The following is a 72,089-nucleotide window of genomic DNA, read 5'->3' as shown; positions in this document are numbered from 1 at the left end:
TGACTCCTTATTTTTCTTTTATTTCACCTTACTAAAAACTGAGAACACTTGGCCAACAACACAGGCTCTTGGCAAGATAACAAACGTGCACAAGGAACAGAAAAACTTAAGAGGGAAAAGAAAGACAGCTCTCCTGTATTTTTTTCTTCTTTCAACAAATAGTTTTGTTTCTTGCTCCCTTATTCAAATGTTTTACAGTCAAAATCTTTGAAGTGCAGGGATTTTGTTAATTTCATTTTTGTTTAATCAAAGAAGATTAAAGATACATATGAAAAGCAATGAGAACACTGAGGAAAGCGATAGTCATCGACATCCCTGTTATGATGTTGCTATAGTTTTTGTGCTGCCTGTACTACAGGACCACAGGCTGGGGAAGGACCTCCTGGGCTCCTTGGGCCGCTCAATAACTGCATTATACAAGCTCCTTTTATAACTAACCATGCTCCAACTGAAAGTAGGTCAGTGTTTCACCCATTTCTCCTGACTACAAGACTGTTCCAGACCCTGTACTTAAGCTTCTTCTGAAAGCTTCATTTATTCATGAATTGTTCAAGCTCATTTGTTCATGGGCCAAGAGTATCCTTTAGTTTAAGTAATTCTTTCCTTTCCCTTTAATCCCCGTGACTGGCTCACATAGATCAGTCATCTTTCTCATTTTTCTGTGCTGGACAACCAAGTGTTTACCCTCCCTTCACAGGAGACACACGCTTTAATTTAGTTAATCTTTCCAGAGCACAGATGACGAGAGCTGTGTAGTGCAGTTTTGATGCTACCTCACCAGCACCCTTCACAACGGTGGTGTTCCTTCTCTTATTGAAATCTAGTGAAGCAAGAAAGGTTGAAAACTTCCCCAAAAAGTTTAAAGGATATCAACCAGTTCCTTACATTCTAGGGAATTTAGAAATGTGAATCCCTACTTTATTGAAAATTATTTGTATAAGATGAAACAGGCATCATCCTAATCAGACCTGTATTTAACTGATTAACTACTTCCATCCTAAGCAATTTAATACTTTTTTTCAGTTTTACCCATCATCTAGCTGAGGCCAGGAGTTGGAAGGCAAGTTTTGCTTACTGATTCTGCAATGCTCTAACAGCAGCATTGTTTGGAACAAGTTCAGGGATTCATCTGAGTTAAGGTAGTTGCACAATAATAGTCAAAAATCCATTCTTCATCCTGCTCTCTTCTTAGGTCAGCAGCTGGACTTAAGAGAAAAAAGAGTTAAAAGGCAAACAGATTCCAAGCAAACTTTAATATCTTTCTTAAATTTGTTTAATTAAAAATAAGATTCATAAAAATAATCCAAGTTCAACTGAGACCATTTTGTTCACACAAAAAGCAAGGTGCACTGCTTCATTCTTTGGCTAAGTTTTTAAGACATTATTTTCCTCTAAAAGCCGAGGTAAATTTTTAACTGAACCTTTATAATGAGTTAGTCATGAGAAGTGGCTAGCAACTTAAAAAGGAATATAAAAATAATCTGCTTTTCAAGAAGTGAAAGAAACAATGGCATTTCTGAAAGGAAATCCTACATTTAAAAATTTTCATAGTGAAGTACTTGGATGTTCTCTAAATCATTCCTGCCCTCTTTGGGATCAAAAACGTGTAAAAATCCAATTGTTCACCTATAATGAGGGCAGGACAAAGAAACCAAACTTCGAGGTAATGGAATTCTGCACCTGACTTCAGGCACTTACTTCCCTTCTGTACCAAGATCTCTGCAGTTGGAGAAGTTTGCAAATGTGGTTACAAAGCACCTCAGGCGGCAGCTTCTGCAGGCAGCCTGCACAGCTGGGGGGTTACCCAGGGAGCATGGGAAGAACATTCCTGTTTTGATCAGTGAACTGACTGCTCTGAGTCAGGCTATGGCTGTTCCTCAAGGACCGTAATTGTTAACGAGCAAACTCTAGTCTGTGCTGAGAGAGCTAGCACAGTTTCTCTCAAGATTTGGTCAATTCTGTGTCTTTAAATGAACTATAAAAAGATTTGGAGGGGTCTGATTAGAAATTAGCTAGAACATCATCTGGAAGATAATTTGTTCTGTGATTTCTTTTGGAAAAAAATTACATATTGTCCCTAAGTTAAATATATAACCTCAAGTGCTGTAATAAATGCTTTGTTAACACTCTTCTAATGGCTGTAGGATAAAAAAAACCCTAGCCTGTTAAAAAAAAAAAAAGTTTTCTATTTGGCTCCCTGGTGCTCATGAACACAGGTTTTACGAAAACTGCTTGGTCAGTATGTAAGTTAGGTTTGATTGCTGTCTGAATGAACAAATGGATTATAAACACACTTTTACGTGTGTAGAAATAGAAAACATGCACAGGCATGACTTGTAATTGCAGTTATTACTATGCAAAAAGAGGTTTTAAACATCTTTATTGGTCCTGGTTTATCTACATCTTTATTCTCAGGGAGCCATCCATCTCAGAGGAGGCTTGAAAATAGATCGACTTATATTTCTTGGTCATTTGTAACTTTTTTTCTTTTTAAAGCCTCTTGCCCTTTGTTCCTCTCTTTCCTAATTTACTGCATCAAAGCCTCAGGAGCCATGGATTTCTACTCTGCTGTTTAGACCTCCATTTCCTAGAGAGAGGCATTTCAACACAGGAAACTTTTCATAAGTTTCAAAACTTCACATCCCCAACCAAGATACTGAAATACTTGCTAAAGATGCCTTTGTGACTTCCATTTGTCCTTGAGAAAAGCACAAAGCACAGATTATATCATAAACTCTAACAAAAAACACACTATCACAGACCAAAATGGAAGAGAAATGAAAGTCAAAATCAAACATGACTAAGCCCATGTCTGAACTTGCCCCTTGATGAAATCAGGAGGTAAAAGGACACACACCAAATTAAAGTAAGCCTTCTCTGGCCGTTTTTAAAATGCAGGCCCTCATCATCCCTGGAATGAGGGGAAACAAATGAGATGCACATTCAGTGTGATGAAGATCACCACCACCACCACCATATGGTCTATGGTGATGCTTCTGTGGTTGTCAATGCTTTCTTTTAAATATATTTGTTGCATCATAACTCAATGATAGAAGGGAATGTGACTAGTTAACCTAAAAGATTCTGTTCCACAGACCTTACTGCTTTGGAGGTTTATTATAGGTGGATGAGTGTGTTTTGGTTTTAAAATATTGTTCCTCAGTAAAACTATTCAATAGGCCAAAATTAAAATTGGTTTTGGTCAAGCAATGAAGGAAAGTTACCCCACTAGTGCTAACTGCTGGTAAAAGATTTCAGCCCTGTAGATCTGTTGGTAACATGGCTGTTGCAATTAATTAGAATTAATTCTAATTTCTTTCTTTGCTAGAGAAGTCCTACACTTAAACCATGCCTTTGGCTTACATTTGTAGGACTGATGACAAAGGGAACAAACAATTCCTTCATGCTGACCTAAAGCTATATAAAAGTGAGATTCCAGAAGTAAGCAAATGATGCAGCTAGAGAGAGCACACATAAATTTATAGTGCATTTATAGTGACTAATTTGTGAATAAACTGGAGGACTTTCTTTTCTAAGGCTGTCAGTGCAACACCCCATCTAAATATCATTAACTTTAATGCTTTCTCTCATTACACATTTACCTGTGCAAAATAAGTTTCATTTTTTTCTCTTAGTACATAAATAAAACCCCCAAACTAATGAGTCCATTGCTATGTATAACCTCATTGCCCCACTTACTGATACGGACTGAAGACAGCACTTTCGCACAACTGGACTAACAGCTAGCGTACAGGGGCTGGCAGCACTTTGAAGGCTTCACTTTTTATCTGACAGTAGGTCACTAAGTATATGATTCCCCCACCCCCCCGCAAACTGAGAAATCTAGCTGTCATCTGGAAGTGGAAGGGTGCACTATTCATAGAATTTGCACAGCTCGACCTCTAACTGAATGCAGAATCAATCTTAATTGTTCTCCCTTGTCGATTCACCCCAGACACCTCAAAGACTGTGTAGCTCTGTTTTGGAAAATTGGAGCATTTATACTTTCTGCTTTTCTACAACTCTCCAAAAAATTGTAATACATCTATGGTGACATTTTCTAACTCTCTTACTAGAAATATTTTTGGTCAACTTATCCTTAAGATGCTATATGGTAGCTCGCACTCCTTACGTGTAAATCTGTTTCAAAAACAGAGCCCTTAGCAATAAATTAATTTTATTTTTTATACTGCCCTGTTCCAATTCATAATAATGCTGATGGTGCCACTAAGTGTCAGAAGCAGCTGACCATAGTTTAACAGCTGTGAGGTTATAATGCACTCATTTCCTGAAGCAATGAGCTAGAAACTACTTTTTTTTTCTGCATCATACCAAACAGTTACAGAAGTATGGTAAGGTACAGTGGCAAATCTAATTAATGTTTTTGAGGGAACGTGTGGGTTTGAAAGATAAACCTGTGCAGGGGTTGGAAAGTGATGTGTACAATCAGCTAGTTCCAAGGGCAACACAAGCTTATTTAGCCTATAGCAGATATTTCTGATATTTCAGAAAAAACAAAATTAAGGTGACTGATTTCTATTACCAGCAGAGAGAGCCACCCAGACTTGTTGAAATCCTGGGAGGTTCTGATTCCCTTGGAGAAAGTAATTGAAGCTGCATCAAGCATACAAATCAACAACTGTCTATTACATCCAGGCTTTTCAAGAAGAATTCAAATGAAGTCAAAGCTTCCAAATATTAACCGAAGAAGTATTCAGAACTAATCAAAGAGATTAAGGAGCTGATGGACCTGTCAGCATCCTCTGCAGTATTACAGGATATTTAACCACCCATCAGAGGGCTGAGTTTATTAGTGACTTCTGCCGAGGATCCACTTCTGGCACTTGTTTTCTGTTTCTTCTTTTGCTTTTTGCTCCCTATTGTCAAGAATGACTACTCAAGCTCAGCTGCCGTGGTTCCCCTTCACTGACCTTTGTGATAAGTCATCCTGGATTTCTTATTTTTCCACACTTTCAAAACCCCCCCAATTCTTTATTTGTTCTCAGCCTTCATACTGTAACTGAGGACTCCGCTGTCTTCTCCATTATGCAGAATCTCAGCCTCCGAGACCAGATTATTTCCCTTTTTCCTATGCAGTGCACCCATCTTTATTGCAACAAAATTTAAAATCTGTTCCTTTCTTTTCACCTTTAGATCATAAACTTTGCCCTTCTCTTATCAAACTGGCATTTGGCTTTTTGCCACCCAAATTCATTCCTGTCTCAGTGACTTGAATACCACTGTTTACTGGGAATAACCACAGTAGAAATAATTAACTGACATCCCAGTCAGAGTTTGGGTCATCAAACTGTGAGATGACAAAAAGACGAGTCTTGTCTGATGGAGCTTGAGTCTAAGAGTTTGGCAAATGACATAACGTAGTAAAAACTACAGAGAGTAGGTGGAAGCAAAGCAGCGGTTAGATTGTGATGCTACATTAGAAGCAGTAATCCCAGAATCAACATTTCTGACATGCAAAGACAATTCTTGATCTTATAGTTAAATCCTCTCCAGAGATTGATGAATTAGGAAACTTTTATGGGAAATTCTACTGAAGAAGGTACTAAAGTACCCCAGAGAAAGCTGGCCATATCAGCGTAGAAGCTGCAATCACCAGCAGGGCTGAAATGGGAAATTATGACCCCAAACCACATAAAATAAGGAAGCCTAGACACAGACCAAGATCGTTCTGTTTGGTCCTGAATAAATACAACAATCGAAAAAAAAGGGGGTTGTTTCAAAGTATCTTGCTGCCACATGGGTATTGCAACAGGTAAATTACTTTAAAGCCACAAGGTCATGCTTTGGAGAGCATAAAGGCAATAAAAGATAGAGAGAAAACTCTGCCCGTCTGTCCCTCTGGTGTCTTAAGCTGTCAACAGGTACGCTACAAATACACACAAATCATATGGATACCACATTTTATATATTGCCTTTTGCTGTCTAGGGGAAAAGTGAAATCACAATGAGGCTCCCCATCATGAATGAAGGGTATTGAAGTAGCCTGCATATGCCCTGGCAGTGCCACATGACATCATAGGATAGCTCAAGATGGATTTCATGTTGATGTAAACCACTGTTTAATTTCAGGAGTATGGGTATCAAACAGCTCTAAGACTTGCTTCATGGACATTAAAAGAAATGTTTACTTTTTCAAGCAATTACTTAACTTTCCCAATTATCCAGAAAAATGACCTCATTGTAGCACGTAAATCTGCATTGGAGGCTCTGTAAGTTATTAAAAAAAAAAAGTTTTTAAAAATAGATACGCAACAGGATTGAGATACTTGAGCCCTAGTCACATGCAGTATGTATGCAGTGAGAGTAAAGGGATCTTTTCTACCGTCGTTACCACTCAAGCCCCACTGAACATTTACAAAAATAAGAATATCTTCTGAAGAGTTTATATTGGTGTCTACCTTATTTGCAGGTAACCAGCCAGATGGGATGACAAGGATCAAGCTTTCACACTGCATGAAAAACAAGTCTTTACTTCCAACCTCCTCCTACAATCCTTAGACAGCTCTTACTACCTACTTTGTGCTGGCACTTTGCTCTGCATTACCTTATCACCGTATAGATAAGGTCGTGGGATGGGACCTTATTGGATCAAAAAAATCTGACCTATTGCATCTCTCAGCCTCTAAACTGAACATAAAGAAATAATCTGGAGCTTTCATTAATTCCTTTTACCTTTAAAACTTTTTGTAGGTGTCATTTAGTTATTCCTTGCTGCAGGTTTAGTAGGAAAATGGCAGCTGTAATATTCTCTAGTAAAAAGGTATTTTGGTGTCTCATACATGGTTTGAAAGAGCTTCTGTACTTACCATCAACGCAAGCACGATTTGGAAATAACTTTCTGGACAAGAGGCTCGTGACAGAAACTATTATAAAGCTAAGTAAATGTCTGCCTAAAATAAAAGGAATCTATCTGTGTGTGAGATGCTATAAGGTCAGGAAGTTGGCAGACATTTCCTAAAAATTATTTTGTCCTTCCTTGCAACCCTCCATCCTCCATTCAGCTGTGTCCTTCCTTGTAAGTCCTGCAGGTTTAATGTGTGCAAATTAGGAAAGAACAGGCAAGGACTGAAAAACAACCAGTTATGCAGCTACAAATTGCTTCTCATGCTCTTCAGCAGCCTAAAAGAGCCACGTAGGCACATGCGTGTGCAATACATGTGTGTGAAAAAAATGGGTTATGCGTCAGCTTACTAAATATCTACAGGATTCAGATCAGTCCTGTAGGTATTCATTCCTCCATGAGACATTGCATACATTTTCCCAAATAAAATAATACAGTGGAGACTGCAGGGATAAACTCACGGGGTGGCACTGAAAAGTATGATGCAAACACAAGCTTTCCCTACTGTCACCTTCTAATGCCTCTCTGTAAAATACTAAAAGGAAAAATTATCATCAAAAGAAGTTTGCATCCAAGGTTTTGAGAGAGCTGGTTAATATGCACAGTTGTCCCAATAAGTCGTTAAATATGTTTGCAGTGAATTCGTAAATCACTGTGTGAGGCATTGAAATAACTGGCACTACTGTTTTGGCTCAGTTACCAGTTTTACATCAGGGACTTATTTTCCAGTTTTTTCCTCTAAGTTGCTGTAATCATGTGCTGCAGTTGAATCTAAATTGAACGGCATGCACAATAAATACGCTCCCTCACTGAGATCATGCAAGCACTATAAAATGTAAAAGAAAACAGTGGAAGGCATTGAAGTGGTTCACACTGTGACCTTTTATAAACCAAGAAGAGAAAAACAGCAGAAAAGCAAAATTTGTCAGATTTATCTGCTCCTTTTGGCTTAATAACAGAGACTATGTTTGCTTGTCTTGCGAGGACATCTATGGCGCAGGAAAAAGCCTACCTGAGCAGAAAAGAAATCCCAGCTCAGAGCCTTCTTTCATCCACTCACAGATGCAACTCAACTGTGTATTTTTTTTCAGAATCTTACATCTGAAGTGATGACCCTTATGCAAAAGGAGTCACTGGAGTGAGCAGACATGGACTTGCAAAGTAAGCAACGTGTTTGGAGCCGAAAGACTCATTCTGTACCTCAACAGCAATCCTGTCTGTCACAGCTTTGTTATTGCTTGATCTTATGCCATGTAAAACCCACAAATCTTCAGAAAGCAAAATAGCTACAAATGCCAGAAGGGACATTAGCATCTCTCAGTCTCCTCCAAATGTAAACAGCTACAAATCAAAAGCTGATCTTACAAAGTGCCCTTATCAGTGTTTAAAAACAATCAGGATCCTATAACACAGGGTTATCTGCTTTTGGTTGATTTTGGTTCTTGTATTAACAACAAATGCACTGAGCGGGACAGAGAAAAGTGAGCTGGACTAGCCCAGAGCATAGAAGACCTGGTTTCTGATCCCAAATCTGCCTCCTGGCTTCCTGCACAACAGAGGCTCCACAACGAGCACTGCGGAGCACAGATTACCGTGTCTCTGGTTGTTTATTCATCTGGTCAAGTTAGACTGTTTTACAGGGCAGGCGATCTTTTTGGTAAGCTTTAAAGTAAAGCTGATGCAAAGTGACAAGACTTTGATTGCTATACAGGTCATGTGCTAGCAAGAGGCCAGTTCTTCACATTTCTTGCTTTCCACAATTGTGCTTCAGCTGAAGGAAACAAAAAGTCAGTAGTAAGTGTAAATCACCTTAGCTTTTCGTAACGCTCTATAATTTTTGAGCACGCTGTTTTCCAAAACATCCTATATGACAACTCTGTGCTCTCAATTTTTAAAATGCACAATGATGTACATTAAGTGACTGAAAATGTATAAATCAAACTTTATATATTTAACGTACACACACAAACACAGTTGGAGAATGTGACTTTAATACTTCTCAAAGCATATTAAGAAACATTACTGTCATTCTCTGCTTTGCAATGGAAATATACTCTTTTTTAATGATGTTTTACTTTTGAAAAACAGGAGCTGAAAATATTAAGCTCTTCTGATTGTAACTGGATTTGTCACTTTCAGACTCTAGACTATTCCTGATTTTATTTTCCAAAGGAAAACTAAACCACTAAAAGTAAATAGCTGGAAATTTATTTCTCTCAGTTGGTCATATAGATATATACCTGTTTCTCAAATCCTCAATTCTGTTTGTTTGGTTTTTTTTTTTTTCTTCCATATTGATGCTACCTCTGGTAAAATGAATTCAGATTCATAGAAAAAATGAGGTTGGAAGGGACCTCAGGGGGTCACCTGCTCCAACCTCCTCAGAGCAGTGCCAGCTTCAAAGTGTTCAAAGTGAGATCAGGTCCAGTTGAGGTTTGAAAACCTCCAAGGAGGGACTTTTCATGGTGCTTAGCCACTCTCATGATGAAGAATACCTTCCTCACATGCAAACACAATTTCCCTCATTACAACTAGTGAACATCACCTTTTGTCCCTTTGCCATGGTGTCCTTCAGAAAGTCTGATCCCATCTCCTCCAGAAGCTCACTTTGGATAGTGGAAGATGGCAACTGGATCCCCTCAACCACCCATAGCCTTCTCCAGACTAAGCAAACCCCATTCCCTCAGCAACTCTCATGCTTTAGCTTCCTAACCATCGTGGTGGTTCTCCTCTGGACTTGCTCCAGTTTATCACTATCTTTACTGGGGGCTCAACACTATCCAGAGTTTTTCAGATACAGCTACTGGAATTCACCTACAAAGTCAACTGGACTAGCTCAGCTCCTCAGCGAAAGCTAAAGAACTAACTTTTCCTGCAGCAGGTTATGAGGCTCGCATATGCTTCCATCCAGTAAAGAGCTACCGGTACTGTAACTTCTGGCAAATGACAGGTACAATCTTCAGCCACATCTGAGTGACGCTGTTTATCTCCTCTCTGGATCTAAAATCCTTTTAGAAGGGTCTGTGTTTTGGAGATGCTTTATGCTGAAATCCACTTATTTTGCAGTAGAGAAAGGAGGAAAATAAGGAAAAGCAGAGTTGCCCAGTTTCTTAGTTGCTCAGTGTCATTACTATAATTCCCCCATAAAAGCACAAAGTTTCCAGTTGACTGGGAAAGAACAATTGGGTTTTTCACTACAATGGACTGCAGGCTTTGCTCCTACATCCAGGAAAAGGCAAGTGCAGAAATAGTATGGACACAGATAAAGCCTTCAGCGGGAATGCTAATCCAACCTAAGCTAATTCACTATTTGGAAATGATTCTCAGTCACCCAGGGGATGTCGACATCACTTTTATCTATGACCTTAAGGCTAATTTTCAGGCACCTGTCTCCCATATCTTGTGTTAGAATCATTCCCATTACGGTCCAAAGAAATTTACCTGCTGCCCATGGAGAACTCCAGAAACAGTGAGCACATCCACATGCCGAAGTCCCAGCTGCCTCGACAGCCTGGGGAGTTGTCACAGGGCTGAAGGCAAAACTGCCCAGACAAGGCAGCTAAATACAAACCAGCTAGGAATATATCATAGCCCTCAGCTGTTCGTGCCAGGAACCACCACAGATCCATCGGGTTGCAATAACAACAACAATAGTAATAAAAAATTTCATCTTCAAGGAGGGACCCAAAACAGAAACACAAGGGTACGTTATTTACTTATGTCCTGGTTCCATAATCTGTAAGAGGAATACCATGGGGGCCAAATGAGTGGCATCGCAACTCTTGCCCTAAGGACTGAAGTAGCTAAAGGGATCATTTGCGCTGAAGTCATTTAGAAAATGGCTATAAATAACCCACATGTTGATCTTTGGCTTCCTGCAGCCTGCGCCAGTATGAGAAATGACTCCAGGAATAATTCCAGAAAAAAAGCCCTGTCCACTTGCTGACTTCCATTCTGCCTTTTGCTTTCACATCCACTTTCAGATAAAACTGATCCTGTTGGAATACCCTAGCATATTGCAATGCTACGAAAAATCACATTGCTGCTCTATTTCTCCTGCCTTGGGAAAGGAAAACAATCTTGATATTCTCTTCTTGGAGTGCCTTTGCATCCGCTTGGTCAGTGGGTTTGGATGGAGTCTGGAAGAACATTTCTATTCTGCAGAACGCTGTAGGGACCCTTATCATTTCGTGTGTTTTGTGAGTCCCGTAACACTCGTTCCAGCCCCATTTGCTGTAAATTTCTTCCGTAAATCTGCACTGTAACTTTCCTCAAGCCAGCATGACATTTCCTAGCGCCCTCTACCCCAGTAAACAACACTTTGTTTGAGTATCTCCATTGGTAAATCTACCGATTGAATGAAACAAACTGCCTAGTCAATAGGAAAAAGTCCAATGGCAACATAGGAAGTCAGGAAACACTGGACGGATCCAGCAGAAATTACTGGGGGGAAAATCAAATGCCTGTATGGAAAGTGTTGTAATTTAGTTTTATTCCAGGTCTAAAAGTGGAAAAACTTAAAGCTTCATACTACTTTACAGCGGCGCTGTTCAAGGTCTGCCAATGTTTCCATTATGAACTGCAATTTTCAGGGGTTTATAACTCAGCCGTAAAAATTTGCTTTGGGATGAAACTAGAAATAAAAGCTCTCCACCCAAAAACTAATTCTCCCCTCCCCCCTTTTTTTTTTGAAGGAGAGAGTTAAATTGAATTTACTTATTTTTAAGCCAGCTCAGTTAAAAAAAGAAGAGATAATTTTTTGTCATTTTTTGTACTATTACAAAACATGGATTAACTTAGAAGGATCTGGGGTTATAGCAGTTGACAAACAAAATACACGTCAATATCATTACGCTGCAAGAGGGCAAAGGTCTTTTTGGTTTGCGTTAAAAATGTGAACGTCGTTCCTAAAAGACAGGCAGTAGTTATTCTGTGCAATGGCAAGGTCTCATCCAGAGTACTCTACCCAATTTGAGCATCACGTGTTAAAAAGGAGTAAACCACAGAACAATAAAAGTTATACAGACCTACAAAACATGACGTAAAGAAAGACTGAAGAACTTACATTTCATCTAGGAACAGAATATCAAGGGCTAAGTGGCAACAGTTTCCCAATATGAAAAAAAAACCCAACATTGTAAGGAGGATGGTGATCAGATGCTTTCCAGGTTCACTTCATAAAGAGTAAGAAAAAAAATAGTTTATCTGCAAGAATTAAATTTTAAGTTACATGCCTGTAAATTCACATGGCAGTGATGTCATGCAGTGGAATCACCCTCATCTTGACCTGGTCATATTACTTTGCAAATATTTCTCTTGAGGTTGGATAATTATTTTGAAGTTGGTGGTGAAACATAGCACTCAAATACAGTTTACTCAAATATAGGACTCAGATATATACCCTGAAGTTGTATGACTAGCTTAAAAAAACCCCACATTGTCTTTTTTACTAATTTGGAGGGTTTTTTCCCTTTGCTTTGTATTTCTAGATTTTTTTAGAGCATATTTTCAGTTTCCCTGCAATTCAGACTAAAATCTTGATATGCTAATAAGCAAAAATTCTCACATAATCATGACTCTATATGAGCTACAGCTTTATGAAATACATTACAAATTCATGAAATTTGCAACACAATGACAAGAGTTTTTAGCTCGGCATTTATTCCATTATGCAGTTGGTTTACTTTCCACATTTTATTTGGGACAGAGAAACTAGACTGAGCAGTTTCTCTTCTACAGCGTGACTTTTGTTTCACTTTGCTAAACTAACATAATTTTGAGTGTCTTTTAGCTAGCAATCTTCTAACCTTTACCTAAAGAGTTATTCTCTATATAACCAAAGCGCCAGAGTTATGTACACCAGTTTGAACAGAATTTGGGAATCAATTCTTTCAGTCTTTTGGGAAGGAATTAGGAGTTTCTTCTGAGATTATTAGCAAGAAATATTTGCTGGCTTCTAGCCCTTTCTGTGGTAGCTTATCACAAAGGCTGGGAGTTTATGGTAATTTCAATACAGTGTAAAAACACTGATTTATAATTTAAAAGATTAAGAAGCTTTGAAAAGCTTCTGACTATGTTTTACATTTGGCTGAGGGATCAGCTGACAAAGCATTTTATTTTATGCACATCACATAAATTTTAAATATTGCTGATTCTTTCCTAAAGAGAAGCTTATCTCCAAGTGGTGGCTGGGGAACCGATCATAACCTTCTGTCCCTCTCAAAGGCTTCTGACATTTTCTACTCCTCCTTTGGCCCCTGTAAGTATTACATCTTCTCTGAACTGAGGTTATGGTCCCCAGGGTCTTTCCTCTGAAGGTTATTCACCATCTCTGCTGTCCTCCCTTACCCCCTCCAACCACATCTCATTGGATTGCATCATGCTTGTACCTCTGATACCTGCTTCCCAAGTATTGACTGTCAACTTCAAACACCATCCTGGCTCACCATATTATACACTGCTTTTGATCCTTAAAAAAAAAAAAAAGAAATTAAAAAACTAAAACAAAACAGTAGTGCACATCATTTTTCTTCCTAGAAGGTCAAATCCTCCGGGACCATGTTTCTCATCCACGCATACTGCTATGACAGCACCTCACTCAGTACACCTCAGCTTGCAACACCAGATCCAAACACACTCAAGACCTAGATGTTTTGTCTCTGCATCTGGCTTGTGCAATTAAAGCCCAGCTTACTGCTGACTGAACAAGCAAGATCATAACCTACTCACAGCCAACCAAGCTAACAGCACATCGTCGGGCTCACATTACCCTGATGCTGATCAGACACGATACCCTCATCGTCCATACGCCAAACACATCCCTGCAGGCAGAAGAAACTTCTTGAGCATTTGGCTCCTGACCCTTCTACACTTCTACTCTGGGACCAAGCCACCGATCTCACTAAGTGGACATGGAGAGGAGCTGGGCTCCGATCTGAAAACACCTTGGGAAGGGACAAGGTATCTTTTCCCCGATAAGACCAAACAGAGCTCAGGGTGAGCACCTCAAAACCATTTCAGGGCAAGTTGACAAATCAGCTTAAATTATCTGCAATGGTTCAGACTACACTGAAAGTTTGGTTTTGCCTTGAAACAGTTCAGGAGTTGATTGATACTCGAGATGGCCTGAGACACAAAGCCGTAATTTTCTTGTAGAAACAGGGGCCTAAGGTCACACAGACAGACTTGGTGCACTCACCTAGTAAAAAAAGTACACAAAGTCTGTGTCAGCAAACATGTGATGACTGAGCTTGGATTAATACAGTGAAGTCACAGAAGGGCACAGATGATCCCCCCATTCTTGGTCCTGCTCTGGATGGTGCCCCACAAAGCACACTGCTACCATACACACACTGCTCCACCCTGCACCGTAGAAGGGCAACACACCAGACTCAATCCCCACAGACTGCTTCCCCTCCTCATTATCCCCCCCGCCAAGATTTTAACAAAATAGACAGCAGAGCGCATTAGCTGCACAGAATTCTCATTTTTCAGTCTGGCACTTGAGGTTCCCTAGACCACATCTCACCTTCAGCTAAGAAATTTTCAAGAGAAATAACAAAATGAAGCAATACTATTATAAGCAGTCCTTGGGGGGGTTATAAGTCAAGCTGCTGATGACTGAGTAAGTTTAATCACCTTCAGAGCCTTGTAATGTCCCTGAAATAGCCCAAAGTGTTACGAAATGGAATTTGTATGCAGAAAGCAAGGAAAATAGACCTTTTAATTTACCAGGCTTACAACTATGATTATGACAATAATGGTGGGTCAGAATGTTCCCATTACACCAGCAGATCTATAATTAGCCCCTAACTTTGTTTTTGAGGGAGTAAGAATATCTTTCAGCTTGCCACTGGTTGCTGTATTAATTGCAACACGGGTGCCCCCTCTCCAGCCGTCAGCATCATGCCACCATTTCACCTACATGTTCTCAAGGCTTTAAAAAAAAAAAAAAAAAAAATTCGCACTGCTGAATTGCCCCTTCAACATCCTCTTCTACTTGATGTACTATCCAGGAGAAGCAGCTCCTCAGCTGGCACAGGGTCAAACCCCCAGTAACTCCACTCATGTCAGGTCCTCGGCTGATGTATATTGGCACAGTTCAACTGGTCCCAAAGGAGCTACACCAATTTATAGAAGGAACTGGCACAGACAACTCCGCTCTACTCCGTATAGTATTAACAGGTCCTCCTAATTATTTATTGAAAGAACGTTTTATTTTCCTGCTGCTCTCTGAAGCCAAGTCCCTCCAAGGTGGTCTCAATCCAGTGCCTGGAGCTGGATGTTAAACTATTTTTGAATGCCTGCATGTTTTGCGTGCCACCATCAGGTAACCTTACCAGGTTTGGCCAGCCAGCCAGAAGGTAAACGCGTTCAAAGCTCTGCATATGACGCCGAGCACAAATCTGGGAACACAATTTGCACCATTTAATTGTCTTAGTAAGCGAAAACACAATTTCGACTACAAGAGACATCAGCGCATGCAGATGTTATACATGTAAATCATTATAACACACTCACTTGTGGTTATAGCACTGGAGGGAATTTGACAAAGTAAAATGAGGCCCATCCTTCTTAGCACCACTTCAGCATTTGATTAAGTACAAAGGGAAGGTTTTAAAGAAATTGCAGTGAGTTAAATTTAAATGACTTGAGGTAATTACAGTACTGTAATTTTTAAAGCTCACCTTAATGCACTGACTGCTGTGGAGGAACACTGTATTAAACTTTCTGACACTTGTGTATCTGTTTCACTACAAGAAGGGAACACCACCGATTTCAAATACTACTACACACTGCAACCAATATAAGTATGCACAGAAGTGCCTGGTAGACAAGGATCTACGCTACTACTTCTGCTGCAAGTGTAATGTAACCTATTGTGTTAGCCCATTAAAGTTCTGTGGTTAAAAATGTGATGGCTGAAGTAGCTTTCCCAATACTGCTTCCTGTCAAAGAACCCAGACTGTCACAACTAAGAAGGAAAAAAAAAAAAAGGCAGCGTTTTCTGAAAAATTATTTTTTCAGAAATATATATTCCTATAGTAATAATTTTAATATTGTAAAAAGACAAGGACAAAAATATTTACCTGTATTTCCCCGTCTTCCATTTATCTCCCCTTTTCCCCTTTTATCAATTTCCCCTGGTAAAAAGGAAAGAAATAGAAGAGAAATAGAGACAAAAATCCTCAAAGGAACGAAGAACCTTTATGGCTTTTGAAGATAAAACAAAACTCTTTTCCAGGCTGAAAGGAAGGGGGGGGTGAGAGAAGAAAAGCTTTAGTCAAGCAAAAGGTTTTTGAAAAATAACTAACGAACCAGAAATTGTTGCACTGTATTCCCCCCCCCCCCCAATACTATTTGTTGCATTTCAAAACCTCATACAGTAAGGGCAGCCAGCCTGCAAGTCTGGAAGGGAATGCAGCACATGTTATTGGCGGATGATTTCAACATAGCCACAAGGGGAATGCATTTAAAGATCCATATGTTTGGTTGGCACCAAATCAAGTTCCATTAAATAACACTGTATTCAGCTACACAACAAATTTACTTACCATACATTTCACATGAGAACTAATTTGTTTGATAGGAATATTGCTGATGTTTATATTGGTTTACTGTAATGAAAACAGTATTTTCCAAACTATGAACAAATGCATACCAGTAGTTTTACAGTGGCTTAACCAAAGTACTGGTAGTGCTTCAAGTAGGAAATTTATACAATACGTATGTTTCTCAGTGCTGCTCACGCCAAACATAGTAAGGGGGTTCTGCTACGAAGATGGAAGTTGTTTGTAACACCGGGAGAGCAGACCTAAGTCTCCACATGGCCCGTGGGGAGAGCTGCTGAGGCCAACAGGACTACAAGGCAATTCCAGGCTTGACAGCTTGCTGTGTCCGGAAAGGCCTTCAGGAAAACCAAACGTGTCTGTCCAGTTCTGGTGGAGTGGAGCATGACACGAGGCTCTCCTTTCTCATGACACTCTACAGAAATTATGAAGGCAATCACTTACCCACTGTTTTAGCTGAACATGCAAACCTTCTTATATAAAATGCAAAATTCGCATACCATTGCCTATCTGGTCAACAAAGCTGCCAAATATTTTCACATACAGAAAAACACTGGCGACTGAGTTGCGCTATAAAAACAATAGAACATCTTGAGGATTTCACTTAGTAATTCCATGCGGTCTGGCATTAATCAATTGGACATCTTCAGAAAAAATATATTTCCTTAGTGGGGAAAAAACCAGTTCTTCCAAGAAAGTCACCTTCAGTGTTTCATATGTTTATATTTTTGCTTAGAGAAGCATCGTTTGAAAAAAAACAATTGAGAAGGAGCCAAGGATGATTTAATGATGCACTTACTGAAACCTCTGCAAATTGTCTTTTTTGTCAGCTTGCGATATACAAAATCTGCCTTGGCACTTGTAATCTTAATATCCATTCTTTTGTTTTCACCAGGACAGTTCTGACTTCTGGTTATGAGTCATGCTAAATTATAAATACAAACGGAAGCATGGGCCACATCGTTTCCAAAAAATATGTCAACTTATCATTAAAAATACTGGCAGCGCTATCCTTCATTTTTCATCCAGTTCATTACTGAGGAAATTACTTTAAATTAGCACACGGCACTCCACATCACCTTTGTACGTGCTGTAGGTGTCCGTAGTACAAAAATCACTTCCTGTAAAGAAAAATCTGCATGGTTCCAAGCGTAAATCTGATGTGATGTGTCATGGGATCAAACATTTCTCCACAGGCTGACTGCCCAACAGGAGAGGGAACCTACTTCTAAAGAAGCTTCCTCTCCCTTCCCAAACCAGTGGGGAAGGAAAGGTGGCAGTCAGACAGGCACCTCTAAGTCCTAACTGGAAAATACTCCGACGCATACCAAAGAAAGGGTTCATCCCATTTCCAAACCCTGAGCTCCTGACTGGGCATTTATTTAGCAGATTTAGACTGTAACCTGTTCAGTGGAAACTCTGGAAAACATTCATTTCTCTGAAAGGTGCAGGATCAAGGCTTAAGTCAAGACGGGTCTACGGATAAACCTGATTTAAATTATTGCATATTTGGAAAAATCCTATTGATGCTAATGCAATAGTTCTTGCCCAGAAGGTCATCAATCAGCCATTACTATTTCTGCAGTGCAAGAAGAATGAAGGAAAGCTCCATTTTCTTTTAAGTATAAATGAAGTTTGCTGCCAGAATGATGTATCACTTTAACCTGGAAATTATTCTAACTTACACTTCATAAAAAAGTAAACCCAAAAGAGAGACCTTCCTGAGATATAAGCATACCTTAACTGGGCTAGAGATTAGCAATTAAAAATTACAGCCATGGAAGGGAAGGATGGTTGAGCATTCAACCATTCTTATTACTCTGGAAGTATTAAATCACTGCCTTTGCATTTTTGGCATACTACTGTGACTAAGGTTCATAATTATTTTGGCTGCCCCCCACAAGACCTTGGCTATGTTAAGAACTTCACCCCAAACCCTCCAAACTCAAACAAAACAAACTCCATCTTTGAAGCCAGACTTGCTACATAGATCCATCAGTGGGAGCCATAGGCTTTAAGGCAGCAGAGGTTGTTCACATGCTTGAATATCAGTATTTGGCTGAAACGCACTCCAGAAAGGATTTTTTACACTAAGGTCAACTATGACAGCAGGTAAGCCTTGCAGTCTGATTTGGTTCTGCGTATTTTAAAGGCCAGTTACATGACAATAACATCTCTTGATGGCTTTTTAAATTCAAACTACTATCTGATGTGCTTGATGTCTACCAGTGTACATTCTGACAAACACCTTTAATTACACCAAGAGAGCACAAGCAACCAATTAATTCTTCTATGGTTTTATTCTGAGCTTCAGAGTATTAGATTATTACTCCCTCATGTTGCATTTAATTGAAAACAATAAGCACTTTAAAGAACCCTGAGCAACGTATCCTCCAACCACAAAATACCGGCCCTGTGAAGTAGTGGAAAAATTGTAAGTATACTCTCTGGTCTATTTTGACTGTCTTCACTATGTTTTAAGGCCCAGGTTACAAAGTCTCATTGGCTTTGTTCTCAGGAATCTAACTTCCTTGTCACTAGCAATTAATGATCCAAGAATAATGTTTAACACTCATTACACAACTGTTTCTGAGAACTTAAGTTAATAAGGAGCAACCAACTTTTGCCTGCGTTTTCAAAGGAGCCTACAGGTTTACACAATGAACCCACAAAAGATTTCAGGTGCCTCCTCACCAAAGCAGTGTCTACAGCTCTCACATGCTTAACAAAAGAGTGGAATTTCTGTACTTCAAATCAAATTCACAAAACCTGTCTCAATGACGGCAGGTTAGCGAAGGTAGCCAGGCTCACCGCTGTGCCCTGGGGAATAAGGGGCCTTACTAGATTCATGCCACTCGCTCTTCTAAATTTTTTTTTTAATCTAACTGTTCAGTAAACGCAGCGCTCACCCAAGACACAGGGAACAAGCTCATTTCCCACCTCTGCCTGAGAGAGTGCAGGTCGGTATCGCACACTTGCAGGAAACTACTCAAGCTAGTGATCAGTAGACTGACGCAGGACGCTCTGTCTTCTCTACCTCAGCTGCAACAATTAAACACTCCTTAAGAGAGAGATGGAGAACAAGCATAACTCTTTTGCAGGTACTCACCTAAGCAAAGGAAAATCTGGAATACCTTCTCTGTTCTAGTGAATGATGATACAGTCTATATTAAAAAGATACTAGATAAATTGACTATATAGGTAACATTTTAAGGCCTGGCACACAGGTGAACATGCTCAGATGGGCAGAGGAATTAAATCCAGGTGTCTCACGTCTTTAGCTAACACTAGCCACTGAAGTACAAAATGGGGGTGGGGAAACCACTGCCTTTTCCTTCTGGCTCTCATTTGTAAAGACAAATATTCTCACTCACAGCTCTGTATGGGAAAAGCACTTGTCTCCCACATGCTGGGCGAGTACTACTGATCAGCCGGTAACCAAGACATGGACAGGATGCTGTTAAGTCCCACTGCAGCGTATAGAGAAACATTTGAGCAGACAATCTGGTATTGAGAATAGAACTGCCAGCTGCTGTTTCTTCTGAGTAGCAATATCAGGTTCCCACAATGGAAGGAGGTTTGGAAAACAAACAAACAAAAGTAGGAAACTGCATGAATTGGTAATTGTCTTATTTCCTTTCTCTAGAGCACCTTTAACCAGCTGCATCACAAATGAAGGTCGACTCAAGTTGGTAAACTCACAGAATAGGTTTTTCTTCTGAGATCTCCCAAACAACCTTCTCAGCTGTCCTACAATGTGTGTCAGCTGGAAAGTAAACTCCTATTGCTTTCCTCCATCTATGTTTTAACAAATTTTATTCTAACATTGTCCATTAGGTTCCCATTTCCGTGTTTTGCCATCTGGATCTCATCTTTATAAATACAAGTTACATTCACCCACTTGGCTCACTTCATCTGTAGAGACTTGTTAAATGGCTTTAAAGATGATTTACGAAAAAAGCTAGAGTTAAAGATTTAACATGAGAAGAGATTAATTTGAGAACTTCTTACTTTAATGTCAAAATTACGTTACCAGTGACTTCTGGCTTCCCACATTCATCAGCTGATTTCTGCCTTATTCACATTTGTTCTCTGGCTCTATATGTCTGTACTAGCACATTAATTACTCAGAAGGCACCCAAGTTCACAGCAATGATCTAGTCACAGATTTCAAACATCTGAAATACAAATGTGTCATGGCAGAAAATTAGAAAGAAAAAAAAAAAAAGAGTCCAAACACTAGCGCTGTGTTTCTGAAGCAGTATGGAACACACTGAGCCCAAGAGAGTTAAAGTTTAAATTAAACTAGTTTTCTTTTGCTTACTGAATTATGTTTTTCACCAAAACAGTACCAAGCTCCAACAAAGTAACATCACTCTGAATGGATTTACTCACTCAGTTATTTCAGTTACATTTTTAAATGGTATTAAAAGTTTGTACTTAATGCCAAACTCTTTTCTAAGTTTGAAAAAAAAAAAAACAAAAAGAAGAAAAAAGACAACCTTGAAAGAGTTACAGTAGGAACATAAACTGTATGCCGCCTAACTGCTCCTGCCTCCTCTGGATCAGCACAGCACAGAGCCGCCTTCTTTCTAGTTTATGTTCTCGTATCTTCAATGGCTCAAGTGATACAGAGCCATGCTTGGCACTGAAATTTTGCAATTTATTCCTCAAAATGATGTACAGGACTGTATCTTTAAACATGTTTTTCTCCTCCAGTCTGTGAGAGAAACATGAGAAAGCCCATGTACAAGGGGGGAAAAAAAAAAAAAAAAAAAAAGAGACAGAGCCCTGAGTTTGCTCCTCCTAAGAGTACATGGAATCTATCCCCTTAACATCTTCAATATGATATGTAAACACCCTTAAAAGATATCAGGAGTGAAAGATTAGGGATGAATGAAAACAGCTGCATTCTTTTCCATTTTCTTCATCTAAATCTAGATACAACTGATAAGACATACCAGTTCAGGGCTCTGTATGCCCTGGCACCTGCTACCGTAACTCTGTCCCAACAACGTGCAACCACTCAGTCAATAGGAAACTCTTTTTGATCCTGCAACATTCTATGAAGTACTTCAGACTCCACCCAGCAATCAACAAGTAGATCCTGGAGCTGTAGTGCCATAAGCATTGTTGAGGTGCCCTTTTGGCAAAGGAACCCTGCCCTGTGCTCCGGTATCAATTTGAGAATGAATTTTTTTTAAGTGTAGTAAAAAGGGTCCAGGTCAAAAAAGCCCAGTCAGTCAAAAACCTACGTGGATTACTTTTGAAACATGCTGTCAAGCAGCTGGGCTAATTTTGACTAATAAAGTTTTCATTTGACTAGAGATCTAACAGCAGGCCCACTGTCTTAAAGGACTAATATTGCCTCTGGCTGCTTCTCAATACCAACCAACAGTCCCAACTTTTTCTGGGCTAAACTTCAATCTGTTTGTCCAACCTGAGCTAGGCACCATCTGGGACACAGAGCCACACCATCCTCAGCAAATGGGCTAGGCAAGTCACGCTGTCCTCACTGGAGCTACCTGCAGACTGAAGGAACACGCTATCGAGAAGTTCTCTAACATCCCCAAAGTAACCTCAAAACTCTGAGATTTGGGACCCCTTTACAGCATACAACTGACAGATCTCCAATCTTTTGTCACAATGCATCTCCTGATTAGTTGGCATTTCACTCACAAGACGAGGAAGATGGAAGAAAACAGATGCAAACTGGGGACTTCACTGTTTTCTAAGAATGTCATGAAATGCAGACCTTTGTAATTGCTTCTCAGCCTATATCAAGGGAATAAAACCAAACTCTGTACCCACTCTATTTGCAATTATTGAGACAGCAAAAACAATCGGAAGAACTGGGTTTGGCTTGGTAATAATTTCTATTCCCTCCACGATCTTATTTCAACTGTTTTGTGCTGTTCTCTGACCTTGTTAACAGCCACCTTGCCAGGAGCCCGCCACTTCCCCATCTGAATGCACTTGTCACCAAAATGAATTACCACCTTGCAAGAGTGGTTCAAATAGCCTCCTGATAAGAACTGCAGGAAGAGCAGAAAATGGTGCAAAACTCAAAATGATGTATTATCGCTAAAATGCTACGACTTCACTTGTCAAGGATTGTAATTAGAGTTGGGCCAAGGCAATGTTAGCTCAGCTGCCTCTGAACACACCTGTTTCAATTTAATTTGTAGTAATTAGGAAGCCTAGGGCACCAGGAAAAAATGCTTTTCAGTTACTGTTTCAAATAGCTGAGTTTTCATGTGCCATTTAAAATCCTGTTTTTCAGAACAGACTGCTGACTTGCTAATGCTACCAAAATGAAATAAAGCAAAATATTTTTAGCAGCAGGAAGTTGTTACTCGCTACTGCCAATTACATGCCTTGTACTAGAACAGTGACATTTTTTCCCCTTTGCTTATTCTTCAAGACAGGTAAAAGCTGGCTTAGGTCTCGGTGCATGAGGATTCGAACAAAACTCTTAGTCCCCCAGAGCTGGCCGACACTTCTGGAGTCATAGCCAATACTGGCAGCAATCTGCTGTGACAGAGCAAACAACAGTGTCCTAGATCCACTCTTCAGAAAAGGGGGAAGGAGAAGATTAAGCAAGAGACTTGGATCTATTGTCTTTGGCAAAAGGTTGAATACCTTGTCATGCTAATAAAATTACTGAATTTGGGGAGGAGAAAATGGGGCGGGGGGGGATAAAAAAAGCATTAAAATTACATAAGAATAGATATTTATACTCTGAGTTAACTTATCAAACTGACACAGAGATGAATCATCCACCATTAAAATAATGGGATACAACTTTTCTTTATATCACAATCATTACTTACAACTCTTACATATTCACAGAGGAGTCAAGTATCCTCATCTTTTAATTTAAAAAGTGATCTTGCAGACCAAAATAAAACTGTTGGCAAAAATAAGTTTCTACAGGAACAGTGCCCAAAGAATGATTTCTTCAAAAACAGGATAGATCTTAACAATCATGATGGCACTTTTTTTTTTTTTAAAAAAAAACTACACTATAATCCACACAGGGCTCAAACAACACAGACAAAGCTAGATCTCTGAGTAACAAAATAATGAGAATGGGTAATAACAAGAGCCTGTGGTAATACGTAGACACAGCTACTTATGACTTTTAAAAATGTAACACAAACCTCAGTTCCTTTTTTTGAGGTGACATACAACTCTGCTTTGGGGCAGGTTCATTCCCACATGCTGAGAAACCAGCCAAAGCCAATACGGTTCCTCTCAGTGAACTAACTTGAATATATACATGTATTTCTACAAGTAAAAGTCCATTATTTTAATAATTGGCCTTTTTCTCCTGTAATGCCATTAGAAAGACAACCATACCACTGTATATTTTTCCATCTTAGAACACACACACAAAAAAAAAAAAAGGAAAAAGGTATCTGGGAAATTCAGAGCAATGCTTTCTGAATACTGTTTTGATTATTTAGGAATGGTTTTAATATTATCAGTCATTATTTTCCACAGACTGATGTGGATGTGTATTTAAAAAATGGACAAGAAAACAGAAAAAGAAACCCATATGATAAAATGAGTGTTAGTAGTCAGCACCATCATTTCACCACTTAAGTGAACTTTATGGAATACAACAGTGTCTGCCTGAAGCTGTGCTTATATAACGTATATGTGTGTGTGTATATATATATGTATATATAACCCATATACATGCCACGCATGATCTTAAAACCACAAAAGTCAGGAAGTATATGAAAGCTGCATCTTCTTTTATTCATTTGTCTTTGCTGCTTCAACAGGTAATTTCTTTACAATCCAGGTTTTCAGTTTTTCTATTTCCGTTCTGCTTAACTCATGATTAAGGTTTGGAAAAGTATGAAGTGATGTTGATACTCCCAGTGACTTCAACATCTTGTTGGTCTCTTCGCCCCACGAGTACAGAACTAGTTCATCAGCGGTTCCATGACACTGAAATAATTCTGGAAGAATACTTTCATTTCTTTTCAAAGCCTAGATGGAGAAGAAACACTGTCAGACACATCACTAAAAATTTTAAAGGAATAGTTACAATTACATGGTGACAACTTACATAGCATTTCATTGATTAACCTGCGTTTTAGTGGTCATATTGTACTATTTCTACAAAAGCAAACAAGGAACTATTGGAAAAAACTGCACTTCAAATTCCAATGTGCTAACTCTTGACAAATGATAGGGTTTACTTTAAGGTCTATACCCCTCTCCAAATATGAGAAATAGAAAAAATTCATGACAGCAGATGGAGCCCATGAGTATCATAATTCATCACAAATTTTCAAAGAATAGTTACACTTACATGGACTCTCTAACAACTAAGGACAACTTGCAAAGCATTTCATTTGTTAATCTGCCTTCTACACTGACAACTTGCAAAGCATTTCATTTGTTAATCTGCCTTCTACACTGACTTACTTTGAATAAAATAATTGTACTGTCTGTGCAAAAAAAGCAACAAAACATCATGTAAAGACAGCTTTAAAGCCTCACTTCACTAATACTCTGCTTATCTATATCCAGGAAATGTCATAAGTTTAGAGTATTAATCAATTGCCTCAGATGAACAAACATGCTAAACTCAATTGTAATTACCGTGTTTTTCTTTTAACTAAGCAGTTTTTCTGTAAAGTCTACCACACACTCACCTGGTAAACAGCAGAGTCTTTATTGAGAAAACTAGACAAAGCAAAGACTCCTGCCAGATCCTGATGAAACCTATATGCTAAATGCATTGCCATTCCACCTCCCATTGAAAAGCCTCCTAGGATGCAACAAGAGAAATGAAGATTGGATTTTGCTATATGTCTTTGCAACCCAGCATCCAATTTATTTGCATCGTCAGACTTATTTCTTTTATACACAATGCAATCAAAAAGCCTCTTGAGTAACAATAAGGTTACAATGATCTTAAATCAAAGCATGATTCAATTAAGAAGCTGGATAGCTAAAGTACTGCTAAAGATTCATTACTGAGAGAGAAAAATAATTTAAAAAAAATCAGCTAAAATGCCATTACTTTAGAAGCCATTCGTGTATGGTCCCTACCAGGCAGTTGAACACTGTGGCCATATATTCTCTGATGTTAACAAAGCAAAACTCTATGAACAGATAATTCTCACTGCTTTTTTTATTCAACTTATTTCTCCCCTAGGCCAGTAGCATTCCCATGTGAAAGAACTGTATCACTGTTGTACATAATCAATGAACATTCACCACATTAGACTAGTACACAGAAGTTGAGGATTTTTTTGTTGTTACACCTTAGGATATATAATAAATAGGGAAAAATTGTGATGTACCCCACCTGAGCTCTAACAGGATCTCTGAATTAATGGCGTTTTGTGTTCCATATGTCTCTTCAGCTGCACTAATTCCTTACGCGAGATAATTCCTCAGGGATGGAATTACATGACAAATGCTTATTCATTAGGAAAGAAATCCACACTACCGCATTACTTCACAAGGACACAGTATATAGGCTATTATATTGACTGTATCCAGATAATGACTACGGTGAAGAATGACTGGCTGCTGAAATCTGTTCTAGCACAGAGATGGCAACAACCAGCAGAAAGGTTATGACTACAGCTCTACTTAGAGCAGCATTAGCATCCAGGGTACTGGTGATACAATTGGTTTGTGCGAGGTAGTTAACTAGTGTTAATTAGTTGCAAAATTCTGAGCCCAGACCTTTTCACACACGAGACATGAAATTAGAGATTGAAGAAATGCAAAAATAGTAGAGAAAATACCAAACCATTTCAGCTTGTTATCTTTTTGAAGCGATTAAAATGAGACTCCAGAATGGGAATGGCTCTTTTGCAAGGGCTATGTAAGCCCTCTGGGGTTGACTTCTGTGCTACACAGAAGTTTGACATGGGTGCTCCTGCAGCACCAAAACTGAGCCCAGTGACACCCTGCAACTTTGGTACTTCACTGGATCCTGGGACCACACAGTAAAACTCTGGCACACACAAGCTCAGAGGCAGAAAACGCTGCACTTCGTAAATATTAGTTGGGTCACGGTGAGACTGTTCCTAATGGGGACTCCTCTTCCAGCATGTTTATCTGCAAGTCCCAGCAGGTCTGAGACCCTTCCAGCTCATACTCCATCCCATGTTATGACTGGAAGATTTGGCTGGATTTGTGTAGGAAATTTTCATGAAAACACTAGACTAATCCAGACGTGAAATGTTTTCTTTCTTTCTCCCACACAACATTATTTTTTGATTTCTGATGAATTTCTGATCAGAATTTCTACTGAATTTCTGATTCTTCTTTCTACTTACTGTCACCTTGTAGTCTTAAGAGATGATTACCACCAAAAGCGGTAACTGCAGGTTCCTGACTTACAGAACTTGGTTCTTAGAGAGAAAGAGCAAGACCACACAACATGGAAGACTGAAGTCTTGCCTTCCTTTTTCAAACACAGTCCTTAATTGCATTAGGAGAGCTGTATCCTCAAACTAGGAGATACACCTGGGATCCCCTAGCTACGCACCCAGGGGGCTGATAATACTCTGATATTTATCTTTGGTAAATAAAGCCAGGACCTGCTATTTAACCTACGAATCAATCTTTAACCAGTTCAAAGTTAAATGTAGTATGTCTAAGTGCCCAGTGTAGGTTCAGAAACAAAGGTAGCTGAGGAAAAGTAGGAGTGAACGTGGGTAAAGAAGTTCAGAGCACACCTTAAAAACTCACACAGCCCACATCACCTAAAATTTTGAATAAACTTGTCTTCACAAAAATAAAAATATTGAAAATACTACTGCAAGCCTTTCATCTGCATCACTATTTCCTACCAGACATGTTCTCTTGTCACACGTAAAAGAATTCTACAATGAAAAGAAATGAAAATATATTGCACAAGTGTCATAGTAATCACAAAAATTCAACACCATTGACCCCATGTTCACAGAGAGAAAAAAATATAGCCTTCTGAGAAAGTATATAAAACACAACAGCTACACAAACTTACGATGTAAACAACACCACCTTGTGCTGAAGTTTCCTTTATTCTCTTCTGTGGAATCTGATCATTTACTTCATTTCCTTTTGATCATTCTGAATGATGCTGTCATCCCGAAACCCAAAAAGTAGCACTTCTACTCTAAGAGACCATTTTGCATTTGCTTGCAAATAAATACAGATATACTTTGTCCACATATAAAGTGAAGTCCATTTTAAGTATTTTAGAATACAGGAAAAAAAGCTGCATTGAAAACTCATTACTAGTTTGTAAATGATTTAATCTAAAATTTTGTACCCAGTTAGTCACAATCTGGCAACACTATCTGCAATTACTCACCAGCAGTCTTTGACAATGTAGTCACCTTCTGTTTAGAAGAATATTAGGTAATGGTTCTTTTATGTGGCTCATACTACTATGAGAAAATGTAATACAAAGGACTAGTTCTTTGAATTTGATTTTCCAGGGGAAAACCTGAAGTTTATCACTTGATACCACAACAATCTCTGAGTAAGTGCGTATAGTAAATGCTTCAGAAACAACAATTTGAATAGGCATTTGTAGTTGGAGACAAATTTTTTCGATTACAAGAAGTATTTCAGTATAAGCATAAATTTGACATAACACATAAAAGACATGCTCAGTCAAGAACTTCTATAAGAATTCACATTTTGGATTAAGGAAAAATAAGAGGCATGTGCAGATATCACACAAAACAAGCGTATGAAGTGACAGTCAGAATGTAAGCAAAACAGAAAAGTAGAAGTATGCTTATGTACACCAATGATCTCAGCATAAAGAATACATAAACCTCACAGCATTGCTAAGCAGATTGTGTCACGAGTGTTAATCAAGATCAAAAATCACACGGCAACATTTCAACCTTAGACGGGCAGAACATAGCAAGCCCTTTGCTTCAGACCAATCTATTTCCAAGAAGTACAAAGGGTGTGCACAGAAGTTCAGAATTTGCCAATAGGTTTCACATAAAAAGTACGTTCACTTTCCAACTTTCCCCTTACATCTATTTTTAAAGGGATCTGTGATTAATGCTTCGAAACAGTTAAAAAGTGTTTGCTCTACAATGCTCAGGATACCAGTTCAGGAAAGCATCTAACTATTGGCATTAACTTTCCTGCCTTACAAAGGAGGTTTATGCACAAGCTGAAAGATAAGCACGTACAAAACAGACTCAACTAAGTAAAGCACTTTTCTTTCAGTTGCAAAGAAACTTCACTCAAGCACGCATTTATGACCTCAAATCTGCTTCTGTGTAGTGCTGGTTTCTAGGCAAAACCCCTTTGCAGTGAGAAGAAAGCTGCTTGTAAACTTGCTTTGCTAGTTGAGAAAGATCTGCTGAAATCACAGGATCATCACACTTCCAAATTAAAGAATTTGAATGAGAAGGAAACTCCCATGCAATACTTCACTAAAAACAAAACATTCTTTGCTGGAACATCATCTGTAACTATGTTAAGGTAAATCCCAGCCATACAATGATGTAACACAGAGTGAAGAGAGACTGAATTTCTTGTATGTAATTTATTCCTGCTTGAATAAAATAGAAACCCTCATCACATCTGCCATTCTTCAGTAATAAAACCTTCTTTCCAGAGCTTGTAAGTGGCCTTAGGAGCCTTTTAAACATCAAAATGCTTGTATAAAACCTTGAGCTCACTTCTGCTAATGATCTTGATTTATATTAATTTGTTCCTCATTTGTATCTGTCTGAAATGATAATCTGATCCATGATGACACTTGAACATTATATCGAGTTCAGGAAACCAAATATTTACCTACTGTCAAACTTCAGCTTTATTAATTTCTTTGTATTTGGTCTAACAATGTTTGGGTTTGTATCTCAGAAAATGACTAACTTTATTACCTAGCACAAAGGTTTCTTTATTCAGTGTATCTCTCTCTCTCTCGTGTCCTGTATACATGAGAGAATGCTAAAAATTCTGCCTTCTCCCCCACGCTCCACTTTAGTGCCTGCAATGACCTATTCCTGAGTTCAGAATGCCCTTTAGGTTTTCATTCTTCTTTACAGAAAAAACACCTAACAAACACAGGTTTGACATTGCTGATTGCTTCCTGAGTCATATAGATCTGACTGTAAATGCCTTAGTCAATTTGTTACAGATAATGATTATAGACTTAGGAAACAACAAACCGGATCCCTTTTTCGGTCTTTCCAGTATAATTTTAAAATGTGATCAAAGCTGTTTTCCACACTAGAAATCACAGCTGAGTTTTAGTTATTAATCACATTTAGTGCATGAATTCTGCCATCTGCACTGAGTACAGATCTGCTCCTTGCAGAGACAGACCTTGAGCTCTTCTCGCGTGAATTTGAGTGGCAGAGGTAGAAACTGCTTCATTACAGCACAGAACCAAAAGAGGAAGAGGAGCAGCTAAGCCCCAGACTTTGGTGAGGTAAGGATTCAGACTTGGGTGTAGGGGTGGGTTTTGGGTTGTTTATTTTAAGCAGTGTTTCTTCACTAGTTTCTCTCTAGTAGTTGTTCTTCATCTTCTCTGTATTTCTTCAAACTTGTCAGTACAGCTTTGGTAACAAAGTGGAAAGAGATGAATGCTACAGTATACGGTGCCTGTGCCAGCACAGTGCAAGGAGAGACAAATACTCTTCTGTTGTATAAGGCTACACCAGCACAGTTAGAAATTGTCTTTGCCCGTTCCGTTATCACCACAATACATCACATACTCTTGCATCATTTTCTTTCCATTCTCCCAGCATTTTTCATTCTCAATTTCTCCTTTCTTTAGGTATTTCAACTTGGAGTTACTTTAATCAGTTTGTTATCAGAAATTTTGCCCTAAAGCTACATTTCAGTTTACTTTCCGCTCTCCCTAGGGACTTTCTGTGATTTACCTTCTATTAATGGTAACAGCAAAACTTTGGTTCTACACATCATCTGCAAAGAAGCTGACTTTCTGTTTTGACCTTCCTTTTTCATTCATGAATGGAAGTATTATATACATTTAACAGTGTTCATATATGAATATCAGCAAAGAGTACAAATGCCAGTGGAACAGCAAATTCCCTTCTCCACAGAACTCCCTGAACACTGCTCCTGTGTAAGTGCTCAAACATGTACTTTGTCTCAAGTGAACTTCCTCACAGCAGTGATTTTCTCCTTTTAATCTATTCATGAAACTTCACTAAACACTAACCTTACACACTAGCAGAACTGCAATGAATGGTTTCCACCTTTGATAGCCTTTTTATTCTGTTTGTTACTCAGTAACTGAGTCTTTACAAGAACAAAGGCAACTTCCCTTGACTGGCTTAGACACTTCCTCTTGTTAGGAACATGAATCAATTTGCTATCCAACTTTCTCACCAGCCAAAAAACATTCTGAAATGCATATTTAAGTGGTACAAGTTTTACCGCTTTCTTGTAAAAACAAGTATACAATAGTTTCTAATGTATCAACTCGCAGTAAAACCAGAACCAGTTACGGTTTTATTTTCAACTGATATGGGTAGTAGAGGGGATCCCAACATGTGGACCTAAGGAATCATAATTGTTAGCACTAGAAGGAAAATAAAATCCATGAAAAGTCTCAAATCAATTTTTACTAAGATGTTACTCTATCAAATCTATGGCTTGCTTTATTTACCTAGTGTTTTTTCTTGGTTGTTTCTGAGGAGGACAGCACAGCCCTGCTGCAACACTTACCTGTCATTTTTAGTCAGTATAACTGCACAACATGCAAAAAGAGAATAACCTATTCTTTATGTTCATGGTATTCATGATTTTAAATGGAATCACAGAAAAGAAACTAGAAAATAGGCTCTCTAAAGCGAAGAACAGTGAAGCACAGGAACAGGTTGCCTTGGAAAGCTGTGAACCTTCCATTAATGGAGATCTTTTAGAACAAGTCAGAAAAGCAATGATAAGGATTTGCCTAAATAGAGCTGAACCTGCACTGACACATGAAGATGGATTAGCGAATGTTGTTACGCCTCGCTCTTCTATGATCCTGTAGGCACGACTGTGAAAAAAGTACAGGTTAATGTGCACCCTGTGGCATGTCCACACATGACTCTCAACCATTGTAAAAGCCCATCCATCTGTTTAATTCTGACTGAATTCAGGCATTTATTAAAGATGAGTAGGCATATGTTTTCAACAGAGTTTCTACTAGGGCTGAAAAGATCAGAATTCGATTCACTTTATAATTCTTTTCTTCCCAAAGCCATTATCTGATGATAATATGCAATGACAACATCGTGATTGAATTATTTTTGGTTTTACTCCTGTGAGCCTTATTTACTCTTAATCTTCACTATCATTTGCTAAGCCTGTCATTCACCATGCAGATCGAAACTAAGAATGTGCCACCTTTCAAAGACCCTCATTTCTAGATACATTAATACAGACACCATCAAGAGCTGGGAAACAAAGTGACAAGCGATGGATCCTACTCTCTGGTTAAAATTATTAGCACTTGTACCTCCTGCTGAATGATTTATGAAGGAAACAGAAACGTTCATTTGTTAATGTCTCTTGCTTGCACATCAGGAATTAACAAGAGCAGTAGAGATCGAAAAGAAAAATAAATGGCCAGTTCAGGTGCAAAAAAACAAGAGGAGCAAACATTTTCCCCGAAGTACAAATGCAATGCAAATTTACACTGATGCACTGAAAATTAATGAAATGTTTGCTGGTATTATGGGGGAGATGGACTAACAGTACTGCTTTGAGCCCAGCATCTCATAGGCATAATTTAGATAAACCACAAAGCCACATAATGGGTGGTACAGAAAGTGAAATCTCATTTGAATTGCAGCGACAAACGGCAATGTAAAACCATGAATTTACTCTGTGAGAGCAAGGTAGTAAGTGCCTCTAAATGAAAGACAATATTTTCCTAATAAAGGCAGAAGATATAACACAGGATGAATGACAGCAAAAGGCTTAGAAGCCAAAGACATAAAATACCAAGATTGTAGGTGAAGTAGTTTGTCCAACATTTTAACGATTTATTGTTAATTTTTTTATCTTCCCATATTTACAGAATCCTCTTTCTCTGGGATGTCAAAGCCAAGATATTTCCTCCCCATCCCATTCTCACACTCACTGAGAGAGATGGAAATGCTAATATTTACAAGAAGCACAGAGCTTTCATGTTACTTCCACCATGGTTCAGTAGCTATGTAAGAAGTCTACCAGTAAACAAAAAGTGGTTGTGTGTCTTGTGTTATTGTTACAGTACAAGGGGTCAGGAATCATGCATGTGTTTTTTGGCATACAGTCAAATCTACAGGACTGTAATGGAAAGTTTATTTTCACTGGCTGCCTACACAAGTGACTACAGGTGGCAGACACCAACACGCTTGGATCAGCATTTCTGCGCTACACAAAAAGTGACCTGTAAAAGTAGGAAAGTAGCGCTAAATTAAGAACCAAAAAAGAGAACAAAAAGACTGCCTTTCACTGAAGTGTATTTGACTAAAGTGAGCACTATCGGACTGCTCCAATGTGAAGTGGCCATTTCTTTCAAGAGCTTCTAACATATTCTTGAATAAGATTGTTGAAATCTTTGACAATTTCCACCTAAGTGGAGTTATTTATAGTGCAGTATCACTATGGAAGCAGTTAAAAAACACCAAACAAACACAAGAAAACAAAACAAAGCAAAACCACCACCACCACCTGAAAAACCAATTCAGCTTTAAATAGAAAAAGAAATGATTGTCCCACATTTCAAACTGCGGTTATTTGCTTGTTTAGCTAATTTAGCAATGAATTCAGGCATTTATAAAGAAGGAAATACATCCAGTTTTTAAGAAGGGATACTATTAAAGTTCCAAGTGTCAGAATTCGACTAATTTTATCATCCTCTTTTATCTCCAAAGTCAATATAAACCTACTTACAGGATTATTTGCAAGAAGTGCTTTAGCCAGGAAGAACCAGTAAGAGTAACTCAACAAGAATGTCTGGCTAAAAAGTGACTTCCATTATCAAAATCTGGGGATGATATAATTATTTTTGAATAATTATATATTGCAGTTAGTCTCCCTTCCTCCCTCCTCCAAGGTTAGGGGAAATAAACCTTAATGAACCAGAAGTCTACTTCCTTCAAAAGCCTTCTGTATTAATAGGAAAGCAACTCATGAAACTGTCAGGAAATAGGAATGGGTAGATGAGCCATGTACTACCATGTGCTGGTTGTTACACTAAATTGATATGGACATTTTAATAATAAGACTTTATTTACCTCCAGTAGATTAAGTAATTTAATTCTTTAGAAGTAAATTCACAGAACAGCTGTTAAAAACAAGGCTGCACCAACATTTTTCTTGATATAGAAAAAGAGGAGTGGCATCGCACAACCTGGACTCCATCCCCAGCTTTAGAGTTCTGTCCTACAAGCAGCCACTTGTGGATTTCAGAGCTAACTGTGCTACTGAAACAAACAGTGCAGGCTATAATTTCTTTCAGAACAAATGATCTTATTGTACCCACAATCTTGAGGCTTGTGGAAAGTTTGAATGCCTCCAGAAGGAGAATCATCCCCCAGAACACCAGGTGTTGGGCTTCTCTTTTTCCACTGCTTGAGAGCCTGCTCCTGTTTCCCCTCTCTTCCCACTTGCTCTCCTTTGCACAGTGCTCCCTCAGATCTTGCCTTCTTATCCCACACCTCTGAGCTGTCAGCAGCTACCCACCTTCCTGCTTGCCTAACACCTCGCTCGCCCTCATCTAACAATATCTGACACTCATCCTCAGCCTGTAATTTCTAGTCTGCTATTCCATATAAAACCATAACCTTCAATCTTGTTACCCTCCTCATGCTCGTTTTGTTTTCTTTCCACTCATTAAAACTCCCACTCATTACAAAACAGACAGTCCCACAACCCAGTTCTCCTTAACCCTTTAACAACCATTTCATTCCCTGTAACTACCTCTTCATGCAACTGCTCTGCGCTCTTGGCTTCTGTGACCTACCTGAAAAGGCCCCCACTGCTTTTCACAGACTCCCAAGTCCTCCAGTCTCTTCTCTCAAATATTTTGTCTCTACTTTCCATAATAAGATAGGCACCAGCATTCCCATTATGGATCTCCAACATGACTCAACATCACTGAATGCACTGAGGAAATATTCATAGCAAAATTTCACCATGGTTTCCTCTGCTATAATTGTCTTATTTTTCCCTTCACCACAAGAAGGCTGCCTCCTCCAACTCTATGATACCAGCAGTCACAAATCTACTGTCTGCTCCCCACCTGTTACCTCAAGCCTCCTCTTCCTGTATCAGATGGATATTCCTGACTTTTTCAAAGAGAAGTCTAAAAACATCTAACAGGACTTAGTTCTCTGACATTCTGTACACCAATCTTTCCCAAACTCAGAAAAATTTCAGGCCACCCATTTCTCCTTTTCCAGTGGACATTACAGTTTGGTGCAGACATACTGACTATATCTTCATAACTATACCTTGGCCTCATATTCTCTTTTGATCAAAAATGTTATAAAGCTGCCAGGTGCCTTTAGAGAATTCCTAATTCCCTGTAAGACACAATGCCAGAAGATGGGCAATTATTTGCACAAAGTGCCATCTTAAACAACTAAGAATGTCACATTAGGCTGACTCAGACTGATACTAAACCCAACCTTTATGCACAGAAACCTTACGGGATCTCTAAGCTTCATTCTCCACTGCATCACACACCGGTTAATCATCAAAATCAGTGCAGAGAAGGCACAAAATTCTCGTGGAAGAACACTTAATCTTGTGCAGCCACAAGTGACACAATTCATTTTCCACCAGCGAATTTCTGCATCCCCATGGGTCGCTTCTGCACTTTGGATGGAGCTAATTCAGGGCTGCCTATTTGGCTTGTAGCACGAATATTAGGTTCAACTGTGAGGATATATGCAAGTCGTCTCTGTCACAGAGGCAAGGAAACAGTGCCTTACTGTAGAAGCCTGAAATCAAAGCTCTCAACAGTAAGAAAATAAGTATAATTATTTCTGATTTACAGATGAGGAATGCAAACACACAGAGACGGGGACTTCCAAAGAATCTACGGGCTGAAGCAATCGGTGCATACCAACTTCCTTACTCTGCTTACAACTTGTAAAACAACTTTCATACTCCGCTGTCTCACTAGATCTCATTTTGAAGGCTACAGAGAAAGGAGAAAAGCCTAGTAGCAAGTTGGATCTGTACACAGAACATCTCCCAGCTCACCCTACAGAAAAGCACCTGCGCTTCTTCAGCTGTTTCCAAGCCAGCAGGTATAACACAGAAAAGACAGATCAAAGAGACTGTGCTGACAGCCATCCAAAACAATGCATTCTGCAGCCAGGGCAATGAGCCAGAAAGGGAGAGTAAACAGAGGCCTTCAAAGAGCAACATGGGGCTGGACCAAGAAAACATGTAGGTTGAATGGCAGTGGCTCCACCACGCAGGATTTTGATGGCATGACTCAGTTGGCCAAAAATTTATGAAGTTCCCACATTAAGACTTTTTTCCCCAACATTTGTGGTCTAGGGATGGGACAGGGAGCCAAGGACTCGTGAATTCTCATTCCCTCTCTCACACAGGCTACTCCATTCCCTCAACTCCTGTGCCTCAAAATCCCACTATCTGCTTCACAGAAGTACTGTGAAAGTTACTGGAAATTCGTGGAAATTAAGAGGGACAGGAAGATAGACACATATGAACTATGACAGCTAATACTTCACTTGTTATCAAGTGCGTTAATCTTTAGTGATGTGTAACATGCAAAATTTTTCCCCCACGAATTAATCCAAAATTATTAGAGGGGTAAGGAAAATCTCATGATTATTTATACGCTACATCTCCATTCTCCTAAATACAAGTAATTTTGGGAAAGTATGAAAACATTCCTCGAAAAGGGCTAAAAGGAAATAGTAAAAATATGTAAGTAAGTCACTGCCCACCCTGTATTTTAAATAACGATTACAAATGACTATTTACAATAAAAGTAGTTTTAAGTTACATTTTTGAGGACACTGCTTGCAGTTAGCCACATTCCCCAGCTGATGCAGGTTAAATAACGTTTCAATATTCTGGAGGATTGGCTGCTGAAGGGGCTATTCAGCAGTTGCAAGGCATGCTCATGAGCTTTCAGGATGGAGTAAATTCAAAGTAGATGATCTCTTAACAATTAAAAAAACCATTAAAATAAACACATTAAAAGTAAGTCTCTCTTACCTATTAGTATCCTGTTCTTTGCAATGCCGTTTTTAATCTCATCGTTGATCAAGTCTGTAAGTCCCCGGCACATAGAATCAATACTTTCAATGTGTTCTGGACAATCGTTAGAAATCTTATACCTGTCAAACCACACAGTGGAAAAGGCTCCTTTCATAGGTGTATATGGCCTGGAGTGGTGGAAGGAAAGAAAACAAATGATTAAGCAAGCGTAAGACCAAAAGCCTTCAGCATACCTGATAAATAAAAACAATTCACTTTCTCTCCAGCCAAGGAGAGAAGGAACCTCTTTTGGGTCTAACTCAATTCACATCCAGTCACATTGCATTTCCTTGCATTCAAAACACTGTCCTTCAAGAATGAAGACAGCATTTGGAAGCTGTATAAAATGCAAGTTTCAGTCAGTTCAATGTCAAGGTTGATCAAGTCAGCTAAACATTTTAAATCCTAAGCCTGTCAAGAGGTTCTTAATCCTAAACAAAGTTAGGGTTGAAATCCACCTTGGAATAGGACAAACTGAAGAAACTGCTAAACAAGACAGCTTTGCAGGAGCTAACTTTATGGGATTCAGTTGTCTTATTCTTGTCGAAAACTGACAGGAGTATTTACAAAAATTTCTTCCTTCTGTCAATTTTTCTTAAATAAATACAGCCATCCTCACCTTAATGGGCAAGTATCTCATAAAAATAACTGAAAGTCATGTCATGTTGCTTACTGGATTGGTGCACAGACGCAAATTAGAGACATAATGATACTTCCCCCCCCCCCAATACTGTGTTGTCAGATCAGTATTTTAAGTGCTTTAACATGCTGCCCAAACCTCAGATAATCAAGGAAGCTACAATTCAAAGCAGCCTTTTCTTTGTTTTTAAATAAAGATGATGAATAGAGCCCTGAAATCCCAAGAAAGGTGATCTAATTGCCTTGCAATGGCTCTACAATTTAATACCAAACATACTGCTTTGAGATCGATGCTTCATCTCAAAACCAAGCCCCCTAAAATCCTTAATTGCAATGTTTAATAAGGGGGCACATTCTTCATTTTTACTTAAGCTCAGATCAGATTACAATCATTGCCTACAAACAGACAGCCTTTGATAAATTTGTCTGGATGGGAACCCACTGAAAATGCTAACATTGACTTCTGTGATCTCTCTGGATTTTCTTCAGTACTAGGATTAAACAAAAACACAACTAACCTAAAATGAGAAAGCCACTATTTCAATTATTCTTAATGAAAGAACAAATTCTGCCTTTACTAATACCAGAGAGGCTTCATATATGTAAATTGCTATTTCTAAACCAGAAATACTGCCACTAGTACAAGCGTACAAGAGGCAGTATACTATTTGCATTACTCAGTCACACAAGTCAAAAATGAGGATCATCTTCTGCCCGGTGCCATGAACATGAAATAAAGAAAGTCCATGACTTAAAAGCTGGTAAGCCAAATATAATGAAAGAGGCAACCAACAGCAACAGATGGGTACAGACAGATTACAGTTTTTCATCTTTTTGAGCACAGCTTCAGGAATGAGTACCTAAAAACCACAACAATCTGTTATTCAAAATGTCATACAAGTACATGGTCAAGTTTAGTACAGTGTGGGCCTTAAAGTAGCCCCTCATTTGCTTAATTCAAAACAAACCATATACTTAAGCACCAGAATTAACGATTTTTTTTTTTCAAGTTAGCTCTCACTTTCTATTAAAAAAGGTAACTCCTAAATTAAAGGAAATTCAGTGGAAATATTTTGTACACCCAACAAGCTAAAGCTAAGTTTAAAAAGTGTTATTAAAATGCCTTTGCCTTTTTTTTTTTTTTTAAACTTCTCTTTAGCATTATCACTGTCTCCAGGATCCTTCCCAAATGAATTGATCAACACCTAAGAAACAAGATTACACATCTCTAATTCACAAAAGTCAATTTCAAAGATGAGACATTCCAGTCAAAAGTATCAACAACAGCAGAATCAGTGGAGTTTCTGGAAGTCACTTGGACAATGTGATGTACATCAGACTAAGCGCTTGGGCAAACAGCATTTAATTCATAGTTTTAGCTTCTCTCTCAAACACTTTTAAATCAAACCTTGTTAAAATGCTTAGCAGCCAGAGTGCTTCATTTTCTAGTAAAACCAGAGCACCTTACATTTGTGTGAGAAAAGATTTGTAAGGTTTTAGTATTATTATAGCAGGTTGACCCAGGATTTCCATGGAATGAAGATACGTATTTGTATTACATTACAGAAATTTACAGAAATATTAAAACAGGTTTCCCCACAACTGAAAGACAGAATCACGCAATTCATGAACAGGACAAAATCCATGATGAGATTATAATACTTGATCAGATGTCAAAACCCAGGACCTTCACCTGCTGTCTTTGCAAATTCTTCCATAAGATAAGATGAAAGACTAATGTGTCTTAAGTCCACAGGAAAAGACCCCCAAGCAAACGGACAAGATGCTTTCAGCTGTCTCAAAAACATCCTTGCAACCACCCTTGATTTCTCAGAAATGCATTAAAAATAACCTTTACATAAAGCTGAGAAGTAAGATTCTTTTAATGGTTCACCCAACTGGCACATCTGTTTTAGTCATTCACCTTGTTCCTTAAATAAATCCCTTTATTAGCTGGCACACTACAACTCAGACATTACCACGGTAAACAAATATGTTTGGCATGGAACCATCTGTACAGCTCCAAGAATACAGAACAAAATTTTTTCATACAATTAAACCACAAAAGAAAAAAATAAAAGAAATCCCTATGTTACAGTGACACGAGAAGCTGGACTGAAATACACAAAAGCAAAGAAACACAGAGTGGAGTGAAAACTCCATCTGGTAAGATCAGCATGGTCAGTTAAGGACAGTGTCAGACCAAATGGTCAGCTTTAAGTTTGGATTTTTTGCTTTCCTAAGTTTAATCAAAACTTGTAACATTAGTCCCGATGATTTTTTCCTCTGTGCCTCACTTTCTTTATTCTCTTTTTTAAATTATACTAAAAATAAAGCTCCATGTCTCTAAAACGTGTGCTGCTGAAACTCAGAATGAAAATGTATAGCCCCCCAAGTTGTGTGGGGGTTTTTGTTGTTGTTGTTTGTTTAGTTTTAAAGGGGGTGTGTGTTTTTGTCTTGCTTGCTCTGGAGCACACAAAAGATTCAAATCCATATAAGAAAACAAGAATCAAGAACCTTCTCTCTGGGTATATTCAACTTCCAAACTTTTACCCATTTTTAAGAGACATTTGAAACACAATTTCCTACAAATTGAACTAACTCTTAACATTTAAAAATATAGAGAAACAAAGACGTAAAAGAGACATGGCTAATATCAAACAGCATTTAAGAAACTGCAGGCATCCTACAGAAAAGAATCTTTAAAATGCTTCCCAACATCGTCAAATCACTCTAGACCATGTTTTCTGATTACTTTATAGGTCTTATTTTTTAAGGGTGCACATAGATCTACAATTGTTTTCTCACACATACACTTCTTGCATAAGACTGCACTTTCAAGAAGATCCTACACACCTAATATTTGAATTTCTTAAAAGGAAAATCTATCCTGTAATATCTCTGTAAGTATTTATCATCCTTTCAATCTTTTAAACATGTATTCAGATAGAAGTAATTTTCACTGTTGATTTCACTGCAAAGTTTCAAAGTAATACAGATCATTCAAGTTTTCACAAACTGAAGATAGGTTAGCTTCTCCTAATGTCAGTTATGTACTAACGATGAAAATATAATGAAAGCAGGAAGCAATAAACGTTTCATTTTTTTTAAAACTGATGGAAAAACACATCTTTTTCCACCTTCCTGGAGTGTGGATTATATACTCTAGACTTTCTTAATCACGTTTAGAATTGCGCTAAATAGTTTGAAATTATCTTAACAGAAGTGGAGAGCAAGTAAATGATGCTACACAAGGTTCAAATTCAGATCTAAAAACATGCCAAATTCTATCTCCAAAATGATGCTATTAGCATAGCAATTCACATAAAACTACAGGTGTTTTTGTTTGTTATCCAATAAATCACTGTCCCTGTCCAACGTTTTAAGTTAAAAGACAAGCCAGCACTACTAGCTGCTTTAAATAAGAAACATAAGAGTAGCAGACAGCATGTTGACAAATAGTTAATATTCTTCCCCCAACTCTTTCTCCCGATGCACAGCCGTATCGCTGCCTTCACACTCAGCACTATGATCACCCTGCTAATGCAGTCACATAAAACCCAGACCACTGGTGCTGGCTTACAACTTTCTTGAAGTTCCAGACAGAACTTCCTGAGATGTCAGACAGAACTGGGAATTTATAGTGAAGTTAGGCTTCAAGATTCAAAGAAAGAAAGAGAAAGATCAAAATTTTTGAAATCCTTACTTTTGCTTCCTTCCCAAGCCCATCTCCTCTCAGTTAGGAGGCACAGAGTCGCATGAGACATTGTAATGTTGTCTTTTGGAAGTCTATGCATCCCTTCGAGAAAATCTACAGAGCACACTGCCAGACCGCTTAAGTTCTAGAAGCAAGTCTTGACTCTCTTAAAGCTGATGGCAGGTTTTTCCAATGAAAGCAAAGTTACTCCCCAGTCCCAAATTTTCTGCTAGCATAATCTCACTGCTGATACTAGTACACCACAATAGAAAATCCACTTCATAATTCTGCTTTTTAATTCCCACTGTCTGCTTGAAGCAGAAAGTGAATTTTAAAAGAAAAGGAGGGGGGGGAAGGCAGAGAATCCACCTATTCAAATCAGAAGTATAATTCAAAGCTCTAGTCCAAGGTATATCTTATGTTAAAACTGAGGTTCAACATATCTTAACAGTGAAGCTTTGCGGTACGGTAACACAGCATAAGATGTGTCAGAAATTCAAAGAGCTTAAACTTGGAAGTATACGTAAAAAAAAAAAATTAAAAAAAGGAAGGCAAGAGTGATCTCCATGAGGAGCAATTTTGTCTGTTCCACAGAACAGGCTGTGCCTGTTCACTCAACCACATACAAATGCTTTTAATAGTTGTTCTGGATATATACTGCCTGAAATGAGAGCTAACTGAACCAGTACAGAACAGTTACCTTAAAGAAATACTATGTTGACAGCTTTTGTTACTTGGGACAAATCTTATTCATTCAAGACAAAGGAAGCCACAATACAAGCTGACATAAAACTCAGCAGGTCAGATTCTGAGTTTGTTTCTGTTGGTTTGTTGGGTTCGGATTTTTTTTGGGGGGTGGGGTGTAAATTGTGGGGATTTCAGAGAAACAGCAATAACGTTATGGTTGAGAAGACCATAAATGACCTTTTCTAGACACTGCCAGTTCCTCAGCAACCAGCTAATAGTGGCTGCTTTATGAATTCACTGAAGGAAAGTGGCAAGAAGCAAACCAGGGTCCAATCTGAATCAGTTCTCCATTACGGGGTTTGAAAGACACTCTGGGATTCAGAGTGGGATCTTTCACAAGCTGGTGGCAAACACCACTGAGGATGGATGAATGACACTAGCTAAGCACAGAAACCCCTGAAAAGACTGTAAAGCAAGAGCAAAGAACGACACATAACTTAGAACCCCACAACTGCTTGCTGGAGGGGCCATATAAAAACCACTGTCTCCAACTCTCCTACACTGGAAAACGGTTGAGAGAAGAAAAACAAGAGGAAGGATGTCCAAGAGCACGATGTAGTTAAAGGGATTAGAAATACATGATTATTGCCATCATGTTCTACTTTGTTTTCCCAAAGCATGACTAAAGTATATTTGACAAGCGTTTATTGCATTCCACATTGTATTTAGTATATGATGTAAGCATTACATGTATGCGTATCCATATGTCTTCCTCACCTAATGCAAGAGGAGAAATAAAAGGAAAATACAAAGTTTATCCAAGCATGCTTCCATCATTATTATGCAGAATGTTACATTTCTACTTACAGGAGATGAAAGAACCACCCCATGATGCCAACCAAAACCCTTTCCATTTGTCCCTCAAACTTCCACCTCTAAAAAGACTTCTTTGTGTTAAATTTATGAATGAGGTTAGGGCTTACAAAAGTGAAGGATTAATAACATTTGCTTGAGCCAAACGTAGTATGATAGGCACCATGCACGCTCCCCTACACGGCTCCGCCAATCCATCTCAAGTCTGACCTGCAGTACCCCTGCTGCTTTTCCAATCCTAGGCCTCTCACAAGTAGAGACTGCCAATGTAGCTGAGCGGTGCCAAACTGTCTGGTGGTTTTGCGATATAGCCAAATGGGGACTACGATGAGATGAAACTCATTTCCACCCATGAGCCGAGCAAAGATGTGAACTTAGGTGAAAGGATGGAGCATCAGGCCATGTAACGCTGAGCAGTCCTTACCAGCCACATACTCAGAGACAAGGGAAATTAGAATAAATTGGGGAAAAAAAAAAAAACCAAACCAGACAACAAACTCTGCATGGAGACTTATTGGCCACAGAAAGGTATGTTGAGCGAATGTCAAAAAGATCCACAAAATAGCCCCAGAAGTATTTATAGTTTACTTTCTGACTTGCAAAAGAGAAGGACTGTCAGAATGGAATGCTAGACAACGCAAAGAATCTTTGACCTAGATTTTTTAAGGGAATTATAGAAGGGAAGGTATACTTATTAAAACAAGTGGAGCCTAAATGGTTTTAACTTTACCACGTTAGCTCCTGCAATGCCAATTTAAACTATCACTTTCTATTAAAAAAAAAAAAAAAGGTTAAATTGGGTGGTATTCAGTTCTGATTTAGAAACTCAATAGAAACCTAATGTTTAAGTCACAGTTGTAGCAGCTGAAACAGTATTTAAAGCTGTAGCCATCCTGACCCAAATAAAAAAGGAAAAAGGAAACCCTCTCCTTTAAACCTATTACTGTAGACGTGGCTTTAGGGATTGCATCAGCTGCTAGGGCTACAATTTGAGCTTTTTTTTTTTAATTAAAGATATACATTAGCATTACAAGGGAGAGGAAATAGAATTCTGTTGTGTTTAAGAAGTGTAATCTATGTACAGAAGCACTGACCTTGAAAGAAAGCTAGATAAAGTTAAAAGAACAACCTATTAAAATAAGTTCTCTACTCATTTTTAAGTATCCCAGTTGCCTACATTAAAGACAAAAACCAAAACCTCTCTAAGCGATGTCTAAAAATTCACTTGTAAAGCAACATTTGCATGCGCCAGCTACATGCATTTAATTTCCAAACATATTCCAAAGTCAGGTGCCACTACTCCCACTACATCACATTGAGACTTCAAATCCACATATTTTTCCCTTTTTTATTTAAGCATGCTTTTTAGCATTTTACTTAGAACTTTTGCAAGTTTTTCTTTTTTAATAGTAAATTGCACTATCTACATTCTGTTATTTTTGCTCAGGAAACAAATATGAGACTCATAGGACTTTCCAAAGTAATGGGGGATGAGTGTGACAAAACGCTGCAAAAACTTTACCTGTCCAGGGGACATCTGGTGATCATTCTCTACACAGATCCTGCACATTATAAAAATGATTAAAGAAAAGTAATTTTTTTAAAAAGTGTAACCTTTTACAGAGACCTACAGAGAACAGTAAAAACCAGTTGTATAAAATGTAGTTCAGTAACATTCTATTGCTTTTACCCATAAAATGGAAGTATCCTCTCTAGCGTTTGCCAAAATCAATGCTCGTGAACCCAGAGAACATGTTTGAGAATTCTTCTAGATTATGTGCTGGGCTGGTTTTCCAAAATAATTTTCAAACATATTGACTCGAATCAAAACATGTCTGAACCTCTGATGTTGTAGTAAATGAAAAATATGTATGTTTCAGTGCCTGGGATAAAAATCTAAACAAAATGTAAACATAAACCCCATCCACCCTCCACAAAGAAAAAAATATTTTCAATGTTTTCTGAAAAATTTGAACTCCACTGCTTTTCAGAACTGTATTTAATAGAGGTGAAGAATGTATAAGGCCAAATCTATAGATTTATCTATCAGCAGAATTATATCCATCAAAAACGTGAAGAGGTATTCCTGACCTGCAGTTTATCCTGCCAAAGCCTCTAGCATTGCAGTTATATCATCACACCTGCTTTTACTGGCATAACTACTTTGATGGAGAGCATTCAATGTGTATGTGGTAAGTTATGCTGGAAAAGACAGGAGTTTATAGAGAATGAACTACATCGACATTAACAGTATTTTGCCAGAAGAGCATATTAGCCAAGCAATCCTAGTAGGGTCTTGCCTAACTTCAAGCTTTTCTTTGATTTCATCATCAGTGTAAAAACCTGCTGGCAAGCTTTGCACTCTGCTCCTGTAATTGACAATGCAGTGGCAGGTTGTGCCACCCACAGAGACTCTCACTCACATCAGTGTAGCTTTCAACCAGCATATTGCTCTGTCTCTACATGATCAAAGACTGGATCAGAACCTTCTTCAGCATATCTGCACACCCGTAACCGTCTACCTATAGGTCTCATTATCAAGGATGCTGAATTCCCCCACTGGTGCCAGAAGCATTTGGAATTCTTATCAAAACATATATACATACACACACACACAAAATCAGACCATATATTCAAGTTCCTAATGAAGATATAATTATTTTAATGTCTGCCATTCCAGTTTGGATGTTCTAGGCCTTGTTTTTCCTTTCTGTGGAAGAAAGGAGAGCAACCATTACAAATGTTTCAAAAGCATAGTGTGTTTTGGACTTGAATACCAAAACAACGTGAAATGGGTCTGTAAAGGCTTCTGTTATTTGGTTTCAACTAATAACATCTTCACAAACTTCACTTCAGCATTGCTGCAAACAGTGGCAAACATTGTTGTACTTAAGGGCATCTGTTTTATTTCACTATGTCAGCTAATGGTGCTTATCAGCAACAGAGGACTGTACACTAATATTCCCAAGCGTACTTCATATTGCCAGTCAAAGACAGTGTGGGTATTTTTTTTTTTTTGAATATACAACTTTTCACAGTTTTGATTCAGAAGTGGTTTTTAGCAACTCGTGCATGACCTCTATCTGCTCTAGAGAAGAAGAATAACCTCGATTTAAAAAAGAAGGAGAGAGTGGAGTTAACTGTTTATTCACATCTTTTAATTACAACAGTATCTTTCTTCCCATCTGTTTACCAAAGTACTGAAATCCAAAGTCTTAAGATAAAAACAAATTCCCCATTAACGCCACTCATTTGAGTCAGGAGATCTTGCTGGTTAATCATTTATACATAGTTTACATCTGTAGCTATCCAAAGAAACCAAAACAAATGAGAAAAGGATTGGACCTCAGAAGTGCAGCGGGATGGAAAAGTGAAGCACTGGCCTAACAGATGTGGTCTGAGGTGCTCTGGTTGCATATAACATGTGAAGCAAGATTGTTTCATAGGGAAGCAAAACCTCCTGCATTTCTCCAGTACCTGCTGTGTTGATAGGGAAGAAACGGAGCCCGTCAGCATGTGTGATGTGCCACTGATAACTCTAGCATCACTTTAGCCTGTCATCAATGAAGTAATGAGCACATTATTTACAGAAAATCATATTTGCCACCTACTAACCCAAAACGCACTGCTTCATAGACTTCCACTCACAGGCTTGATTTTTCTGTAACACAGTGAGTACATTCACACTGCAATCTCTCAATTGCTTTTCCTGCCTAAGTAGATCATAAAAATACACGGTCAAGGAAAGTTTTTTTTCATGTATTAGTGAGTGCCAGACAAAATCTGCTATTATACTTGTTTATGCCCTCCAAGAAATTTTTTTCTGACTTTCAAACCTCTGTACCTCGAAAGTCTGTGTAGAATGTCACAATTTCCTTTTCCTTTCAGCATTCATCCACACTTACGCACAAATTCAGAAAGAAACTTAAGCCCCATTACCTTTCAAGGAAACATTTTCCTAACTTAGAGCCACAGACACCTTAAAAATGAATTTATGTTAAAAAAATTAAAAGTCTCTGAAATATAAGGCTGTGTCTTTAGATAGCTAAATGTGGAGGCAGGTGTCCAACTTTTAGCCTTTAGGTTTGACCTCATTAACTTTCAAATTCCCAGGGGTAAATATTTTTATCTATATTTCCAGTCTACCACTGAACACACAGTGTCATTTAATAACCAGATTTGTGCCTACAGCGAATGTTGAACTCAATTCTCATTGAAACAGTTGGGTCAGGATTCAAGAAGAAATGTGTAAATTTTAAATTCCCAGTGTTTCTCCAGCAGCTGAAGATCTTTCACATCCTACTTGCCAAAAGACCAACCACCTTCAGAACTGAAACCTGGCAGTATATACAACAGAATATTTTAGTGGTTTATTTATTGGAGTTAATTAGAGGTAGGACTGTGATCCAGAACATGGCTCTATAATGCCATTACAACTTACATTGGAGTATCTTCTTCTATTTATATCAAGGAGACGGAAAGATGCTATGAGGACAATACCTGAATTTGAATTAGAGACTGTGATTTCTGTGAAGTCTTAACCATTTAGAGTCTTAACCACTTAAAATCACAGTCCCTGGGCAGCAATGCACTATTGAGCTCCAGTTTTGGCAAAAAGCATATACATGAAAAAGAAGAAGGAAGTGTTCTTACAGTCTGTACCAGTATTCACAAGTGTATTTTACAGTACTAGAATAATTTAATCCTACAGTTAAAATATATTAAACAATACCTGGCAGGAGCCGTTGGGTAAATTACTTTTATATGTTGGAAAGCCATGTCTTGATTCAAAATTTGTTTTATCCATGTTCTTGCTCCTTGGCCAGTATCACCTGTATCACACAGAAGAGTACAACAAGAATTATTCTGTGCATTTAGAAATAAAACTATACAACGTCAAATATATTTATACCAGATTGATCTAATTTCTAAATCACAAGGTTAATCCTCCAAAATGCTAAAGAGGAACTTTCTAGAATAACCTCAATCCCCTTTCCAATGAAGATGGACTCAAAACTTCCTAGAAACAGACTATGTAAGAGGTCCCACAGCATAAGTTTAATAAATACTTTACTACATCCAATGGCTTAAGTATCTCCCAATCAGGCACAAGGCCTTACCTCTTACTTGCATCTTACCTTATTTGCTGATAATAGTGATAAACAAAAAATACTGATGAACATCTTAAAAAGTGAGATAAAACACCTGCTGCTCCTCTTAGGAAAGATAATTACTTTTACTATAGAATTTTATATTAACCCACTTCAAAACTTAGTCAAGACCAATAAAAAGGATCTTCACATTTAATTATGCTAATATTACACATAAGCTTTAAAGGAAGTATCAGTGAAACACTCCCAATGTTTTGTAAAAGTCCTCAAGAGATGAGTTTGGGTTAAAATATCTGGCAGGCTCCTCAAAAGCCTTAATCCCACAGTTCCGTTTGAGAGTCAGATCTCAACTAGCTTTCAATGTGCTTTTTCCTAGTCTTATCAACTCAGCCTACAGCCAAAACCCCTGCAGACTGAAGTGCTATGAACAGATATACAGGATGAATTCTTATGCAGACAGCATGCGTTCCTTTCAAACAAGTATACATATATACACCAGACACTTTCTAGAGCTTGTCTTTGTGTCACTGCTATCTTCAACTATAACTTCACTGCCACCTCTCTGAACAGCACGCACACAGAAGTCTCCAATAAGAGTTAAACAATGCTTCAAGCCTGAGGAATCTGGCCCATCGAGGAATATGGTTTATAGTAGGCAGTGATAAAACATGTAGTAACGTTCAACCTAAAAATTTGTGGGGATTCAGCAAACTGGAATTTCACTACTGCCACTCATGCCACAGGACTTTAGTCTTTGTTTGAAGTTGAGGATCCCACATATTATCAACTCAAACTGTTAATCTGAGTTAACCGTATTCTCTATTACTTCATCTCAAATCGGTCAGTCTGACTTCAGAACTCACTCTATTCTTCTCAATAAAATGGCCAAATCACAAGAAAAAAATATCACTGCCCTAAGCCAGGCTTACTGCCACATTACATGGGTTCATCTGAACAATGTCACATGAATATACCAATTTACTGTTACAATGATTGTAATTCCCCAATGGAGAAGATTTGCTCTTGCTTTAGCACTCAAACAAAATTCAGTGATCTTTATTCACACAAACAATTAATGCATCTTCAGAATTAAAATGGAAGGCAAAAGGATCCAAACCCAGCATTATTTTTTTTTCTGTTGCACAAGTGGCACAACCACGAAGTTCTCTCTGTTTGACCTAAAGACTCCAAGTGACAAATAAGCGATAGGGTCACAGAACTGACACAAATCTTATTCTGTGCTACGTTAAACAGTACAATCAAAGTTACATCTTTAACTGGATGCTTCAGAACACGTTCCCACAAGCACTTTCCTTATGTGAACAGTATGGTCTTAAGTCCAAACACACGTCTGATTCTTAGTAGACACTCCTGGACATACAAGGGTTTCCTCATGGTTGCTGTCACCTAATTTATGAACAATATATCTTAAGGAGGCTTGAGTAAACATTTGTTTTCCTATACACTCCTCTTTTTTCAGTTAGAAAGCAAAAGTCTAGGCTTTGCAAATACTTGCACAGGACCAACCCTCAGGTAGGTCAACCTAAGCAACTATCTGAATGTTTACAGAATTGGAACTTTCTTAGGTCTTTACAAACTCCTTAATGGTGCAGGACACATCTTTAATTATTTATTCACATTTCTTAAGCTTTGCCAAGATCAGCAGAAACATTTACAGTTAATAAAACTAGTTTGCCCATGAAGAGTTCATAGAAAACTCATTAAGTAAGAGAAAATTTAACTATGAACTGCTGTGTGTCAAGAGTCCCCCCGTGGTCCAAATGCTCTGCAACCACTGTCAGCACTTGCATGCAGAGGTAATGCATTTTGATCTGGTAAGAATAGAATTTGGAGGGGAGGGAGAAAGAGAGGAGACTGTGACACCAAACAAAACCCAACAACGTTCTGAAAGGTTTGTCTTTCAGGCTGTTCTTAGATTTTAGCATTATATGTTCTTCTGAACACTACTAAAAAGAAACAAATGATGCACAGACAATTCTGCTTTGAGTCTGTTTCTAAACCTGAAATAGACTGATGGCAGCAATGTTATCTTTCCCCCCCCCTCAAGTAAAAGATGAATTATTTTCCTTTCAAACATAGCTTGAATTTCCAAATTTTCTTTCCGTGCAAATTTTAAACTTAACAACATGTAATGTGCATGTTACAGCATGCAAAGTCGTAAACCTAAGTCTAAAAATTCATTATACATTTGTTATGTCCATTTGCCTTCCCTGCTGAGTCACCAAATGGATCCTCTACCTAAATTTGATGTACAGTACTGGGAACATTCTAATATTTTTCTATACCATTTTGCATTTACATCCTCCACTTGTTACAATTTGTCTGGAGCAAGCATTATGAACAAAATGGATTCATGCCATTTGACCGCCACTTTCCATCACAAGCGCTGTACAGAAGGCACCAATTCCGGTTTGCAGGCCAGCCCACAGCAACGGCACTGCGGCTACTTCTGTTTTAAATTCTGTTCTGTGGAACTGCTAAACAAAACCAAATAAAAGCACCCTTGTACTTCCCCATTGCAAACATTCTGAATGAAATCATATCAAAAATGAAAAATTGTAGAGTACTTTAACCACATGTGGAATCAACCTCTAACCATAATCTTCCCTTACTCCTCCAACATGAGAGAAAATTATTTCCTCAAGCATTAAAGCATTAGCGTTAACAAGAGGGCTGAACACATCTTATGAATTCTCTTTCACTTTCATTCTTTAACTCACAGAATTTGAGAAAAGCAAAATTAAACTAGATTATAAAAATGAAACTAATTTAATAAGCACATACATCTTTGTTAAACTAAATAGAGTCGCCAGCTAAAAGCAAAACTAAGAGAAAGACACCGAAAGAGTTGAGCATGTTGCCATATGCACGTGAACAGCTCAACAGAATTGATTCCCAAGGCCTTGATCTAATACAGACCTATGATTACTGTTTTTTTCTTTTTTTTTTTTTTTAAAGTCACATGGACTTTGTTGTTGTTATTTAGCAGGTAAGAAATAACCTTTAAGAAAAAACCCCAACAAAACACACCCATCTCTCCTGCCCTCAGGCTGGTCACTGATACAGGTCCCTTCTGCAGATGGTGGCCATGAAGCCAGTCTGGACACGGCTAGGACCCTTCTGAATGGAGAGTCAGTCTGTTAACACTGGCTTTTAAAAGGTGACAACAATGCTCTCAGTCTGATCCTAAAAACGCCAAGAGCCACTTTAATTATGAAAATCATCCTTCACATGTGGCTACTCTTAGAGTGGACGGATTAAGAGAATATCTTCTGGAACTTGTTTGTTCTCATGGCGAAGAAAGCCAGGCTGGTGTATAACGGCTCCGTCCCTAAAACACACCCCACGGACCCACCTCAGGCCCGGGAAAGCCCAAACGCTACACCCAGTCCGGGCACACCCACACCGCTTTGCCCACGGAGGCCCCTCCTTGCCGGCCAGCGCCGCGCTGTCCCCGAGGGGAGGACAGGGGAGGCTAGAGCCGCAGGGACAGGGACACCTCACACCCCTTCCCCTCCCTTTCCAGCCACGCCGAGCCTGGTGGCTGCCGTGGCAGCGCGCCCGTCCCGCAGGCCCCCTCGCGCAGCACCGGGCCGCCGCGGCCTGAGGGGGCCGACCTTGCCCCCCACCCCCAACCGCCGCGCTCCCGGGAGGGCCCCGCCGCGCAGGAGGAGGCGGCGAGGCGGCGGCGGCCACCCCGGCCCCGCGGTCGGAGGGCGGCTTCCCCTGGGCGGCACCGCTGCGCCCTTCCCCAGCGGGAAGCGACGCCCACCGAGCCCCTGCCCCGCGCCCCGGCCCCACCGCGGGGTAGCAGGGGAGAGAAGGGGGGGGAAAGCAGCCACCTGAGCCGTGCAGGAAGACGAGGGAGGCGGTGTGCCTGCCCGCGGGGGACACCACGCTTCTCTGCAGCGCAGCGGGCGCCGCCATTCCCACTGCTCTCCTCCTCCTCCCGGCCCGGCCCTGCCGGTAGCGCGGCCCACCGCGCCGGCGCAGGGGCGGCCCTACGGCCGCAGCTCCCCGCTGCTGGGCTGGGCGGGTGCGCTGGGCCCTTCTCAGCGCTTCGTACCGCGGCCGTGGGTGTCTTGTGTCCCATCTCCTGCTCTCCTCAGGCACTGCTGCCCCCAGGAGCAACTCTCCCGGTCCCAGACCAGAAAACTTCTCACTTTTAACGCCATGCCCTGTTACCAAAATCTGTTTACAGAAAATACCATGTATCTACAGACCCCGTATTTAGAAATGCCATACGGGGTAGGCAAACTGGGGATCAAACAGTAAAGGGGGGTCACCCCTTTCCAAATGCGCTGTACGTGTTTGGAAAGGCAATTAAGCTTCAGCCTCACCAGGTGCACGCTTTCAAGAGCAAAGGCCCAGCTGGCAGGCGACCTGAGGTGAGGCAGGGGGCTCTGATGGCTCTTCGAGGCTCTTCAGAAAGTGAAGGACCAATGTTACAAAGGTCCAGTAGACATTTGAGAGCTTGTCAGACCTTAATCCATGTCTGAGCCCAGCTACTCTGATGCTCTTGGTAGTTTCTACTGAACTGCTGTAGGGGGATGAGGAGTAGGAGCTTTCCTTTGCACTTTTAGGTAACCTATACACTTTTAAGGCCGTAAAACTTTTTTTTCTAGTGATGTGTGATTAACCACCTGCATTGGTGCTTTGAGGTCTGTGGCAGTGGAACAAGGATGACCAGGCATAAACCCTGCTATTGCCATTTCACTAGCCAGGTGCAGTGCGAGCCAGGGGGTGAGCAGCAAGTTTACAGATTAGTTTTGCAGTTCATCATGAAGTATTTTGGCAAACCGTAGGGGCACACCTGTTAGTCCTTAAAAATGTAATGAAACCTTAGCCTCTTGAGGTAGCATGTTATTACCTTCAGAATGGCCTGTGGGTTAAGTAGATGAAACATCAGTGTGTGTGTAATATGAAGAGCATGCTGTGCTTGTATTTCTGTTTAAATTACTGTCCTGACTACTATTTTCCTATACATTTAGGCCATGAAATCTTAGGGCACCAGTTAAACATAGACTGACAAATGGCGTGTTATGATGCCCCTTCAAAATGTATGCAGCGTCTTTTTAATATATCTAGAAGCATTCTGCAGCGGGTCCAAGAAGTAAAGAGAAGGAAAAAAATCTGATAGTTGGGGAAATGAGAAAATTGCATGGTGGGGAGGGATGAAAGAGACATCTAAAATTTTCTACAGTCTCAGTTGCCCAATTCAAGAATACAAAATCTCAGCAAAGTAGTGCCACCGTGAACAAGTCAGTATTGCCAGTGCCTAATAGCTGAGACTCACCTTACTTTTCATTTGACTTGCAGAATACAAAAATAATTGTGGTATTTGAGACATCAAGGCTCTTTTTTTTTTTTTAAATTAGCTTAGCAGGAAAGTTTTATCATGATTATAGGACATACTCATTTAATTATACTTATTTGTAATAATTTATCTTGCCATCTTTCATGAGCGTTGTAATTTTTGAGGGCTATTCTCTTTGAAGGATCACTGAACAAAGGTGATGTGTGGCTTTGGAATAACTCTTCTGCACAGTTATGGCAACAAACCATGATCAAGCCTTTTTAAAGCCTATGGTTTGTCATTCCCTGCCTTTGAGTTACAAGCTTGGAGGTACAAGATGTCTTTGTGCCAACAAATAAAACTTGATGCCGGGAACAAAACAAAGGATAAAATAGCAGACCATGCAAAAATACTACTCGAGGTTTGGAGGATTTTGTGTGTTCATTTTTTTTTTTAAAGAGAAACAGTCAAGGCATAAGATTCATTCTTTCTTTTCTGTGAAAAAACAAGCAAAGGGCTATCTCTACCTTTCCCTGAGTGGAGAGGACTCCAGGGCTTCAGGGGAAAGACTAGTATTTTTAAAAAATTAAAGACAAAATAGACCACTACATAGCAACTTCTGAGAGAATAGGAGCTCTGAACAAACATAAATGGAAAAGAGCTGAGTTACAATTCTCATGACAACGAATTTACTGTAATAACTTGTTATTTATACCAGAGGAAAATATTTTCTTGGGGTGTTTTTAAGTATATTAAATATCTTGAATGTTAATGATATTAAAAATGTATTTTAATGACATTAAAAAAAACCCAAACACAGCAAAAAAACCCTTCCAACTGTGATAGATGTGAATCAAGTGCCCAGAAATGGCCAGGAGATGGTTCTTTCATTTCTGTGAGTTTTCTGTTGTTAGGGGGATGACAGAGTCCCCTCCCCTGCCAGTTTTGCCTTCTACCCAAAGAAGGAGGGGAAGGAAGGAACATGCTTGGTGCAGGAACTAGCAAAGGGTTATAACTCTTTTCCTGGGCCAAACCTATGAAGCAGACAGATGTAACCCATGAAAACCATGAAAATCATGGCTGCTGCTAAAACCTAGGCTTACTAACTGAAAGGACTATCCTGAATGAATTAACAGTATGTTAATAACCGTAGAAAATTATAGGCAATATGAAAACAGCTTGCAAATTTTGTTAAACTAACATAGGCTTAAGTTCTGATGCTTATGGTGTTTTACAAGTCTTTCACTGCTGACGTGTAACATCTCCAAAAGGAATTTATTACATTTCACAGCATCAATAAAATGTCCTCCCACACCCTTAAAAATATATTCTGTTGAAATTGCTTCTCTTTTTAATTTTTTTCTGGGCTTAATGAAATAAATGGATTAAATTTTGACTTAAATGCTAAATAAATATCAAAATGTAAATATGTGGCCATAGTTAAGTTTTCTAAAGAAAGTAAATATTAAGTGCGAGCTGCGTTTTGTTCCTTAGGATAGGCTCTTGCTCACAGTGCTCTCTGTTCCGACTCTGTTCTCTCACACTGGCTCTTTTCAGAAGAAACCAGAAGAGTTTAATTTACTTGCAACCATTTTGATATTTTTCTCATTTAAAATGGCTTTGCACTTTAAAATTAACTTTAGCTGAAAGCAGTATGTTGCAGAGTAGTTTTTATGTCCAGCATGTGTACTTATATAATATCCAGAAAGACTGCTATAACTGTATATGCAGAACTAAGGCTCTTGCACCCCACATCATTGAAAAATAGTTTGTAGGTATTGTATGGTTACTGTTGGGTTTTTTTAGTAGGTGAGTTAATCCACAGATGCTTCATCGATGATTTCAAAGAAGTATATCTAATTTCTAGTTGATTATATTTACATTTAAGTGATTTTGACAGAAGCAGGGATTTTGGTATGGAAATAAAAATATCAAGTATTTGGATCTTTACACACCCCCCCTTTATTTCTTTCTCAGTATCACAACATTATCATCGCCATATCAGAAGATCACATTGTTAATAGCTAGTCTTTATTGCTTGAGTGATAGCTATCCTATACTTGCTTTCTTCATTATTAAGGCATTAAAATTAAATGCTGAATTTCTTTGACTCTTTTGTACATTCCTTCCCTCTCCTATCCTTATCCCAGTTTTTTACAGGCTGAAGGGTCTGTCCACTATTTTTAAGACCATCGTGCCAGTTACTGTGATCTGATAAAAATAAGCAACTATCCGCAAATTTGCAGGTGGTTTCATTCATTGGAAGTCAATGGCAGTCCTTTGACATAGAATTTATATGGCATGGGGTTTTTTTAGGTCTCCCCTTTCAGTGTACATCTTGGCATAGTTAATTCTAAAAAGTTCTTGTAAACAGTTCTCTGCACAACTGCTGCAGTAGAGGTAGGAAGTGCCATAGGGGTTGCTATTCAGGCGCGCAGCCTAGTGGTCCATTTATCATGCTGAACTACTCATGTCCTCACCAAGCCAAACGAAAAATGTATTTCCATTCATATTTTTTAATTTAAAAAATGGAGGTTTTAGCAAATGAACAACATTCAAAATAAGCAGATTTTGAAAAGTTGTTTTCCTGTCCAGTCAGAAGTATATTTTGATGCCGAGTTCTCCTGTTCCTTACTAGAAAGAAAAGCTCCCTGGCTAAGCTATGGAATCCCTCCTATTGTGCATCACCAGTATGATTTACCATAGAGTTTGGTGGGGGAAATTAGTCCACAAAGAGAAAAGCAAGTTGTGTTCTACATCTGAATACTGTCTGGCACAATGGGATCTTGACCCAATGTTTCTAGTTACCACAGCAAGGTAAACAAGTAATAAATAAACAAATCGTGTTCTTTTTGGCCCAAGACGTAATTGGTATTTAGGGTCTTGTGAGATAATTTTCCTAGCAGGAGCCAGATATTTACTGCATGCCATCCGATTTATTTAAAAACAAACAGAGGGCACGGTCCCAGGGACAAGAGGAGGCAGTTCCCTTCTTCAGAAATCTGAGCCTGCAGCTAGCCAACAGCCTGCCAAAACAAATCCAGGCTTGGCTACGTTACTGGTGCCTGTGTGTTTCTTCTGCTTGTTCTTTGCAGCGGGTTTGCTGCTTCTGAGTCATTTGGACGTCCACTCGGCTGCTGCATCTGCAGGCATCTCCCAGGCAAGCTCCTTGGCCCATCTTGTTCAGCTTATAGCCTGCTGGAGCCTGGAGGGATGTTCCTCAACCAGAATTCCCCAAGGCATCTCGCAGACATGCTCGGGGCTTACCAAAAACACATTAACAGTATTCGCAGCAAATAGCGAATCTGCTTTCTATTAATATGTGGACTGGTGGTGTCTGCCTTTTAATATGTTGGTGATTAGAGCTATGGCTGCTAACTGGTATGACTGGTTTTACATTGACTTGACAATTGCTGGCAAAGCAGCTTTATATATCAGCGAGTATTTCAAAGATGCTTACCCTCGGTCGTGAACTCACCTTGGCTGTGGGAGATGCAAGTTCAGGACTTTTAGGGGAAGTTCGAAGTGCCGTGGGAGGGTTTGGCTCCAGTGGAGCTTTGCCCATGGGAAGATGTTGGTACTGGGACCACAATATTATTACGGTCTTCAGTAAAGTTTCTGGACTCGGAATGAAGGATCCTTCGTCAATTTAAACTGTGTATCTGGCAAGTTTGTTACCCCTTGTGATTTCTTTGTGTGTTTTGGTATTTCTCTTGAGGACCAGTGTTCTTGCATACATGTTACTGAATACCAATCTCAGGTTCTTGTTGCTTTAAAAGGACATAAGCACACTGAATTGCAGAAAAAGCTGTGACAATATGAACCTTAAAATCCAGACATACAAGGAAAAAAACCCAAGATTCCTGTTTTAAAACTCTCATAATTTTGACTCATTTTTTTAAGTTCTGATTTATGAATTAGGAATTCTTGAAATTAACAGCAGCGCTCTAGTGAGATTACCGCACTGGAGTTCATAAATGAGTGTGCCCAGATCTGTGCTGTCCCGTTCTGCATTCATGTGTACGTGAATTGAGCGTGTTAAACATACACTCTCAAATAACATAGCTGTGCTAGCGAGCTCTCGTTTTCTCCATAGGAATGCAATCTATCCAACCAAAGTATCTCGTGTCGACGTGGAGTACTTCTGCCAGTGTGAACTGGAAGTCTGAAAGAGGGCTTTGCTCATATGAATATATTGGCAAGACTTTATACAGTCACAACAAAATCTAAATTTGCTTTCTTAATGCTAAAATCTGGTTTTGGTTACATTACTGTCAGTCTGGAGTAACTCCTTCTGGTTGACCCAAAGATAAGTTGAACCCAACAAAAGAGTCTTTTGGACTCACAACCCTGTAATGACATTAGAACATGGAAATGGCAGAAATTGCTTTTTTAATCTGCAAGTAGAAAGCATCTGTGTTCACAGTGGTTTTGGTTAATTTACCCCTTCTGAGCCTGAGCAGGTAAAATGTAGAAATTTGTATCAACACTGGAAACGTGTAATACAGAACTCTCTGACAGACCTATTTGTTGCTTTCCTCCTGCTTTCATACCAGTGGGACTTTGTATGGCTTCCACATTTTGGCATTTATTTGTCAAAACGGGCGTAGGTGCAAGCATTTTTTTTGGTGCCAATTTACATGATGCCATAAAGCAGCGTTTTTCATTTTTCAACACTTATTAGCTCAGCTCCTCAGCTGCACAGCACCACACCCTGGTGTGAAACTTAAAGAGGGATAATTCTGACAGGTTTATATTGGCCTAAATTTATAGCATTTCATTTGGGAAAATGAGTATCTAGTTCACATTTCCAGTACAATATTGTGACTATTTGACAAGATCAACCACCAAGACCTTTGGAAGAGTGGAAATCAGAGGGTGTCCTAAAGTTATATAGTTCCACTTTCAGACAGGGGATTAATGGAAACCCCATTTCTTTAAATTGAATGTGCTATGTTTTAAATTATTTTAGTGCCGGTGCACCAAATTCTTCCAAAACAGAGCGTCCAACATGTATATACATACATATATGTGTAATATTAATATTGATGTAAGCTGAACGGTGCAATACTGTACTCCAAGCTTTTAAGATAACATTTGTGATGCCTTAAGATAAAACACTGTGGTGTATCTTTTGCATCATAGACCAGCTATGGTATAAGGACATACAATATACATTAATACATTTTTCCTACATGTAAACTTATGATTGAATATAAAACCAATATGCAGAGTGACTATCATATATACATTTGTTATGTTTTATTTATTTTCTAAAATGAAATATGTCCCAAAAGAGTAGTTCTGTAATCTCTGATAATAAGTTCTGGATGTACTATTATTTCTGTGTGCTAAGGACAAAATCTATGGTTGGTCCTTACTATATTGTTTAATTGGACTTTAAGGGTATCTTTTTCTGGGTCTGTAACATTGGCCCTTTTCGGTAGTCAGCAGAGGCAGCGGGTCTTCTCTATGGTCTGTAAAGGGTGCCTATGGCCATGAGCTCAGCTATATCCATCTGAAGTCTGGACATCTCAAGTTAGGTGAGATTAAGCACATCCTAAGTTTCTACTTGGGTTTTGTGTTGTTGGATTCCAGGTCGTGGCCATACCATTATTAGCAGGCCACTGAAAATGATGTCTCTCAGAAGTCTAATTGGGTCCCGGTTTGGATCTGTAAACTCTCGTAGCTGGAGCGTGGTGGCTGAGTGTCAGCAAAATAGTTATGACCCAGTTCTGTCATATCTGAAATGTACCTACATTTTTAAAATCGGCACCATCAAGCTAGCAATAACAAAGATTTGTTTTGTTTCCTGCAGCAGAGGAACTATGGAATTAGAGTATGAAAAATATGAACAGGTCACTGTAGAAAGGTTACCCACCTGGGGTGTTGGATCTGCTCTAAGCCTAGCTGTAGAGCAGTTTTTCCATTACTTATCTGAATGAATTCTCATGCATGTGAAAACTGCAAAACCGGGCCACCTGTGGATAACTGGATGACTCCATTCTGAGTCAATTAACACAGAGAGAATTATGTAGAAAATGAAATAATTAGATTTTCAGACAATGTGAAACATGTAAGTTACATTTGTGTAACATAATCAGTGTTTTCAGAAACAATTGCAAGGAGACTTAGGCATGCAGTATGTGAACAAACCTGGCGTGAAGCGTTATGTATTATATAGGTGCAGATTGCTCACTGTTGTCTTGAAATGTGGCCTTTATTAGATACCTGTGAATTGCAATAAAATTTGATGCATTAAAGACATTTAGAACCATATTGCTTTAAAAGAACTGACACCAAAATACTTAAGTGTTTGAATTAGGAAGATCCTTGTCTGGATTTCTATGTTTTCTGTTATGCAAGATTTAGCCAATATTTTCAAATGAATTGTGTATTCTTTCAGATTCAAAGATAATTACTCAGTTGGATAAACCCTGCTGTAAGTTGGTCCTGTCCAAATGAAAGCCAGTATTACGTGAGAGCAATTACTTTTCATGGTCCTTAGCATAAAGCATGTGATGTTGGGAAGTTCTGAATGTTTGAATATGCTAATTATTCTTCCCTTTGCGCTGTGGTAGATGCTGTTTTGCTATATAAATTGGCTCAGGAATCTGCATGTTTTTGTGACGTGCTAGTTGCCATCTGCTTTGGAGATATTCCCGTGCGCTTTTGTTGATGCAACAGCTATAGTGTTTTCAAATGTTGATACTATGAAAATGTAATGTGATTGGGCTTGGACAGGTGCTTTAAACAGACTACCCATCATATTTATTTTGCTGCCAGTCAGAACAGGCAAACTCTTGGGTAAAACGTTGAAGTGCTTTGAACTTTCCAGATAGATAGTGAATAATTTGCGGTTCATTTTAAAAGAGATTTTGACAGTCCTGAAAAAAGTCCTGCTTAACTAAAAGCCACCATTATGATCCAAATTTTCAAGGCTTACTATTTAATTTGATTTCATTTTTCAGTTTTGTAATTATTTTCACAAAACAATTTAGTTCAAATGCCTTCTTTTTGGTAGTAGAGAAAAAAACTTGTTAAAGAGTAAGCTGGAACAGTATAGATTTATTAATATTATTACTCTAAGTCAAATGCAGAGCAAGCAACTTTATTTGCCTATCTTTATAAAATGACTGGATTTAGTGCATAAGGTACATCAAAGATTCTGTATCTTAAACAAAGATGTTTAATGTGGACACAGATGCTTAGATATGGTGTGGACACTGAAGCTTAGATATGCTTATATCACGAACATACTTGGAAATCACTGGTTTTAAATCCAGTAGAAACATTTTATCGCTGCCAGTTCTAGAAAAATAACACAGTCAGGGTTCAAACCACTAATACAAACTATGTACACAATAATATACACTCATGTGTATGTTGTTAATCTATTCGGTATCTTGGTTTTACCTTAATGATAAGCAGAGGCAAAAACTTTGACTTGAAGTCTTAACCTTTTCAAGCGTTAAGGACTGAAGGTGACTGATACAAAATTCCTGGGTAGAAAACTGGTGGTTAAAATAGATTGAAATATAAGTGATCACAGTGAAACAGAGTGTTATCATCGCAGATCCGGAAAATTATCTAATATTAGATCAAAAAAAGGTATTTCAGAACAGGAATGCTTCTTGTGGTAACTGATCACAGTTAGCAGAAACAGAATATCACAGAGGGAAAGAAAGGATTGAGTGAAACATAACAAAGCAGGATCTTGTTCTCTGAAAGGTTAGATGCAATTAAGAGTAATTCACTTAAATTATGGCACTGGAAGATTAGCATAAATGAGAAGAGAATTTTGCTTATGGTCACTCCAGCAAAAATACGGGACTTGGGAGTTTAATTATGAGGTGACATTAAAAAAAAAGAAGCTTGTTTTCACGTAAACGTTCAATAATTATTCTTAAAAAGAAAAAGTGTGCTATAGAGAAGGGATTGTCTATGAAGATTTTCATAAGGAGCAAGTGACTTTTTAAGGATCTTCAGAACCATAGCCACATTTTGGACTTAATATTGGCTGATGTTGTGCCAGAGAGGAAGAGAAGACTTAGGTGTGGTTGGTTGTTTCTGAAAAAGAGATAGTGTTGACAATTATTAATAAGAAAAATGAAGTCTCGAGGGAGGATGGCCTAATGGCAGAGCTATTAGCTGTGTCCAAAAAGATGGTCTCACATCCTTGCTGAAACGTTCAAATTACATGAGAACACAGTGTGTTTTCCCAGATGGGTGAAAGAGAAACATAATCATCTCTGCCTTTAAAAATGATGACAGAAATAGCTGAGAAAATTATACCTCAATTATCTTGATCGATCTTGTAATAAACTCTGCACACACCTATCTGTCTTTGCTTAGGAAAGAGGTCAGGAAGAAAAAATATGCCTTTTTTTTAAGAAGAGGACCAAGATGAACTTAGGATGAAGTTTTTTCAGATGAGTGTATTTGTTTATTAGAGATACTGTGGAAGCAAAAGTGGCTGCTATCTAAGTTTTATTTAAGTTAAGCAAAAGTTCAGTACAGGATCAGATAAGAGTTTTCTGTCATGGTCTTGTTTTATAATGAACAAAATCAGTATTTTATACTGAAGAGTCTCATCCAAAATATTGCAGTAAGATCTTGAACAGGCAAATACTGATTTACAAGTGCTCAAACAGCAGTCTGAATGTGTAAGGATTTGAGCTCAGCTTTGGTTACTAATCATGATACGGCTTTTATATCACATGTTTTGCTATTCCGATACAGAGAATGAAAAAGTCCTGAGGTCCATAATATGGTGCAAGCATTTATCATCTATACACATAGGTACAATTGTGTAGGCAAGACTGGTGCAACTCAGATTCTGGTGTATTCTATATGTACACATAACACCTTTGGGTATGCTGTCACAGTGACTGTAAGCGCAAATTGTTCTCGTACTTCAGTTAAAGAAACACTGTGGGCTTTGAACCCTTCTATTTTTATTGAAGATGGTTGGTCCTAATTAATTTATGAGTGTAGAGAAATGGTCTAGAGACCACTGGTGTGAAGATGTTCTTCTCATCACACCAGTGAATTGAAAACATAGTTCAGAAAAGTAAATAAGGAATTGTAAGTACTGAAAGGATTTTGCAAGCCAGGTGAAAGATGCAGAACAAGAATGAATTGTCCTGTTATATCTCATTTAAATTGATGTTATAGGCAGTGAGCTTGAGAAGATAGGACTTCATAGCAATGGAACATGGAAAATAAATACCTTTGTCACATCATCACTTTCCCTTTCTTTTGTTCCATGAGGTCGTATATGAACTTAGCGCTACTGACTGAATACAGAAATGATAGATTTAAAAGGAATCTCACTTTTTTTTAATAGAATGGGCCACAAGAGATTTCCACAGAAAAGTACTGGAAACACTCGCCACTCTCACCCCAGTTTGATTAGCTCAGAGTACTGAAATTAGATTGTGTTGTCCTCAAATAGGTAACTGAGAGATACATAGCAGGAATCTCAGAGTACATGCAATTGTTACGTATCTCGTGCCAATGCTTAGGAATGCAGAGTTTTATTCTGTTTAATTAAAACAACAAATAAAATCCTACTGAGTATATTTTGGGGTGAAATTATCTTCTACTCCTCTCTGTCCTAGTCACTGCCATTCAATATGGTAACTATTTGAAATACTAAATGGGACTGTTAGGCAAAGCTTTTTTGCTGATTCTTGCATTGTATGACCATTTGTAATTCTGAACTTCAGTTTTAGAATGGCTCCAAAAATCCGGGCTGCTATGACACTTTTGAATCATCTGAAGTGGTTTAGTATTAGAGCCTCTGTGATAATGATGTAGAAGAGTTACTAGTTTAGACACCCTTACTTGTGAGTTTTACCAGTACCTTTCAGCCTTTTGATACATGACGATGAGGTGTGTGGATTTACTAAAGCTTTCAATTTTACTATATTTTATTAAGGGAGAAGCAAGAACACTGAGTGATGCTCAAATTCTCCAGTGCCTTCCCTTGTCAAAAAGCTGGGGGAGGAAGGGGGAGAGACACATTACTGACTGTGAGTCAAAATTGTAGATTTTGATCTAATTTATGGGGCATACAAGTATAACTCCTTTTGATATGGTTTTGTTTTGTAGTGGCATAGAAAACACCTATCAAAGTTTTTAATATTAAAGCAAAGCCTTCAGTGAATGAAGTCCTGCCCTAATATTTTAGCAGAAGGGGAAACCTGCAGTTTGCATGTCATCCACGTGCCGAAGCATTTGATAACACTACAAAAGGATCTGTTTTACCAAGCTGGTTCTGATACATAAAAGCTGTGACTTCAAATTATTTCCCCCTTTTAAAATTCCTAGTGATTCTTTTTTCTCAATACTAGTGTTGTTATATTTGTTTCCTAAGGGTATCCAGGTGTTTTCACTGGAATAATGCAATTTTGAGGCATTTCTTTTCTGCATGCCAAATTCATTGAATTAATCACTGTATGCAAACATGGTTCAGCACTGTCCAGTGGCACTAATGAGATGCAGCTTCTCAGTGGCTGGTTTCCAAGCTGGCAGAGGGCAATGGGGAGTGACAGCCATCACCATCTTCCTCTGGTTTGGCTGTGGGACATGGGGCGAGAGCTGCAGCACACTTGGGCCAAAACACGACACAAACCCCCACATCCATAGTGGGCGGTAATCAGCAATCATCCAAGCAAAGCAAAAATGAAACCATGTTGCTTCTTGCCCCAAGATACAGTCTGTGGAGAACAACACGAAAACGTCTTCTGAAGACTGAGAAGAGAAACTTGGACTGAGAGTTGTCCTGTGTGTAAACAGAGGGTTGTCGTCCAGTGTGTTTGGGCAGTATCTGAACATGTGAGCATTGTGCCTCAGGGCAAAAATTAGCAGAACTGAGAGAGAGTAGAGCTGTTGAAGAAGAAATCGAATCTACTTCCATATTTTTAACCATATTAAAAGATTTAACACTACTTTCAAAGGCTATGTCAAAACATGCATATTTTGGGCACAGGGTATATCTGCTTTTTCAGCTCGTCTTTAGGGAATAAACATAGAGAACCACACACTCAGCAAGTGTAAATCAATGTGGCACCAATAAAGCAATTGAGAACCAGGCCCAGAGAAGGGTCTAAGTTTCAAATTTAAGGACAGAACCATACCTTTAAGGTTTTGGATTTGGGGTTCAGGTTCAGGGCTAACTTTAAATAGAGCAAATCAGTTTGAGAGGTCAGGCGGGTTTTTCAAAGCAGGAAATATTCTTGGTAACAGCGATCTTACTTCTGAAAGGTTAACATCCTTCATGAGTGGCCAGGCATAATATGTCAGTGCCAACATCTTCAACAGCGATAGCTCAAAATAAGAAATCAGGACTTGTTCTTGCAAACCTTGTAACGTAAGCATGTGTGTACTTATAATTCCACTGTAAGTATCTGGCTTTGGCTTCATATACATTTGGTGTCAGAAGAATGAATAAAGTAATGATAACTCTAATAATAACAAACAGTTGCTCTTTTACAGTTGCATTTATTCCATGTGCAGCCTGCACATGGACATGTCCAAGTATCTTTTTACTTTCTTGTTACATTTATCTCATTCCCACTTTCCAGTGTTTTATATTTTTATTTGCAGTATGAAAATATTTAAATCATTGTTGCAATTTGTTTTTATTGCCCAGTGCAACCACTTATTCCAGGTGTTTATTTATCTTTGTGAAAAAGGCTCTTACTGGATTCTATTCATGGTTATGTTTAGAATGCTTCTGCCACATTTCATGGCTGTTGGGCCTCTTGGATGGGAGGATGTTTTTCCATGTGCATCATTATCACTTCCTTCATTATTTTGTACACGTCTATTAGGTCATCCTAAATGTTTTTCATCGTCACTGAAAATAAGCTTAACACATAACAGGTGTGGAGCCAGATGGGGAGAGAGAGCTTGAAAGAAAAATACTAGTTTATCCACCGCAGTGCAGTGCCTCTCTCCATCAAACAGCATGAGCATATATTGATGCAAAAGGGGGTATAGCCTTCCTAGCCCACTCCCTCTGTAAATCCTCCTCTGCATAAGTGCCTTGCTTTGAAGGCCCATATGACAGAAGAGAGCCATGTAAAGCAAGTAAGTCTTCCAGGTCCAAAATTTGTAGGTCGCTGACTATCTGACTGTCATTCATAGCTCTTCACAGCCTGTTGTGTTATACCGAGATTTAATATTGTCTTAATGCTTAGCATCCATTTTTCCTTTCATGGGCACAAGGTGTAAACAAAATAGGTAGGGAGTTACCTAAGTGTTGCTGAACCGCCTTGGGATTTCTCTGGAGTAAAGGGTGTTAAAACATTGTTGTAATGGCTTTATAGTGCCCTGCTATCTGGTATCAAGTTGGGCTGAATTTAGTAAGTGATCAGAAAACAGCTGACTCCCAGTGATTCACAAATACCAGAAAGGTGCCTCAGGATCACCACAGCCAGGCAAAATTTGCAGGAGTTTCATGCCTCCTCTTACAAGCACAGCAGCCTGAACCAGCCCCATAGTCACAACTGGAAGAAATGCCTTTACTGTCTTGGCCTCCACCTGGTGCAGAGGAAGATCTGCCCCTAAAAGAGTAAAGCGATGCATTTCAGTTCCTGTAGGACTGGGCTCTAAATCAGGAACAGTAATATAATCCTTGTTTTTTCCCCTTCCTTCTCTATACTATTACTAGACCATTTCGTTTGTCCCTGTTTCTCATTTTTTGTGCATTTTTAGGAGACCACTATTATATTTTCCTTTTTGTTTAATGTGAATATGTCTAAAGAGCCCATTGTTGTCAGTTGAAATATTTATGTAGTTTAGCATTCAGTAATTCCATTTGCTCCTTTAATTTGATCCTTTAACTTACTTCTGCTTATTTTTACATACAGTGCCTCTAAATTCTCTGCACCAGATTTGTTTATCTTTTTTAAAAGCTTTCAGCTCTCTGCTTGTAAAACTCTTTGCATTTCATTCCTTACCTAACCACAATGGCCTATGTTGCACTTTTCCCTGTTTAGATTGAAGTGGGAAGAATTTCAACTGCACTCTTTCCAACAGTTGCTTAAACATTTCCCACTTTTCCCCTAGTAGCTTTCCCACAGTTAGTAGAAATCCAATCAAAAGTACTTTCCACTCTTTTCAAAGTCAGCTACTTTATTTCTCTTATGCTTTCTGGTAATATTCTGTGCTCACACCTGAAATTTCTCGGCCATCTTACGTATTTTGAGAGAATGTTATATAAAGTGTGTGTGTGAGAGAGTAAATACACACATGCATGCGCACACACAACTATATTTAGCCTTTTTTTTTCTTCTTCTCCTCACCTTGGTTTCCAAACTGTGTATATCCCAGTGTTGTGTTTTGGGATGTATTTTTTTTTATAACCATTGCACTATTTTCTTAGTGTAGCAAAACTATTAGTGGGATGGAGAGACATCTCATACGAGGCATTTGTCCTGTCCTTGGGGACATCTGACCAATTGGACAACTTGGTGTGAGTTCTGGCACGGGCCACCACCCCAGATGTTTTGGTGGTATGTAGGACAGTGAGAAAGGAGTGATGTTAGGCTAAGGATGGAGAGACTGTAAACAGAAAAAGCTGGATTCGTTTTTCCTAAACTGATGAGTGCAGGACTGAAGCTGCCTTTCAGAGCAGAAGTCTCAGAGAGTTACAGAAGGCTACCTGGTGGATAGACTATCTCAAAACCTATTCCCTGATTGCCTGTCACTGTCACACTGCCACTCTTCCCCCAGCCCCACCTCCCAAGTTTCTGGAAGTCAAAAAAGTCTCTGCAAGAGACACACATTTGGTGCTTTATACTAACAAGAACTGAAAAAGCATTAGCTAATCAACCCTTTCAAAATTCTTGGGCTTATTTGAGCCCTTTGTGGCTCCAGTTTTATGCTGGTTTGGATCCAACAATTTCATTGGCATAAAAGAGGATGAATCAGGCACTTGAAGTATTGTTTAATGAACTGGTTGTATAGAAAGGCCAACTGGAGCAGAGGCAAGAGGTGGCTTGAGTCAAATTTTCTGCTCTTCTTCAAGGCCATGCTTCCACATCAAGGGCATGTAGTGGGATGTGCAGTTTGGTCAAAGCCAAAAGCTGTGGGCTGTGGGCTAGCTCTTCAGCTGGTTTTAACTGGCACAGCTCCTGTGAAACCAAGTTTTAATTCGTGGAGCAATTCCAGTTTTATACTCACTGGGGGAAATGTGGCCACTGGTTGTAGCTCCCAAACTCAAATAATATTTGTTTATTTTCTCCACCCAGATAGTGCCTCCAACCCAGTTTTATTTCCACATGACTACTTTGCTGCACATTTCTCTTTGAAATCCAGCCTCCAACGATACTTCTCTGCAATGAGTTCTTCCTCGCTAATTTTGAAGTGTTGACCTGAGAACTAGCTGGGTGTAAGTGCAGCACCTCCAAACACCCTGTGAAAACCTGAACACAACTGCAGCAAGTGAATATATCTGCATTATTAACTGGAATGAAACACTATATTAAAAGTGGAATAGAAAGATGCTAGGACCAAGTAAATAAAAGAACATGCCCCAGTGTATGAACTTTGTGGAGGGAGCAGAGGCAGGCTTCACGGAGCGTGAATTAATTTGCCTGCTGGCATAAAACCAAACGATGCATATTTCATTTTGGGACTTTTCTGTTAAAGCAAATAATCAAAATATGGTGGTGAAATAGTCTATGTCTAAAGAGTAAACGTATGTGTGCCACATTTTATTTCTTGTGTAGCCTTTATTGCTAAGTGTTAAATGAGTTGTCCTGCAACGAGTAGGGACTAGAGCTTTCTGAGCAAGAGACATTTTGAAAGAGGTACTGTGTGCAATAATAACTACAGCATCCAGGCTGATCAGAGTTGTCTTATAATATTATCAGCAGGTATTTAAAAACCCCAATGATTTGTTTGTTTATTTGAAGTTCTGGGTTTCTTTTTTTTTGAAAAAAAGTAGCGTGGCAGTAACATTTCTTTTATAAGAGAAATAATGTCAACAGAAGGCTAAAGAGCACGTGCCTGTAGAACATCTGCTCTGAGAAGCCACTTGAAAAATAACCACTCAGTAGCATGATAAGAAAACATCTGTGAAGCACTGGGAGGAATATTAGCAATGGGAGGAAGCAAGGAAGGACAAGTGAGGTTGGACCTAGATCAGGGACAGACATCTACCAACTGCCAGTGGCAGCACCTCTGTTATTTCTTTCATGATTACATCTATATTTAACATTAAGATTTTGTTAGAAGCAGGGAGGGATGTGGCAAGGGGGAAACTTAGTAGGGTGGCCATCGTCTTACCAGGTGCGAGGCTGAAGCCCCAGCTCCCCACCCTCATCCAGGCAGCCCGGGTGTTGGGGTGGGAGGGAGGGAGCGCATTGCTGGCCAGGCTTGGGGCAGGCGCTGGAGCGCTTTGCACAATCAGAACCTGGTATTTGTGTGCGTATAGCCCGCTCCTTGTTTTCCTTTGTTGTGCTTTACATGTTGGATCAATCACACAAGATTTTATTAGAAAAACACTGTTCTTATTAAAATCGTATATAAACAAGCCATCTGCCTTCACACATCTATTTGAAGATTTTTTTTGACACTGGCAATTTGATTTCAAGGCACTTATGGAACACTTCTTTGCTGAATATTGAGAGGATGACACATAGCAGTGTCTTAACCATTAAGCAGACATTTGGCTTTAATTGATGTGCAGATTATGCTCCCTTTTATAAGTGGGATAGTTAGTGCTTATTCAATTACACCAACGCAGCTCCTCAGCAACTTTTAACAAAGAACACATACTACTGAGACATTTCCCACAACATACCATGGCCTCAAAATCCCATTGGTTTGCTATAGAATAAACAGTCAGGAATTCCTGGAAATTAAAAAACAAAAACCACATGGACGGTAGGAGAAAATTAAATTAGTGACCCTAGGTAGAAACAAGTAAGATTTTCAGGCATCCACTCTGTTTCCAATCTTATTTATTCCTTTTCTGGTATTAATCAACCTCTTAGATTTCCCTTTGGATCTGGCTTTTTCCATTACAAATTTAAGGATACTGTAGAACGACAACTTCAATATGCTATAGGTTGTATATTTTTCTTCTGAATAACGCATGCGGAAATTGATACGTATTTGTAAAGAGTACATGTATGAGAAAGAGCTAAGTACAGATAGATGGAAGTGTATGTCTGTATTTAGAGAGGATGTGAGATGCTTGCAAACTGGTGCATCAGTTCATTATGAGATGCTCAGTCTACAGAAAAAAACAAACCCAATCTTTTATTGCTGGTTACAGATCCTATTTCACGTAATAGATCATGAAATAGAAGAAAGGAGAAACTGACTAATAGCCAGGCATAGGAGTCAGGATGTTTTGTCACCCTGAACAAATCAAATTTGCTCATATTCCAAAAAAAGGAGCAAATAATTCCAGCTTCTTCAAGGTGCTCTGAATTTAACTGGTCAGGAATCCCCGCCAGGAAAACATTAAACATATCTTAATGAGGGTAATGTTTGAACATCTCCTTATTTCAGTGGACTTAAGCATGGCCCATCCTAACAAAGGTCAGTTCTGTGAATCACAACCTGAGTGTTGTGTTGTGATCTGGAAGGGTGACGGCTGCAGCATTTTAAAAAGAAGGGCAGGTTCTCACCATTTATTGAAAATCAGACCTCTTTTGGGTGTCTCCAGCTGGGAGAGCAAATGGTAAGACAATAAAACAAGACCCTTTGGGAAAAAATCTTGTCTTTCGGTGGAAAGCAAGTTATATTGAACATTTGTTGTTTTGATAGGTTGAAGTTCACAATGTTGTTCCTAAATTTTCTGGCTCTGACATAGACAATGCAGCAAGCACATGTTTAAGCCTCAATTTGCAACCTGATCTGCCCAGGCAGACCTTTCTGTTCCTGGGAACTACTGATTCATTTGGCCATATGATGGGAGGAGGCTGCCAGCAAGGAGGAGAACTAGCCTTCACCTAAACTGAAGATGTAAACTCCCATCATCTTCTAGATAAAGAGGTTTTCCATCTTCAGATGTTTTCCTTGTCCACCTCCAGATGTTTTCATCTCTGATCTGCTGGTGAATGGTGAAGATGGTGTTTTGGAGGTGGGCTATGAGCGTTTAACTGTTTTGGAGGTACAACATGGCTAGAATAATATGCGCCTTTACAGTCTTAAAGCGATGCCAGTTTAACTTAAGTTTCAAATTGACAGAATTGACCCCTTACAAAGCTCTGTTTAAACTCTTAGCTTGCTTCATACCTTTTTGTCAGTTCAGTCTCTTGTACAAGTTAAACAAGATTTAGGAGTGTCCAAACAATGATCTGTGCCAGTTTAAATAAGTTGTTTTTTAAAAATATATATAGCTCAGCTGAATAAGGTTTTGTTTAGAGTTAGGAACATGAGCAGTAAAATATAATATGGATTTCATGAACTTATCCCTACCTTCAACATTTCCTGTGCTTCTTTCCATTCATTCATCTAAAATGTTGAGTGTACAGGAGTGTGTACAGCTCCTGACACAGTGAGGAACAGATGTTCATTCAGCTTCTTGGTATGACCAGAATGTATATATTTTAGGTAATAAAGGGGTAAAAAAAAAAAAAAAATCTAAAAAAATAGCATTTTTGTGGCATTTTGACCTTAACTTTAGAAAAGTTATTCAGAAATGAAAACTATCCCAAAGTTTACCAAACTTTTTGAAATCTAAAGAACAGTTGATCAAGTTTGATTTTCTCCAGACTCATTGCTTGTCCTGTGTTGATGACGAAAATTGTCTTCATCACCTGCAACATTCCTTATTCTTCCCAGGGATACAGAGGGGAGAAAAAAGACTCTAATGCTAATAAACATGCAAGCCATTTATTTCAATAGTTAGTAATCGCTGTATAACGATTTACAAAAATTGCACATCCTCTGTTTAACTAAGGTTTTGCCTGTGATCATCATAATCAGTTCTGCCTGTTTGAAGAAACGCATGCTTGCACAGCTTGAAACATTTAAAACCTTTCAAGTCGGGCTTTGGCACCTCTGATGGTATGTACTGTGCTTATGACAGTTAATCATGTGAGCTGAACTTTTTTTCTCTTCCCTTTAAACTTGGTAGATTTAAGATTATCTTTTTTTTCTCATATTATTTCTTCAAAGTTAAATTTCCAGTGCATGAAACTTCTTGACCTGGAAAATAAACACAGCACCGCATATAGCACTGTGGGATAGCAAAAGAAATCTGACCTGTGTAACTAACAACACAGACACGTAAAACAATGAGGGCCTAATTTTCTACGGTGTTTTAGCAACAGTTTTAGGGTACCTAAACAGATAGATGTGTCTGCAATTGTCCTCAATGTTCAGTACCTTCCATAAAGGAGTTTTAAAAATGTGGTCCTTGAATCTTCGGTGACCTACCATTAATTTCCTCAAAGTAATAAAGGTTGACGTATATTACAGACTTCAGTGGAAACAGCTGATGTTTACTCCCTCTGAGAAAATCAGGCCCTGCAGACCAGACTCTCTGCTGGTGAACCGTGACTGGGCTCCTCTCAGAACAGTGCAGGTGTCTAATTTTACACCTGTGGGCTCTTCCAGTGCTGCACTACCTTCACTGTGATTTTTTTTTTCTGATGTCCAGACAAAATTTTGTTTCGTGTGACCTGTGACTGTTGCCTCTTTTCCTTTTGCTGTGCGCCTTGAGAAGATTCTGGCTCTGTCTCTTCTATGATCACCCTTTCATAAGGGAGTGGCAGGCAGGAGTTAAATCCCACCCTTAGCCTCTTTTTCGCCAGGCTGAACAAACCTGACCCCCTCGGTTTCCCCTTTTACTTCATGTGCTCCAGTCTAACCATCTTGGTGGCTCTCCATTGCACTCACTCCAGTTTGTCAATGTCTTTCTTGAATGGAGGAAGGGACAAAATTAGACATAGTACTCCAAATGCACCCTCAAGAAAGCCAAATAGAGGGGAATGATTAGCAAAACTATCCACTTTGTGTTACGATACTTACAAAATTATTCCATGTTTCCTGGCGTGGGATATTTGGCTGATGTTCTCAAACAACTCTAGACATCCCCACTTGA

At 38.9% G+C, this 72,089-nt stretch overlaps 1 protein-coding gene across 1 annotated transcript; it reads right to left on the bottom strand.

Moving 5' to 3' along the window:
• Positions 1-23,222: 23,222 nt before the first annotated feature.
• On the bottom strand, positions 23,223-51,672 carry LYPLAL1 (lysophospholipase like 1). The gene is made up of 5 exons (XM_076334591.1): positions 51,558-51,672; positions 47,316-47,415; positions 36,646-36,815; positions 25,107-25,222; positions 23,223-24,435 (listed from the first exon to the last, which is right to left on the bottom strand). The coding sequence occupies exons 1-5, from the start codon at positions 51,640-51,642 to the stop codon at positions 24,196-24,198; spliced, it is 711 nt and encodes a 236-aa protein (XP_076190706.1). The 5' UTR covers positions 51,643-51,672; the 3' UTR covers positions 23,223-24,195.
• Between the last annotated feature and the right edge of the window lie 20,417 nt (positions 51,673-72,089).

The sequence above is a fragment of the Aptenodytes patagonicus genome, chromosome 3, assembly GCF_965638725.1.
Source record: "Aptenodytes patagonicus chromosome 3, bAptPat1.pri.cur, whole genome shotgun sequence".
Taxonomy (NCBI): Eukaryota; Metazoa; Chordata; class Aves; order Sphenisciformes; family Spheniscidae; genus Aptenodytes; species Aptenodytes patagonicus.
Note: the sequence above shows the minus strand (reverse complement) of the source record. Positions and strands in the feature narration are given on the sequence as shown.

Excerpts from the sequence above, each read along its gene's own strand:
- LYPLAL1 (XM_076334591.1), bottom strand. The coding sequence starts at position 51,642 with ATGGCGGCGCCCGCTGCGCTGCAGAGAAGCGTGGTGTCCCCCGCGGGC. Across the intron at positions 47,416-51,557 it reads CGTCTTCCTGCACGGCTCAG|GTGATACTGGCCAAGGAGCA; the intron begins GTGGCTGCTTTC and ends TGTGTGATACAG. Across the intron at positions 24,436-25,106 it reads AAGACTCTGCTGTTTACCAG|GCTTTGAAAAGAAATGAAAG; the intron begins GTGAGTGTGTGG and ends TTCTCCATCTAG.